Raw genomic sequence first — 72,089 nt, 5'->3', positions numbered from 1 at the left:
CTGAAATCTCTTTGCCCAAATCACAAATTTATCATAATATTCTGAATGATATTGTGACTGAAACTGAAAATTGTTATACTGTGAATGAGGATGTTAACGTAGATGATCGTAGTCATGATGATGAAATTATATCTGATACCAATAGTAATAATCAGCGTGAGGCAAGAAATAGAAAACCTCCTTCATACTTAAAGGACTGTCACACTTTCTATACTTCTTCTAATTGTTCTAACAGGGTGAGATATCTCATTGAGTCATATGTTTCATATTCAAAGATTTCACACAGATATAGAAAAACCATTGCAGCCATTGACAACAACATTGAGCCAACGTCCTATGAAGAAGTTGTCAAAGACGAGAGATGGAGGCAAGCCATGAATGAAGAGGTTCAAGCACTACAGAAAAATAACACTTGGACTATAACCTCTTTGCCCGAGAATAAAGTTTCCATTGGATGCAAATGGATCTATAAAACTAAGTATAGAGCTGATGGTGTCGTTGACAGGTACAAAGCACGTCTTGTAGCAAAGGGCTACACACAAATGGAAGGGTTGGACTATCTAGACACCTTTTCTCCAGTTGCCAAGCTAACCACTGTTAGACTTTTGTTGTCCCTTGCTGCTGTGAACAAATGGCATTTAAAGCAATTAGATGTTAACAATGCTTTCTTACATGGAGATCTTAATGAGGAAGTCTATATGGATCTTCCCCCACGTATATCATCAACAAATCCAAAGCAGGTATGTAAACTACATAAATCCCTTTATGGCCTCAAGCAAGCCAGCCGACAATGGTATGATAAGCTCTCTACCTTCTTAATTTCGCATCAATTTAAGCAAGCTAACGTTGATCACTCCTTATTCATAAAGACTGTTGGATCCAATTTTACTGCTCTTTTAGTCTATGTCGATGACATAATTTTGACTGGAAATGATATAGAAGAAATAAACAGGATTACATCCATGCTTGATCAATGTTTTAAGATTAAAATTTGGGAGATTTAACTTACTTTCTTAGCGTTGAGGTTGCAAGGAGCAGCAAAGGCATCTACCTCTGTCAGAGGAAATACGCACTTGATCTGTTGCATGAGGCTGGAATGCTTGCCTCTGCCCCTGTTTCCACGCCTATGAACTTCTCAAAGCGAATAACAACTACTGACGAGACACCTCTTGCAAATCCCACTCCCTATAGGAGGCTTGTAGGAAGGCTCATATATCTCACTAACACTCGTCCTGATATTACTCACGCCGTTCACCAGTTGAGCCAACACGTTGCAGCGCCAACACATACTCATCACCAAGCATCTCTTCGTGTTCTACGATACCTCAAAAGCAATCTTGGACAAGGAATTCTTCTTGCTGCTGATAGTGAAATCAAGCTGAAAGGTTTTAGTGACGCTGATTGGGCCGGATGCCCAGATACGAGAAGGTCCGTTACGGGATATATCGTTTACCTTGGCCATTCCCCTGTTGCATGGAGATCTAAGAAGCAAAACACAGTTTTTAGAAGCTCTTCCGAAGCCGAATATAGGGCACTTGCATCCACCACTTGTGAGCTGCAATGGATTTTGTATCTTCTTAACGACCTTCGAATTGAACATTCCTAACTTGCTCTGTTATTTTGTGACAACCAATCAGCCATACAAATTGCATCTAACCAGGTGTTCCATGAAAGAACTAAACACACTGAAATAGATTGCCATGTGCTCAGAGAAAAGGTTCAACAAGGCGTTGTCAAGCTTCTTCCAGTCGATTCCAAAAATCAACATGCCGACATCTTGACAAAGGCTTTACCTCCTTCAAGCTTTCATACCCTTTGTTCCAAGCTGGGATTACTCAACATTCACTCCCAGCTTGAGGGGGGCTCTTAGAATAATAAAAAAATGTAAAATATCTTGCAGAGTGTTAGGTCTATTGTAGTGCCATAACTGTTTTCTGTTATTATGTTGTTTTGTCTATATATTAGTTTCTTTTCGTATTGGTACAGACAAAACCTTGTATCACATATTCATTCCTCTATAATACAATAAAGTCCATGTTTCTCTTCTTCTCCTTTTCTTCTGCACTCTGCTTTAGTCACACGTTTTCCTTCTCCAACCATGAACAAGAATGCTACTGTGGTGCCCGTCAGACCCATTAAGATTTCTAAGATGGACTGATAGGTGGGTGGGACATGAGCCACTATGCAAAACGTATCCAAGGTTATACGCTAATTCAATAAATAAACAAGCTACACTTGAAGAGATGGGCAGTTGGCAAAATAACACTTGGGAGTGGAATTTGGAGTGGAGGAGACAGTGGTTTGAGTGGGAGGTAAACCAGCTAACCATCTTGAAGCAACAATTGGGAACTAAAACTCTCAAAAGGGAGAATGATGATTGTTGGGTATGGGTAGACAAGAATTCACAAACCTTTATTGTTAGTTCAGCCTATAGAAAATTGTTAGATGCCACTATCTTTGAAGAAACAGTAGAGTTTAATAAATTTTGGAAAGTCAAGGCCCTTCCTTCTGCTCAACATTTTGCCTGGAAAGTTCTTTTGAACAAAGTCGCTACAAAAGATAATTTGGGTAGAAAGGGAATAAATATAATTGATAGTTTATGCAATATGTGTAGGTTAGTTGATGAATCCAGCAGTCATTTATTTTTTACTTGTGATGTGGCCATGGGGGTGTGGAACATGTGCAACAAATGGGTGGGTGTTAGCAATGTCAATCATTTCATGCCAAGACAACACTTTAATCATTTTTATCTTTTTGGTCTAGATGGTAAACAAAATAATGCATGGAAATGTATGTGGATGGCAGTAGTTTGGGTTATCTGGAAACAAAGAAATAACATTATTTTTAGTGGTGGAACGGTCGACAATATAGAAATGTTCAATGTTGCACAATTGAAAACATGAGGATGGATAACTACTAAATTTCCAAAAGCACAATTTTCTTATTCTGATTGGTGTCTTAATCCTTTATCATGCCTAAAATCTATAAGGTAGCATGGGATTATCACGACTGTAGGCATTAAAAGTATTATTATATTCTTAGGTATAATAGATGAATGGTTCTATATTTCCACTCTACTTATCTCTGTCAAAACTTTTGCTCACTAAGAATTTTTTGCTATAATTTTGTGTTTCCTTTTAAGGTAAAACTGATGGCTGAGAAGTGCGATGAGCATATAAGGAAATACAGATTAAAAACATTGATAATTGGTTGTGGTGGACATTATCTAAAGAGGAATGTTGATAGACCAATGCATACATAAACACTTGTCCTGATGGATGAATACAAGTTAGGATTTTTTTGACTTATAAATGCACCGATCATTTGTATTGTAGGTACACTATATTATGAAAACTTTTTATATTTGTATACGCAATGGCAGAGCATAGAAGGAGCTGGGAGGGGCCATGGCCCCCCCAAAGATTTTTGAATTTTTTTTTAAATATATATATTTTAAATTTTTAAATTTTTTTTAAATTATAAGTAGTATGTTTTATAAATGGATGAAATTTTTTTATTTTTTTATAAAATACAACCAATTAATGTTAATAGATAATAAAACATAAAATTTAATATATAAAGAATAAAAATATTTAGGTTTAATTAATCTTTTCGTCACTATTTTCATCTAAAAATATCAAGTTGGTTCTCAAGTTTTTTCTAGTCTCAATTTGACTATGACTTTTGAAAAATTGATGCAATTTGGTTATTCTCATTAAATTTGTTAAAGCGGAACAAGGATTTCATCAAGATTGATAGTGAGAGTATGTTAATTATACCAACAAAACAAACTATCTTTATTTGCAACTTTAAGTTTAATGAAAAAACATTGATTTGTTTCAAGAAATTTAATGAAAATAACCAAATTGCACCCTTTTTTCAAAATTCAGAACCAAATTGAAACTAAACAAAATTGGAGGACCAACTTAAAATATTTGACCTAAAAAATAATAAAAAAAATAATAATTAAACCAAATATTTTTTAAGATATGTTTTATGTCATTTCTTGTTGTCTTGTTAGTTTTACAAAAATTGTATTTATCTCTCACTCTCATATTTTATTTTTAAGAAAAAAGTAATTATTTTTTCTCTCATTTCTCATTTGTCTTATTTCTTTTTCGAAGAAAAGAAAAGTAATTCTCTTTTATTTTACTTGATAATGAAATACTAATTTAATAGCTAACATTGTTTTTTTTATCTCATGAGCCTTTGGTATATTCATTTTTTATGAATATAAAAGAAAAACAATATATTATGTGTTTTTTCATAACCGAATTTTAATTGTTACTTATTATACTATATTTTTTCTTTAATATTTACACTTCTCAATTTTTTTTAGTAAGGTATGATAAATTATTTTTAATATTATTTTAAAAATAGGTATATTGATGAAGAATAAAAGAATATATTCATTATTCAAAAATGATAAAAGTGAAATTATTCGTGAAGATGAAAACAAGATATATTATATTTTTCACAACATTAAACTAAAGATCAAATTATTCAGTTAGAGGAACCAATTTTTAGAACATTATACTAATGATCCAATAATTTAATGATGAAAGAATTATACTATTTGGCCCCTCCAAAACTTGTGGTTAAGATCCGTCACTGTGTATACGGGTTGGAGCACTCCTAATATTTCAATATATATATATATATATATATATATATATATATATATATATATATATATATATATATATATATATATATATATATATATATATATATATATATATATATATTAAAAGTTGAATATATTCTACTAGAAGATATGGTGAAACTCAATAATCTAGAAACATTAAGCAAAATTTTACCAGACATTTTTTACATCATCAATTAAGAGAACTTGGATTAGTTTTAGGAAAAAAAGTTAAACTAGGACTTTCTATAAAATTGGGTGCTTTAATACTGGCTTAAGTTTCTACTAAAAAACTTATATTTCCTATTTTTTTTTAAATTGTTTTCGTAGTAAATACTTAGTAATTTTATTATGAAAAAAAATTGCAAGAAATTGCTACCATTTTTATTTTTTGCAAAATATTTTGTGTAAAACACTTTTTACAAAAAAAAAATTGTAAGAAATATTTAAAAATTTTATAATTTTGTAAGAAATAATTATACACAAAAGAATTATTTGCCAATTATAATTCACAAAAAAATAAAAAAAAAATCTTTTCTTATAAATTTTTTAACAAATTTACAAGAAAAATTCCATATAATATTTGAAATTCTAGTAGTGAATACTATTATTTGAAACTTTGTAGATTTTTACCTTCTTCTTAAGATAATAGTTTTCGTATATAAACAGTTAATTTTTTAGGATAATTATTTAATTTAATATGTAAAACTTCATAAGTTAGTTGTGTATAGTTTCATATTATTCGAATGTTTTGATCCACTCAGAATTAATTGTGTTTGTGGTGCATTTAGTTAAAGTGTGATGTTATGATTGATATATCATGATTGTGGTCGTTGTGTTATGACTTTGTTGATTTGGATGACCATGGATTACAAATTTTGGGATTATTTTTAATTGATAAGTGCCTAGTAATTGTTGAGTGGGAAGATTTAAGAGTACTTGTTATGCATGAACCAATTGGTGAGTTATTGTTTCAATTTCATGCGGTAAAAGATTGATGTGTTATCGTTGCAAAATCCACAAAAGATATATGATATATTTTTATATGATTGTAAAGAGTATTTGGATTGAGTTAAATGATTACCATTCAAAGCTTGTCTATATCCTTGTTTTCTAAATGTTCCACCACGATACTTAGTGACATGCACCTTGCTTCAACTAGTGCAAATAACAAGTATAAAATATGGAGAATTAACTTATTAGAACTTAAATCCAAACGGTTCTCCTCTGTTCGTGGCATTCTTGAAAATTAACGATGATGATGGTTAGGTTTGTTTCATATTATGTATATGAGTGTCTCAAGTTAAAAAATTGATTTCATGATGTTGTCTTAATCTTGTTATTGTAAGTTAATGACTTAAATTGATTGAAATGAAAATGAACTGTTATTTATCAAAGGAAACGAATGGTGGAAGTAATGTAGGACAAACTGGGATATGATGAAGGTGAACATTATTTATGTAATTATTTTATTTCACTCTGGTAGATTGTAAACTTTTTTATATAGATATTTTGATAAACGTATTTTGGATATTTCTTCGTACTCAAACAAACTAAATAAGGAACCGTGGTTAAGTCAATATTAAATTGTCATTACTTATAATTTTATATTATATTTTAAATTATATGATAGAAGTGTAAAATACAGTTCTTAACACTATTATGATATTAGAAACACGAATTAGATCAGGAATATTGAATTTTAAAATTATGAATACTGAAAATTGTATATTATTTTTTTAAATTTGTTAGAGTGATAATGATAATTTAAAAAGGCCCATGATTATTATAATAATGATGTCTAAATAACTATTATTTACGGTAAAGATAAGTTTTAATTACGATAATTTAAAACGACATTATTTATAAATTTAAATCATTGAATTACTCATCTACTCGTTCATTTTTAACTATTCTGCATACTATTTGAATTTTCTTGCATTTTTAAAATTTTAAGTATTTAACGAAATACAAGATACTCTTATGTACAAGTACAAGATTAATATGCTTATGAAGGCTCAAATACTAAAATATTAAATTATTAGGAAAATAATAACTTGAATTTAGAATAACAAATAAATTTATCTTCATAGTTATTACTTGAATGTTCTTATTTTAACACAAAATCCTATATTGATAATATATAAATATAAGTATGAGTAGTTCCTATATTTTAAATTGTGTTTGAAGATGATAATGAATATATACGTGCGGCTGTCCATCTTCATTCTCATTCTCATCCTCATATGTCTCGTTTTAAATTATTAAAATTAGTCATTCAAAATACATATTTAATAGTTACTTTAAATATTTAGAATTGAGATAGAAATTTATCTCAATTAAGATAAAAAAATTATCTCAATTTAATCATGAGTGTACACTTTCACCATTTAATCAAGATTCCTCACTTTTTAATACTTTTATTTTCATTTATTTAACTCAAATAACATTTTATTTCAAATGCTGAATGCATGCAGCACGTGGCTTCGAGCTATACGATCTCACTTATATTTATTCTAACTATACATAGATATCATTTATTGATTAATTCTTCCTATTGAAAAAATATAATATTTTTAATGCGATTCAACAATTATTTTTAAAAAAGTAAATAAGGTGTTTAATTTCTTTTATTATTTAGCCTTTTAAAACTTTCAATTTAAAATTTAAAATTTGTTTTTCTAGTACTTGAGGTCCAATATTTTTCCTTAACAATTTTAATCTATGTTATAAGTTATAATATCACGATTGAGAAACAATTACTTAACAACAAGATATCAAGGTGTTTGATATGGGAAGGAAGTTATGAATAATTATGTTTTCATTTTCTATTTCTTTAAACTCCTTAATAACATAACAAGTCATGGTTTGTGAATTAAATCATAAGATAGATAACACCGTCACTACAAGAAAGTTCCTCGTTAGCAACTAATTTTAGTGATAAAAAAAATGTTAGGTGACTAATTTAAATACCAATTTACAAAATAAAAAAATTATTAGTTACTAAAATAGTTACTATTATGAATAAAAAATTATAGTTGGTTTCTAAATTGGTTTTTAAAATTTAGCTACCAAGATTTTGGTTACCAAAGAAAAATGGTCACTGAATATTAGTTGTCAAGATTTTTACTGTGAGAACCTATAAATATTTTAAGAGTGATAATGTTTTAAAATAATGAGACCATATTATTTTAATAATAAAACGCTTAACTATAAATAGTAATTTCATAAAGGGATATCATTACTTAAAAACATTTTATCTCTCTAAAAATCTCTTCCTAAAAGCTCTCCCTTTTCTCTTCTAATTTATCTAATCTTGTGATCATTTGTTTGGAGATCGGAGACCGGAGGCCTCCTATGTGATTCTCAAGGTGAGATCTTCAAGTCTATTCGATCAATTTCTCCATTTGAGTAGTTGATTTTCAGCTCTCCCATTTTGTAATTTTGTTAATCTTTGCGTGTGTCTCTTTTTGAGGTCACATGTGCTCTTTTAGTCTTATGTTTGGTTCTTTGTTGATCAATGGTCATGAGGATATGATTTAATCATCCTTGTGGTATTTTTATGTGTAGAAAGTGTTCCTTGTGGCTTGGGAAATTTTTTGGTGTTGTAAAAGCCAACTTTTGACCAAGTAATGGAACTACTCTTGACTTGTTTTGTGGTGCTTTTTCTATTTGATGAATGCATGTTACTGTTAGATTAATTGGGGATAAATTGACTATTTTGATAAATCTGGTGTGATGTGTATTGTTGAAGTGGTCTTGTATGATCAAGTCAAAAGTTGCATGTATTGTGCTTGTTTGGATTGATCTTGTGATGTTTGAGGGAATTAGAATATGAGTAATTTTCCAATTCGATATAAGCCTCAATGTTTTAATTTTTTTTTCAACCAAAGTATCAAGAGAGGAATACCAAACATATCCAATTTTCCTCATATCACAGTGTGCAATTTCTGATTTATGATGTAGCGTTGAGCCTCAGAATGGTACCGTTGAGCGCTGGTTAGGTGGCGTGAGCGTTGTGGAGACCTCTGAAGGAATGGGAGCTTTTTGGCTCCCTGGCGCTGAGCATTATGCTAGCATTGAGTGCACATTTTTACGAGGTAAATGACGTTGAGCGTTGGCATTAAGCGTTGGCACCGAGCGTCAGATGCGCTGTTTTTCATCATTTGACTACTTTTTAACGTTTGGTTAGTGTGAAGTATTTTTATGGTTTTTATTACGATGAATTGATTACATGTTGTTATGCTGAGCATGTATAGTGAAGTTTAAAGAATTTCAAGAAAAATTCTTAGTGATGGTTGCTAGGAATACAAGTGTGAGTCTAAGTCCCACATTGACCAGAAATGAGAAAGTAGAGCACTATATAAGAATAAAGACCCATAAACCCATTGCCTTAAGGTTTTGGGTTGAGAGTGGTGTCAGTGTCTTATGTGGTTAGGCTCAGATCTCATTGGTGTTGTTCTCCCCAGTGATAAACCTGACAATGGTATTTTAGTGTATGCCTTAATATAGGAGATGTTTGAGAGGAGGTATCATGAACTCTAATCATCATTCACACTTAAATAGAGTAGAATAAGTTATGTGGTGAGAGTAGCAGAATCCTAGCCTTTGGATTTGTTCTTTGGTCATAGGTGCGAAGGGAATTAACCTTGTTTGGCTAAGTGATAACCCCTTGTGGCTTTGTATTCTACGGAGTCTAGAGACCATCACAAGTGCACACCTCCAATGAATCTTATATCAAGGACATGTATCCAGATAATTAAGTTCAGTGTCAACTGCCAAGTGTGTATAATCATATATTGTATTTATATTGGTGCTAAAGTAATATGACTTAATTTCTCATGTATAACTTTCTTTGTGTGTTACCTTATGGTTTCTGTGTTGTGTTGTGTTTGGTTTCTTTTTCTTTTTCTTTTTACAATAATCACTTAATTTTGTGAGCATAAGAAGACACATGTGAGGATGCTCCTCTGATGGACAACAATGAAGCTGTCGAATAGAGTTATCTAAATGATGTCTTATGAATAGTTTTCTTTTGAAAAAACTCTTAGAAGATTATGGTCTAATTGTGTATAATCAGAATCTTAACTATTTGTTTTGTATAATCAAAATATTTAATATTTTATTTAGTAGTTTATACTATTAAATGGATGTTACATTTTTTACCAAAAGAATTTTGTTTCTAAAAACCTCTAATTAATTAGTGACAAATTTGATGATCAATTATGATTTTTGTATTTATAATAGTGACTATTTTTGTAACCAATAATTTTTTATTTTGTAAATTGGTATCTAAATTGATCACTATAATGACTAACAATTTTTTATCATTAAAATTAGCTGTTAATAAGGATTTTTTTTTAGTGTGTAATGTTAAATATGTAAAAATAATCTACGTATGTCTAAGATTTACTTCTTTGCGAAAATAATTAATTTTGGATAGATAATTAAATTATAATACATAAATGGAAAATAAATCTTAAAAATAATTTTGAAATGTTAAATCATACAAATTTATTTATTAAAAAAACATTAAAACTTATCTTATTGTTACGGTGATTATGTTATTCGAGACTTCTATTAAAATAATTAGAAGTATCTAATCTCATACTAAATATATTTATTTGTTGGTATCAAATAGTGGTTTGAAGATTTATATAAATTAAGTTCTAAAATATAAAAATACTGTAAATTTTATTTTATAAATTAATTTATAAAATTGAGTTAAGTAATTTATTAAGTAAATAATATGTACATATTAGAGAGCTTTTGTTATCATGAAAGCATAAGTTTTTTTTTTTTTTCAAATTAGTGATTAATAGTTAGTGGGTTGGTGTAAGTGTGAGACATATGAGTAGCCTTTACTTTAATAACCATGAAGCTGCTACTATACTTGGTGACATAGGTTTGCAGTGGAAGATCATATACCAAATGGTTGTGTGGGACCCCTCCATTTTCTTCTGTTTCTTTAGTGGCTACACTTTTTTTTCTGTCCACGAAAACCTTACTAGGATTAATTTTTTTATTAGTGCAGGACTTGAGCCAATTTCTTCCTCTTTAAATTTTGTTTTCATACAATTCGAATCAGTTCAAAGTATCTATGTACCCGATGTGATCTTCCATATCATAGTTTGATGATTATTATAAACAAATATATGTGAGCTGCAACACTGGATCTTCCACCGATATTTTGGGATGTCAAAATTTTGGTTGAATTACTCTTTTTATTTATTTTTCCTTTCAAAAATGTCAAGTTCGTCATCTAGAATATTTTAGTCTCAATTTGATCATAATTTTCAAAATATTGATGCAATTTAACATTTTTCGTTAAAATTTTTGAAACAGAACAAAAATTTTTCATCAAGATTGACATGAAGATTATGTCAATTACACTAATAAAACAAACCATCCTTATTCACAACTTCATTTTTTATGAAAAAATATGGACTCGATTCAATAAATTAATGAAAAAAGGACAAAAATGCATCATTTTTATAAAAATCGAAACCAAACTGAGACTAAAAAAACTGGAAGACCAACTTAATATTTTTGAACAAAATCACGAATCAAAAGAATAATTTCAGAATTTTTATATAAACTAGTAAAAGCATTGTATTTACTTCTTTTATAATAATAAAATTATAATTATGTTATTATTATAATTATAAAATTAAATATAAATAATTTTTATAATTTTACTATAATTAATTTTTATTTATAATGGTTAAATTTTAAAAAATAATCAAATAAAAAATAGTTAAATTAAACAAATAATCATTTAAAAAATATTAATAAAATAACTATTTTTATTTAAAAAATATTTAAAAGGTAAAATTAAAAAATAAATATAGACAATAAAAGAAAAATATTTTTCCTTTTATATATATATATATATAGAGAGAGAGATAAAAATAAAAATGTATAAAAAGTTATCAAAATATTAAATATATAAAATATATTGAAATATATAATTTTTAAAAAATATATCAAAAATTATATATTAAATATATAAATGTAAAAAAAATGGGGGCCATAAACCTAAGGTCCCCGCCAATGGTGAGTTGTATCATGACTGTTAATTACACACTTTAATCTATACTTAATTATTAGTTAGAATTTATTAAAAATTAAAACAGCATATATATTAAGTGAAAAATAAAGACATTAAAATTTATAAACCCGTTAGGGAGTGTAGTCAGTAGATGTCAAGTAAAATTACCACACTATTTTTTCTTACCCGAATATAAACGAATTTTTTATGTATTTATTTTATGCATACAGATAAATTTTGTACTTATTAGTATTATTATTAATTAAAGCGTCCATAACTAATTGTCTATTATATATACCGACGGAATTTCAACCAAAATTTTAGGAATCAAATTATATTTATTATATATAATTTTAGGAACCTTAGAGTTGTTTTTCATTTTCTTCAATTTTTGGATTCTCATAAAGTTTCTCAAATTTATATGACATAGGTGTACTTTTTCATCTTCATCACAAGTCTTCCACTTGAAAAAAAGAATTAATTATTTTACTCTTTATCATAATTTTTCTTATATAAATTTGTCACCTCTCACCTATTTAGAAAAATATTAAATTATGAATATCCTAAATTAAATCTTAAAACCAAAACTCAATATTCTAAGAAAACTAATAACTTCTAGATTATTACATTCCCTTACCTTAGAGATTCCTAATCTTGTTCTTCCCTTACACGGCTTCAAAGCCTAAAATAGCTCTATTTACACAAAAAAGAGTTTGATCAACAATTAGAGCATGATTTTATGATATCTAACAGATAGAGATATGTCTAGAGTATATAGAGAAGACACATATTGCTTCAAAAAAGAGAGAGTAAAAAATGAATTTACTCAAAAGAAAAAATTGTTCAGTCCAAAATGTTCCTTAACTCGTCAATTTTTGCCTGGTGCAATTTGATTTTGAAAATAATAAGAAATTAATGATAAAAATTGAGATGGAAATAAAAGAAAAAAAAGAAATGGAAACACAAAAAAACAAATAAAAAATAAAATAAATTATAATAAAGAGGAAAAACATAATTTTTAAATTTAAAAAAAAAATTAAACTAAATTAATATAAATAAAATATTTTTAAAAATATATAAAAGATTAGAAAAAAAAAATGTTAGTAGAGTCGTGACTTCCTGTGTCAACCCTATGTTCCGCATTTGGATACATATAATATTGACGTATTGGATTAACTAAAATCAATCTTAAATAGTACTGATTCTTTTATTTTCTCAGACAAAACAAATGGGTTGTGTTGGATGATCGAGACAAGTACCGATTCTTTTATATATATATTTAATTATTTTTATTAATATAATAAAAATAATATATAATTTAGTATAATAATAATTATAAAAAAATCATACATATTTAAAAGTTTGTTTTTTATTCCATGAGATTCTTAAATTTATTAATAATTAGAATTAAAATTTTTTGCTATTTTTTTTCAGAATCAATAACTATATTATCGGCAAAAACTTTAAAAGGCTCTTCTAATTGAACAATTGAATCATTAGTATCATGATTCAAAAAAAGTTAAATTTGTCTTGTTTTCATCTTTACGATTAGTTTATATTTTATCACTTAAACAAATGGGTAGGTAATGTTATTGTAAATGGATACCTGTGGGTAACGGGTACATGTATTTTTTATACCCGCATGTTAATGGGACAGGTACGGGTATCATAGTATTTGTACCTGTGGATACCCGTATATGCTATACTCTAATTTAAATTTAAAAAAAAAAACATGATTAAAATATTTAGTTGATTTTGAATGGGTTATTTTTTATCAATTAGTTTTAAAAAATCTCTACTAAAAACTTTAAAAGGCTCTTCTAATTGAACAATTGAATCATTAGTACCATGATTCAAAATAAGTTAAATTTGTCTTGTTTTCATCTTCACGACTACTTATATTTTATCACTTAAAAATGGGTAGGTAATGAATATTGTAAATAGATACCCGCTGTGGGTAACAGGTATATGTATTTTTTATACCTGCATGTTAATAGTACAAGTATGGGGTACAAGTATGGGTATCATAGTATCGGTATCCGTGGATACCCATATCCACTATACTCTAATTTAAATAAAAAAAACATGATTAAAATATTAAGTTGATTTTGAATGGGTTATTTTTTATCAATTAGTTTTAAAAAATCTTCACTCCTTTGTAAATTGTCATTCAACACTATCTAAATGGGTTATTTGGATTTTGTTTGAAATTTATGAATGTTATGTATTGTATTTTATTTGAATTTACGATTAAAATATATTGTAAAATATTTAAAAAAAATTAAATACTCGTGGATAACCATGGATAATAAAAAAATTATGCGAGTACCCGCATAACAAATATTCGCACGAATATGGGGACATATACGAGGTGAATATTTATCCAACGGGTAGGGTACGGAGGAGCTACTCTACTACCCGTCCCCGTTGACATCCCTAACTGTGACACATGATTGCTCTTGGTTGGGCAGACTGCAATTGCTAGGATGATTTTCTTCTAACAATAATTTTATACACGGGGCATTGGCTAATATTGATGCAAGGTATTTGGGTATTATGCATAGGCATTGGTTAGCATCGATGCAGATTGTATGGTGTTTATGCACATGCATGCTAATATTGATGCAAGTTATGTGGTGATTATAAATGGGCATTGGTTAGCACTAATGTAGGGTGAATGGAAATTAGTTGGATGATTTAATTCAAAGTGAATATACTCTCTATGATAGAGTATGATTGATGGTATACACAATGAAGATGCATTTTAATCGAAATATGTTAAGATGATGAAAATAATATGTCTTGGAAAGTCCCACATCACCTAAGATAACCTAGGGAGTGAGTATTGTTGACTATATAATGGATTCTAAGTTTATCATGTTTCTTGCCCTAGTTAAAAAATACTTTAAGCTTGTATTTGAATTTTCTTATTCTTATACTCTTCCAGCAAAGTATTTTGAGGTTGGGCTAAACACTTACAAATTTTACATAATGTTATTTTCTAATTCTCGTCAAACAATGATCGCGAGTTTTCTTTGATTTTGGGATTTTAACTATGTATTTTTTTTTTTATCTTATTTCTATATTATTAGATGATTCTTGTATTTTTCTTCCCACACAAAATATATACGAATACTATGTATACTATGTGTAGATAGCAACACTTCTATATAGTCATACTTCTATTATATAATATATATATATATATATATATATATATATATTTTATTAGTCTTTGATTTTGTAACTATTTTTTTCACTTTCTCTACAGATTGTTTCTTCTCTCTCCTAATATTTTGCTTGTTTTATATCCACATCATTCCCTCACCTTTTTAAAGTATTTTCCTTCCTATTAGAGTCGGTTACACATCTCTTTCTTGACGCGGTTATGTTAAAATAGTGTGTCAAATAATTTTTACGTATTAAACATGATTATTTCTATTCTATTGTAATATTTTTATTTATTTTTTATTTTTCCAATGAGAATATGGGGTTTTCAACTTTAATTGCGCAAACTTTTTATTTATTAGATTATATACATGATGTATGTTTTTTATTCTCTTTTGATTCTTAGTTTTTGTTTTATTTAAAGAATTTTTTATTTGCTAAAATAATTTTTATATTTCTCAACGGTTTAATTAGTTTTATATCTATAATGTTTCTCATATATCTAAGGTACTTTTTAATATTATTATCCTTTTTATTACACATTTTTTTTCTTTTTGAGTTTTTGGTTAATGGTATATCAAATAGTTTCTAAGACGTATATTTTATCATTTTTACTTTTCTTTTAATATTTATAATTATTGTTTATTTTAATCATATAAAATATTATTTTGATGTTTTTTATATAAATATATTTATTTTCTGACTCATTATCATAAGTATAATTCTATCATTACAATTATATTAAGATCTATGAATCTTTTTTATCACTCTAACCTAGACTAAATTATTATTTATATAAAGATCTATGTTTGAATTTGAATTATTATTAGTTTGATTTTGTTATTTCTATGTGAGTTTTCGTTCATCAAATGATTTATATAATCTTAAGTAGTGTATAAAAAAGAGATTTCACTAAAATTTAGTGGAGAAAACAAAAGAGACATTTGAATATTTATTTTGTTTTTTTATAATTTTTTAGGAATAATTTTTAACTTTATAATCTTTGTTTCATTAACATGCAAAATTGATAGATGTTTTGGATGCCATAAAATTTTATTTATGTGTATATTTTATATAATTTTTCCACTTATTTGGTACTTTAATTTGAAATTTAGAAAAATGTAATTTCTTTCTAAATATATTTGATATTAAATAAATGAGAATACGTCATGGTTATGATGCACAAATACGATACGTGTATCGGTTAAATACCATTTAATATCATGATTCCTTTGTCATGATTTTTATTATTTTATAAAAATTAATTAATTGGTATTATAGTTATATGTAGGGGCATATCCATTACCTAATAGTTATGATGCACAAATACGATACGTGTATCGGATACGACACGTATCCAATACGTCGATACATTTATTTTTAAAATAATAGGATACGACGATACGTGATAGATACGTGATATATGAATAATGAAAAATATATAATAATTCTTACAAACATAATAAATATATGACTGTTAATGTAGGAATCCAAATTTTCTAATTAGAGACCAATTATTTTGGTAGTCAAAACCTTGTAGCTAATGTTAGTGACCAATTTAAAAATCAATTCATCATTGAAACTATTTTAATTATCAATTTAGAGACCGATTATAATTTTTTGGAACTATTTTAGTTGTCAATTTGGTCACAATATAGTGACTAATTATTTTTTGTCACTAAAATTAGTCACTATTCAAAATTTTATTGTAGTGTACTACTACTTTATAAATTAGATACTTCATTGATAACTATCATTAGAGTATCCTAAAGTATCGGACACGATACGTGTCAGATACAGATACGTGACCCAAGTTGAAGTATCGGTGCATCATAGCCTAATAGAGATAGGATGACACTAATTTTTTATACATATTACACATATAGATTGGATGAGGATGAATTTTGAAGTTGAAGATCAGACGAAGCTAATAAAACTCACCCCATCTTGTCCAACCTATTATAATTCCTAAAATTAACTTATGAAAATGTGACTAGCTTTGTAAAATAATAGTTATTTTCTTTAAATACTAATTTGATCTTTATTTTTGTTGAGTTTGTTCATTTCAGTCATAATTTTTTATTTTTCATTATGGTTCTAATTTTCGTCAAATTTATTCAATTTAGTTTTTTTATTAACACCGTTTAAATAATTAACAAACAATGAACAATGAATGTATGTCACGTGTCAGTTCGTGGTTCTTTTATGTTCTAATTTTGCTGAATTTACAAAAAAATATTCACATGTCAAGTCAACATCATGCTACGTGGAAGTAGCAGGGTCATGTGTTGATATTGTACAACATGTTAGTGTTTTATATTCAATTTGGTCCTATATTCATTATTTTTTGTGCAATTCAGTCCTATTTTTTTTTTTTAAATGGATCAATTTTGTACCTTCCCTAAGCACATCCATATTTAATTTAATTTCATCAAATATATAAAGTAACTTTACTCATATGATTATATTAAGAAAATCAAGACATTGAAATATATTTACCATGATAATATAAATCTTTAAATATTGCAATAAAAATATTTTTGAAAAAATAGTTGTAGCTAATATTTCACGATCAAGAATGGAAAAAAAACTTCTTTAATCAATTAACAAGGTAGATGGATGATGCACAATTAAAAGACCTAATCAATCACCAACTAATAGACTTTGATATGAAAGAAGACATACCTAATTCGATTATTTAAGAATCTATATCCAGATTCTAACAACCTTAGTTAGAATTTCACTAAAATATCAAGAGTTATGATTACGAGATTCACCTGTATAAAACATACACTCTAGATATATAAGAACTTGAAATACAATTCAAGATTTACAAGCAAAGGTAATGCTTCACACAATTATCTTACCCTATCACCAACAAGGTGAGAACAATACAAAGGAATGATTATGCTAAAAATACAAAGGAAAGAATTTTCCTGATTTGTGAAGATATTACAATTTCACTTATAGTCAAGAGAAAAGTCATTCAATCTTTTATTTTCTTGAATAAAAATGCTGACCTTACAATATTAAAGTGTAGTTATAAAATGAGTGAAGATGCAAGATTTAAAGAAAAACTAAATAAATATCAATATTAATAAATATTAATAGATTATATTAATGACTTAATCGATTAATATAAATAAACCAATTTGTTTTAATAAATTATGTTATTTACTTAATCAATTAAATGCTCACTTAATCGATTATGTCCTGATTTAATCAATTAATAAAAAAAATGAAATAAGGTTTCAATTTGTATTAACCCAATCAATTAAAGTTTGATTAAAATTGATTAAGAAGGTATTTTCTTGACTTTACACACATTGTAAGACACACACTAACATTAAAATGCTGATCTACTTAATACAACTCTTTTATTACTTGGACGTCATAAAAAAGAGCTAATAAAATATAGAACAATTGTTTTATTCTCTTCTTATAAACTGTGGTAGGCAAAATTAAAATTATTTAGTTTATATTTATCTAATATAAATTATACCTTAATCCGTTGAGTAAAATTTTATTTCACCGAGAAAATTTCAGAAAAGAAAATATGATTTCTATCTGAAAAAAAAAATAATGAGGAAATTTGTCTAGAACTCTTTTTTCCTTAAAATTTTGGATGATCTTCATTAGACAAAAAAAAAATTTCGCTAAGCATAGTTATGTAAATTTAATTGCTCTATTATATAAATTGCTATGAAGAAGGATCGGAGAAGTATTTGGTTACTGTGATTCAACGGTTGGTTAGGTGAATTAATTGTAGGCTTTTTGTTGGTAGAAATGAGACTTGGGCTTCACTTATGATATGACCCTCTATAAATTCTCATCAATTAACTTTGAGCCCACATTATTTCTAATCCTAACTTGTCTTGCTCTCCCAGACAAAATCATTTTGCCTTCATCCTATGATTTACAAAATTCAAACCTAGTACTTAAAATGTGTCAAAATTGTGAGAGTGAACAACATCACATAAATCCTATCTCCTAAAAGCCTTTTTTTTTTTTTTTTTCTGTTAGTGGTTATAATAAACTGTAAAAAATTAATTCGTATAATGCAGTTGAAGTGTATGACAACGGGGAAAAAATTACAAGGAAACAATTGGATTTATCTTACCCTACTTCCATACTACAAACTTAAAATATTTCTCCATAAACTTGCATCATATTTACTTTCGTATGATATATATATATATATATATATATATATATATATATATATATATATATATATATATATATATATATAATTTTAATTTTACTGAAACTAAATTTTAGATAATTATTAATAATAAAAGATAATCATAATAATTATCATAATTTAGTGAAAACATGGATACACAGGAAAAGAAAAAAGTACTCACCTTTCTTTATCAATACTAGTCTATATTAACTTAATAAATTTTCATTTTTTAATAAATAACATTAATTAAAAGCTCTGGTTTGTATTTCCTTCTCACTTTTTCATCTCTACCTCTCTTTCCCACTGGGATCTGTTTTCCATTTGCAAGGACGGTTAGGTTAGGTAGCAAAGGATAAAAAAGGGGGGAAGTTAACAAAAAAGTAAAAAAAAAAAAAAGGAAAAACACAATATATATATATATATATATATATATATATATAATTGTCAATTATTTTTTAATTAATTATTATTAATATTATATTGTATTTTATTAGAAAAAAATAATTAAAATAATTTAATGTTTGGTATCTTATAAAATAATTTATTTTAATATCTATATTCTAAATTTAAATTTTTGTATCAAAATTTATGATAAATTTTTTATTTCAATATTATTATTCTAAAATATAAATTTTTTATTTATTAATATTTTATGATTTTATTTCAATTAAAATTTATTTCAATTTAATTTATATTTTTTTAAATTATTTTCTTCATTAAATTATTTTTAATTCATTCATCAGTTTTAATTCATACCTATTTGTTATACTATCAAATTAATTTAATTTTTTTATTCTATCACATATGCTTATTTAAATAATACATATATATACTGGTAATATAACTTAAGTCTTTAACACTTATAATATTTAATCAAAGATATTAATTAATCATTACCAATATTTATATAACTAAATATAATATTTTAATCCTAAGAGAACTTATTTTACCGCTAACTTTTAAGTCAACTTTAAGTTTTTCTTGTCCTTTTAAGGTGGCTTACCTTTTTTTTCATATTTTTGTCAGTCGTTTTTGTGAATTTTATTGTTTTTTAACTATAATATTAGTTTAAATTATATATTTATTAAGGTAAGTAATGAATCATTCAGTACACATATGTCAATCCTTCGAATTGAGAAAGAGAAATATAATTTTCATAGTAATATTACTTTTAACATTGTCATAAAAGAAATGTCAGACTCATAAACTAAAATTGTGTTTAAATTTTTAAGTTATAGTTTAAATTAATTATTTAAGTTAATATTGTAGACATAATTTTATTTAAATATATTACAAATTTGGTTTCCAAATAATTTAAATTTAAATTTAAAATATTATAAGTTTAAAATTAGAAAAAAAATGAATAATATCTACAAAATAGATAAAAAGTAAAAAAAATTCATTTATAAAAGAAATATTAATTATTTAATAGTCTATATCAAATTTATCAAAAATAATAATTTAAAAAATAATTTTTTCCATAATTCTTAAAAAGTTGAAATATTAAGTTAAGATTCGACTCTCTTATTTTCGTAATGCTCTGTTAAAATGAAGGTAAAAATTTGACTCCAAACCAATATATATATATATATATATATATATATATATATATATATATATATATATATATATATATATATATATATACATGAATGTGTGTACATTTTGTTATCTTATCACAGATTTTAGTCTTTCTTTCACTCATAAACTACTTTCTATCCTACATAGACTCGCAATAAGAACTTAAAAGTAAAGATGTCTACTTTCACATGACCTTAATTAATGCACGTTATGTCTTGTGGATAATGTCAAATACAGTACAATGTAAGTTAACTATTATAGTTCAAATTCAGATGAATGATATATATTTAGAACTTAAGTCTCTAATAATATACTTCTTACTTTGGATATATTGTATGTTTCATGAATAAATATCTCCATGAATGGAGTCAACTAATGAGTATTTTAAGAATTTTATTTAAGAATTAGTAAAAAATACTTTTAACTTTTTTCAGCAGCATAATTTGTCACTGTGCAGGCACTGAACTCAAAAAGGAGTCAACGGTTCACACGCATTTGAAAAATGAACGCAACCAAGTCATAATAATTATTAGTCAATGGTGGTGTGCCATTCCGAGACGTGTCCTCCAAGGTGCATGGTGAAAGTGGTGTTACCATCATAGCTTTCTTAAAAAAACAAATTCTAGAAGTTTAGAACAAAATTCTAACATATTTTAGTGATCAAACCAAATTTCGTTGGCTCATGGGGAACTTAATATATCATTGAAATAACTATGCTAAAATGTTTCACTTACAAAATGAAGAATTTTTTATTATAACAATTATGCTAAAATATTTCTTTTATATATTTTGAAACATAGTTTCATATGACTAAATTTATAATAGAAATGCATATATATTTTAGAGGCTAATCTTAAACATGTCATTCTATAATTGAATCATATTATTTGTCATAAATATTTGTTATATTATAAAGTATTGGTGCATTTTTTATGAACAAAATATTAGGTGTTTTATTTTATTAAATAACATTTATTCTTCTACTTTAACAAGTATCTCGAATTTTTTTAAAAATTAATTATTAATTTAGAGTTAATATCTACGGGTGAAAAAGCAGTCTTCAATAACCATAAATAAAGATGATTGAAAAATGTACATTGTGAAAGAAAACACGGTAATAAAGTTCTAATTAAAACATGTTATGAAATAAAGTGAATAATAGAGAGAATAATAGATAATAGAGAAGAGAAGAAACAAGTATCTATAAATAGGACTCTTCCTATCAATAATAATACACAGATGAGTTGCTCCCTATTCTCTCTTGTTTATTCTCTTCTCTATTTTCTATTATTCTCTCTATTATTCACTTTATTTCATAACACGTTATCAGCACGATGCTCCAACGAATTGAGGACTAGTGGAAGCTTTTTCTCTTTAATGATAGTGCTATGCGTGTCTCAATCCAGGCTCTTTCTAATCATTTCTCAATTTATAGTTTTACCTTATATTCTTCCTCTCTTATGATAAGAATTGTTTGAATTTATCAATTTTCATCTCTGTCTTATTATTTTTATTATGATGGTGATTATTATTATTATTATTTTGATGATGATTATTATTATTAATATTATTATTTTATGTGTTAGTTCTAAACACGCGAAACGTTGCAAAATTTGGATTTGTGACCCTTGATATTGCAAGGAAGAATTCCTTATATTGGATTTTAAATGTTGAAATACATTTAAGATACAATGGATATTGGGATACCATTAAATAAAGAAATAAAGCATCTAAGCAACTAATTTGCTCATGCGACAAAAATATTGTGAAAAAGGATTCACAAATATTATGAATTTATTTCATGCTTATGTATGGTTGGCTGGACAAAGCAATAAAGCTTTTGATGAAAAATCATGAGATCCGCCTAATCTGCTCCATTCCCAGAAGTGAATGCAGCAATCAATATTATGAATTTATTTTATGCCTTTGTATGGCTGAAAAAAAAGCAATGAGCTTTTGATAGAAAATCATGAAACCTGTCCAAATTGGTTCTGCTCCATTCCCATAAGTGAATGCAGCAACATTTTATTTATATTTTCATGATCGTGATCGTGATCTTGATTATGGACATGGTTATAAAGAAAATTTCAAAGACACATTTTGTCACCAGAAGTGGCATAATAATGTGAAAAAAAAAGGAAAAGAAAAATGTGAAAATATTGACAAAAAGATGAAAGTATATATTATCATTACGGTGTTAAAGGCCATTTGAGTTGTACTTATTGTACACCAAAGCATCCTACAAATAATGAGAAGAACATAGAAACACACTTTGCTTATGAAGATGGTGATTTTGATTATGGCTATATGGATGCTACTCATTTTGATATTGTTATTTTCTTTGCTAAAACAAATGGAAGCATTGATCACCTCATTGATTATGAGAGTGTTAAATTTTTCTTTTGTTTGATAATGTGAGACATCGATGTTAGTATTATTTATAGTACTACAAATATATTTGAAGACTCTAGAAGAGCTATTATACTTCTACTAAGAAGTTGAATAGAAACTTATTAAGTTTCAATGATATTTGTCTAAATGGATATTATATTGAGACAAACAATGAAAAAGATATGAAATATCTTTATATCTCTATGATTGAGTTGAAAAAGAAAGTGTATTGGAGAAATTATCAACATTCTCTTATAGTTTGTACTACAAGTTTATTAGTACAATTGAAATGCATGTCATGGTAAACCAGAAATTTACAAATCAAAATGATGCCTTGTTTGACATGATCAATTATGATGCGAAAAAAAAGGGTTGAAAAACTCATGTGAACACGTTTGAAGCGTGGTAGATATGTTGGTTCCAAAGATAAAAACTCTTGAATGAGAAAGGGAGCTAATATGCAAAATGACCTAATCGAAAAGGTTGAAATCCCAAAAAGATTCATTTGACATAATTAATGGTTCGGTTCCAGAAGAACCTCAGGTACCTGAAATTGTTGAAAATGATGAGATCTCAATAAATTATGTCATCAATCATATAATATAGAACCAAAATAAAGTTAACATTGACGAAACTTTTACTTATAACATAGCGATGAATGCTATGAATGACAATGAGGATCAATAAACAATGATCATTGAAGATTGTCGACAAAGAAAAGATTGGCCAAAATGAAAATATGCAAAGAAGCATAATTATATTTGTTTGCTAAACGAAAGGTTTTTAGACATATAGTTCGCACACCTGAAGTTGTGAAACCCGTTGGGTACATATGGATTTTTGCGCAAAAAATCAAATTAAAAATGATGAAATTATTAGATACAAAGCATAATTGGTTGCTCAAGGTTGTTCACAAAACCTTGTATTGATTAGTGAAAAAAAAAACATGTTCACTAGTATTGGATGCAACAACATTGCAATATTCGATTATTCTAGTTGCACAACAAGGTTTGCATTTACATCTAATGAATGATGTTACAACCTATTCGTACGGTTCTTTTGAGAATCATATTTATATAAAAATCCCTGAAGGATTTTATTTGCCCAACCAGACAAATTATAAAGAGGGTTATTCAATAAAATTGAACATGCTCTTTTATTGATTAAAGAGATCAAGACGTGTGTGGCATAACAGTCTTTTTGAATACTTATTAAAAGAAGGATATAAAAATGATCCTATTTGTTCTTGTATTTATATGAAAAGATCCAAATAATGAATTTGCCATAATTATTGTTTATGTAGATGACATAAACATCGTTGGAATTCCTAATGAGCTCACAAAGGCAATTGATTACTTAAAGAAATCATTTGAGATGAATGATCTTTGAAGGGCAAAGTCTTATTTGAAATTAGAAATTGAGTATTTAAATAAAGGTGTTTTTATACGTCAAGAAGCGTATATAATTAAGGTGCTTAAAATGTTCTAAATGGATAAGTCATGTCCATTATGCACTCCAATAGTTGTGAGGTCGTTAGATGTTGATAAAGACTCTTCTTAGACCTCAAGAAAATGATGAAGATCTTCTTGGTCTAGAAGCACCATATCTTAGTGTCATAGAAACACTAATGTATCTTGCTAATTATACTAGATCTAATATTGCATTTGTTGTAAATTTGTTAAGCAAAATATAGTTCTTCAACTACAAGAAGAAAATGGTTTGCAGTAAAACATATACTTCGTTACTTTAAGGGTACTACGAATATGAGCTTATTCCATTCAAATGATTCAGATTCAGACCAATGGGTTATGGATATGCATGTTATTTTACATATTCTTACAATGTCACAATGGTTGATCACAAACAAGATGTTTGTTCACATGTGGCAGCACAATGGTTTCATGATGGTATATGAAACAAACCATAGTAGCAATATCGTCTAATAATACAAAATTACAAGAAAAGTTGCGAATATGTTTGGTTAAGGCCTATAATGCAACATGTGCAAGAAACTTGTGATTATCCCAACAAAGATGGAATCAACAACCATATATGAAGATAATATTGTATTGTTCAATTGAAAAGATGATATAGACATCCAAAAATTCATTCATCTGAAAATATGACAAGTCTATTTGGAAAGTTTTTGCCAAGAAGAACTTTTGAGCAAATGACTCACAAATTCGGATTCCGTCTCCTTAATGATGTAAGTTTACATGAGGGAGAGAAATAGAATATGTGATGAACAATATTGTATTAAAGAATACAGAATGTTGTACTCTTTTTCCTTCACTAGTTTTTTTTTTTATCCCAAAGGGTTTTTCCTAGTAAGGTTTCAACGAGGCACATTCTTTATCAATGGACACTCAAGGGGGAGTGTTATGAATTAATGATTGTCCATTGATTTACTCATATGATTAATTACTCTTTATGGTAAATATTTGTATTAACTAAGTTGATTTGTTTCCTTTATGGATTACATATTGTATCTATAAATAGGACTCTTCCTATCAATAATAATACATAGATGAGTTGCTCCCTATTCTCTCTTGTTTCTTCTCTTCTCTATTATCTGTCGTCATTCTCTATGTTATTCGCTTTATTTCATAACAAAACAATAATTTTGATGATGGTTATGAGATGGTAAAAAAAGTCTATTTATGAAGAAACAATGTTAATTAAATAAAAGAATTGTCGTTAAAAGGTTAATGATAGGAGAACGGCGACAATTGCTTTGAGAACTGTAGTTAAAAGTCATATTCTATTTTGAAAAGGTGTGAACATTTTCTCTCTTGTGTTAGAAAATAATAATAAACCAGAAACAATATAGAAATATGGATAAAAGAGATGATCAAGTCAAAATGTTCTTATAACAAACAATAACAATATAAAAATAATGTAAATAAGTAAATGAGATAAGGATAGAGTAAGCCTGGGTTGAGGCACGCTGAGCGCTATCCTTAGAGAGAAAACACTCCCACTGCACAGGGCAATACTCAATATTATGCGCTTCTCCCCCAAGATATAACAACCCGTCATATCGATCAAGTGCAGCGAAGGATCTCTGAACCTTATGAACACCACTGTTTTAAGAGATAATATAGAGAAGGAAAAGAAGAACACTTTTGAGAGGAAGAACTCTAGTGTTTGTTGTGTGTCTATTCCTTATGAAACTAGGTGGTATTTATAGGTGAGAAAAGGAGACACAAGAGTAAATGGCCATCAAACTGATTTAAACCAAAATTAATTTCAAATTAATGAAAAGAATAAAAACTGTTTATACATAAATAGAATTTAACTCTGGAATTAACATTGTATTAAAACCCCAATAACAACAATATTTTATTTTAATTTTTTTTAAATTATATTAATATTTCTAACAATCCCCCACATAATTTAAAAAAAATATATATTATCTTTTAAAACAAAATATTGTATTTCAGTATAAGGAACCTTCCGGGTTTGAGCCTTACACCTAGTGCTTATAAACTTCCACCCGAGAAAATGCAGAGACTTGATTGTCTTGAACTACATCCCCTGTAACCGAGTTTTAGTAAATAACACATACAATATTGGGTGTTCATTATAGGTTCTAATCAGTGGTTGCACGTTACGGCCTTGTGCATGCATCTTGTGTCATGAGTGTCATTTAAAGACTTTGCCCATGTCTCATAATGGCGGCCCCACCATCACACTCACTAGGTAAACCCTCAAAGGGTGGTTTGTGACTCACACCCCTACAAAATTGTCATTGGGTTTATTATGAGGCATTTTACAAAAAAACATAATAATACATATACCTCAACCTTATTATTGTCACAATTTATAGTACACTTCGCCATAGGAATGAGACATAACATTTAATCAAATCAATTGGTGTACTTTAGTCAACAAACAACTTCGTTGTTACCCATTGAACTCCATTCCATGGGATCGCTATTCATGTGGAGATGGGTGTCCATTGTTGCAACTAATTTATGAGCTTTAATCCCATTCCCCTCGACGACTCCAGTACTTGTTGACGCGTCAACCCTTTGGTAAGCGGATCCGCAATATTTCTTTCTGACCTGACAAAATCAAGAGAAATAATACCATTAGTAATTGAGTTTCTAATAGATTTATGTCTCACTCTGAGATGCCTTCTTTTTTCATTAAAGTTTTTGCTAGAAACTTTAGATATGGCAGCTTGACTATCACAATGCATTGAAATAAGAGGTATGGGTTTATTTAACAATGGTAAATCATATAGAAAATTTTTAATAAACTCTGCCTCAACAGTAGTAGTATCTAAAGCAATAATCTCTGCTTCCATGGTAGATCGTGAAATAATAGATTGTTTAGCAGATTTCCATGACACTGCACCTCAATCCAAAGTAAAAACATAACCAGTGGTTGACTTTGTTTCATCAGAATCAAAAATCCAATTTGCATCACTATATCCTTCAATAACAGCAGGAAATTTTGTATAATGAATTCCATAATTAATGGTTCCCTTCAAATATTTAAACACCCGTTCTAATGCAGTCCAATGAGAATGATCAGGATTATGTGTATATTTCCCTAATCTACCAACTGCATATGCAATATCAGGTATAGAGAAATTTGTCAAATGTAATAAGGAACCAATAATTTGAGAATATTTATAAGAAGAAATGCCTTCACCTAAATTTTTCTTTAGTTTAATAGATGGGTCAAAAGGCGTTAAAACATGTTTCACATCAGAATAATTAAATTTTTTCAATAATTTCTCAACATAATGAGACTGCGTTAACATAATATCACCATCTTTTTGTAAAATCTTAATACCCAAAATAACATCTACAGGACCAAGGTCTTTCATATCAAAATTACTGGACAACATATGTTTCACATCATTTATAACATTTATGTTGCTACCAAATATTAATATGTCATCTACATACAAGCAAAAAATAGCATAAACACCATCATCATATTGTTTTACATACACACATTTATCACTATTATTAATATGAAAACCATATGAAATAATAACTTCATCAAATTTTTCACGCCATTGCTTTGGTGCTTGTTTTAAACCATATAAAGACTTAACAAGTTTACACACTTTATTTTCTTTCCCTGACTCAATAAAGCCCTCAGGTTGTTTCATATATATTTCCTCTTCCAAATCACCATTTAAAAATGCAGTTTTAACATCCATTTGATGAATTTGTAAATTAAAAATGCAAGCAAGAGCAATCAAAACTCTAATGGTAGTGATTTTTGAAATAGGTGAATATGTATCAAAGAAATCTACACCTTCTACTTGTTGGCAACCAATAACAACAAGTCTTGCCTTAAATTTATCTACAGACCCACCAGTCCTTAATTTTTTCCTAAAAATCCATTTACATCCAATACTTCTACAACCAGGAGGAAGATCAGTTAAAAACCAAGTTTTATTTTCTTTAAGTGAATTCATTTCATTATTAATAGCTTATTTCCAAAAAGGAGCATCAATAGATCTAATTGCTTCACCAAAAGTTTTAGGATCATCTTCAAGCATAAAAGAATAAAAGTCAGGTCCAAAATCTTTAGCTTTTCTTTTTATTTTACTCTTTCTTGGCTCATTTTGAATACTTTTATTAGCATTTTCACTTGAAGGAAAAACAGAACTAGAACCATCACAAATTACATTACCACCAGAAGGAAAACCAAAAGTTTTAGTCATTTTATTTTTTAAAGGAAAAACATTTTCAAAGAAAACTGCATCTCTAGATTCCATAATAGTATTATTAGAGATTTCATTCACTTCAGAATTAATAACCAAAAATCTATAAGTGGTGCTATGTAGAGAGTAACCAATAAAAACACAATCAATTGTTTTAATTCCTAATTTTCTTTTCTTATTAGGTGGTATATTAACCTTTGTAAGACACTCCCACACTTTAAAATATTTTAGTAAAGGTTCTCTTTGCTTCCATAACTCATAAGGAGTTTTATCACAATCTTTATAAGGAATTATATTGAGAATATAACAAGATGAATATAAAGCTTCACCCCACATATTTCTTGGCAAACCAGAACTTGTAAGCATAACATTCACCATATCAAGCAAAGTTCTATTTTTTCTTTCAGCTACACCATTAGATTGAGGACTATAGGGAGGTGTTGTTTCATGAATAATACCATGAGTTTCACAAAAAGCATTCATTTCTAAATATGTATATTCACCCCCTCTATCAGAACGAAGGATTTTAATTGTTCTTTCTAATTGATTTTCTACCTCAGATTTATATATTTTGAATTTTTCAAAAAATTCATGTTTGTGGTTTATTAAATACACATAACAATATTTGGAGAAATCATCAATAAAAGTAATAAAATATCTTTTACCACCATGTGTTAAAACATCATTACTATCACATACATCACTATGTATCAATTCAAGTAGATTAGTTTTCTTTTTCATGCATGTATGGAAACCTTTTCTTGGTTGCTTTGATTGAACACATATTTCACATTTTTTCTTCAAATCAATAGAATATTTAGGAATAAGATTAAGAGACATCATTCTTCTAACATAATTTAAATTTATATGGCCTAGTCTAGCATGCCACATATCACAACTTTCAACATTGGTAATAGTCAATGAAGAACTATCATATATTTTATTAGAAGAAAAAGGCATACGACTTAATTTAAACAAACCATCACAAATATATCATTTACCAATAAAAACACCATGTTTAGTAATAACAACTCTATTGGACTCAAAAATAACTTTGTAACCTTGTTGTACTAACAAAGAAGTACTTAAGAGATTTTTTCTAATTTCAGAAACATGAAAGACTCCATTTAAAATAAGATAATTTCTAGAAGACAACTCTAATTTCACTTGAATTTCTCCTAGAACATGTGCGATGCTCCCATTTCCTATACTCACGGTACGTGTGCTTGTTTCCTGATATAGAGAAAATAATTTTTTATCAGCACACACATGAACATTAGCCCCAGAGTCTATAAACCAATCGTTTGAGTTAAAAACATAATTTAACTCAGGGCTAATGACATGGTACCTTTCAGATGGGAAATCAGAGGCAACACCCATAGTAATAATATTAGCTTCAGGTTTGGAATTAGACACAAGTTGGCGATGATGCTGAAAACAATTTTTGGCTAGATGATTAGTTCGCCCACAAACAAAACAAAACATCTCATTCCCCATATTTTTATCTTTATTTTTATTGTTGTTATAAGAAAAGTTGTTCTTTGGTTTAGAGAAAGAAGGTTTTTTCGTAAACTTATTTTTATTAAAACCATGTCTTTTGAATTGTTTAGGATTAGGCTTGTAAGAGTTCTCAGATTTATTAGAGTTCTCAACAAAAAAGGCTTTAGATTGAGAATTTTGAACAGAATCTTGAGAAAAAATGATGTTTTTCCTCAATACGAAGACACACAAGCAAATCATCAAAAGAGAAATTTTTGGGCTTATGTTTTAAACTTCGAGCACAATCAGACCAATAAGGAGGCAACTTAGAGATCAAAAGAGCCACAAGCATAATGTCTGGTAAAATAATATTTTTTAATTTCATGTCATAGACAATATTTTCAAACTCATGAATTTGATCAGAAATGAGTTTATTATCAACCATTTGAAATTCAATAACTTTTTCACAAGAATATCTAGATAAACCTTTTTCTGCAGATCCATATTTAAGTTCAAGTGCTTCCCATAACTCAATAGCAGTTTTGGTGTGACAAAATATTTTATAAATATTATCAAACAAAGCACTTAAAATATGTTCATGACATAAAATATCTTTATCAGAAGTATCAGAAGAAGAAGAAGAAGAATCACTTAATATGATAGAAGAATCAGTAGTTTTAGAAATCACAGAAAATAATCCTATTTCAGTGAGCCAAAACCTCATTTGTTGTTGCCAACAGAAAAAATTTTCACCTGTAAACTTTTCAGGCTTACTTGAGAGTGAGTTAATCATATCCATGACAAACATAATAAGAAAAAAAATGTTATATATATATATATATATATATATTTATAATTGAGATTTTTCTCTCTAAGAATATTAGAAAATAATAATAAACCCGAAACAATATAGAAATATGGATAAAAGAGATGATCAAGTCAAAATGTTCTTATAACAAACAATAACAATATAAAGATAATGTAAATATGTAAATGAGATAAGGATAGAGTAAGCCTGGGTTGAGGCACGATGAGCGCTATCCTTAGAGAGAAAATGCCCCAACTGCACAGGGCAATACTCAATATTATGCGCTCCTCCCCCAAGATACAACAACCCGTCAGATCGATCGAGTGCAGCGAAGGATCTCTAAACCTTATGAACACCACTGTTTTAAGAGATAATATAGAGAAGGAAAAGAAGAACACTTTTGAGAGGAAGAACTCTAGTGTTTGTTGTGTGTCTATTCCTTATGAAACTAGGTGGTATTTATAGGTGAGAAAAGGAGACACAAGAGTAAATGGCCATCAAATTGATTTAAACCAAAATTAATGTCAAATCAATGAAAAGAATAAAAACTGTTTATACATAAATAGAATTTAACTCTGGAATTAACATTGCATTAAAACCCCAGTAACAACAATATTTTATTTTAATTTTTTTTAAAAATTATATTTATATTTCTAACATCTTGCACTTTCACTTTTGTTTAATCTTCCTCCATTCTCTCACACTATTGATAGTCATAATTCATTTCCCATGATGGTCCTTATCGTTCCTCATCGTTCTGCTGTTGTCATGACCGTCGTCGTCTTTAAGGGAAAATATTAATGATTTTCCCACATCAGAATGAATCAAATCCAATATGTGTTTACTTCCATTAGTAATTCTAGCAAACATCAAAATTTTGTTGTTTTCTTATCATACAATGTTTGCAAAAAGGTAAAGCAACATATTTAAGTTTGGGTAAAAGATAACATTATGATAGGATTCTCAAAAATCACTTTGACATATGACCAAATTTATAATGTCACGTAATCATAACTTCGTCTTAACTTGTTGATCCAACTATTACACTTGTTTCTTGCAACATATCAACCAAAAACACATATAGATTGGCCATGATTTCTTTACTTTCATCATTAACTGATTCTTCTGACCACCTTTAAGATCCCACCTCCTATATAGATCTTACACATGTTCTTTACATGTTGTGTTATATTTTATATAATTTTATTATATAAAATTATTATTCTCTGTGTTGTTATTATTATGGATTAGCATTAATAATAAATTAATTTATTTTTTAATATTAATTATTGTATGGGTAATATATATAATTTTGGGTATTCTGATGAACGATCCATAATGGGGTTGGATTGTTTAATAAACGGTTTGTGATGGGTTTGAATAATCAGATACATTTTGAGAGGTCCCTGGTCTTTGATGAGGGGTTATAAAACTGATACCCATTAGTCAGTTTTTAAGTAACAACGTAAAACACTCTTACGTTTGAGAATATCCATCAAAAAGAGAACAATAGCATCTCATACTACGTGCTTCCATGGATCCTTCATTAATTCCAGGTACACAATTTTTAACTCATACTTGAATATATTGTATTATTGTATCTTATACATATTTTATTTCTATCAATTGGTATCAGAGCCTATTAAGATACAAAATATAATTATTCTTTTGGAAAGTGTATCATGATTTTGGAAATTTAATAGAGGGGATTAATTACTGTCAAAAACCCTAATTATGTTTAAAACCCTAATTAAGGAAACCCCAATAATGATAATCTTCTCTCTCTCGGCAAACCCAATTTTGTGGGTTTTATGTTTGCACAGAAGAACCTCTTATATGTTTGCACAGTGAAAACCTAATTGTTCTTGAAAACCCTAATCGGTAGCCATGTGCAAATTGAGTTTCGGACCAATAAACCCTTTTTTCGAACCCTTCTTCTTCCTACTATAGTGGACATGATTCGCGGTCAAAGTCTCGATGACATGTTCTCAAGGGGCGTTACAGTGGCTCCCGGTTTGGGGAGTTGCGATCTTGTTTGTGTCCAGTGATGTTGCAGGGAGGAAGATGAGGTGTTGGTCCCGTCTGCAAGGGTCACGATGCTGCATCGGAGGTGCACACGGTGCTCGATCACCATGGTGGTGGTCGTTTTCGTTTGTGCACAACGGTGGTCGTTTTCGTTCGCGACCGTGCGCAAGAATGATGATGATCACTTTTGGTGGCATAAATTTCGCACCTTAATGGCCACGTGCATCGTGCATCAGTTTTCTTTTCTGAATCTTTTAAAACATTAACTATCTATCTCCTCTCGTGCACCAAATTAAATTAATAATAATAATAATAACAATTAATAAAATAATTACATTTAATAATAATAAAATAAATAAATAAATAAATAATAATTAAATTAATAATAATAATGATTATTATTATTATGATTTCATGCATTATATAATTTATTATATTTTTGTTAAAGCATGATATAATTTTATATAATTGTTAGCTCACCTATCGTGGGTACAGTTGTATGAAATTTTGTGGGAATGATATAATTTAAATATTTTATTAATTAATTTATTATTACATTAATATTAATTATACCCTATCGGTATTTTATTATTAATACATTTTATTTTTCTTGATACAATGTACTTTTTTTTTTAATTTTATTATGTCAATTATTTGTCTTGTACCCTATCGATATTAGATTTCTTTTGACATGAGATGTGCATTGTATTTTATTATATTTTATATTTTGTTATATTTCTTATTTATTATGATTCGGGACCCTTAGGCGGGATCATAGTGAATGAGAAATAATTTGATATCATAGGCATATTTTGTTGTGTATTCAGAAACATTTATTTTGTTTATTTACACAATAAGTGTGTATTAAATGTTTCTTTGTTATTTTGATACCAGCTTCTTTGCCTACGCCATTGACTTCAGTCAAAACTTTAAATGGGACAAATTTTGAGGACTGGAAAGAATCTTTGGATTTGTATCTAGCAATTACCAACATGGATTTTTCCTTGAGAGAAGCAGAACCTTCAGCTCTTACGCCTGAGTCCACTATTGTCCAGAGAGCTTCTCGTGAAAAATGGGAATACTCGAACAAGGTGTGCCTGATGGTGATGAGATATACCATGGAGAAGTATATTCGACAGAGCATTCCGGATAATGACAATGCTAAGGATTTTATGAGATCAGTTGATGAGAAGTTTAAGACTTTTGATAAAGCTCAAAAGGGTCAATATCTGTCACTTCTTGAGAAGACCAAATATGATGGTGTCAGTGGTGTTCGTGAGCATATGATGAAGCTTGTGCACTATTATAACAAACTCAAATCTCTAAAGGTAGATCTTGATGATAGTTACTTGATTTGGCAGGTTATGGAATCTCTTCCCTCTCAGTTTGATATGTTGAAGACTTCTTACAACACTCAAAAGGAGGAATAGACAATTGATGAAATGATAGTTATTATTTCTCAAGAGGAAGCATCGATTAAAAAGACCAAGTCTCATAGTGTGCAGTTTACAACTACTACTTCAAGCACTAAACCTGTGAAAAAGGGATTCAAAGGTAAATCTCGTCCTGAAAAAGGGAACCCAGGGAAATCATCAGTGGTTTTGGAGCCTAAGAAGAAGTACTTCAAGGGGAATTGTGCCTATTGTAAGAAGTTTGGACACAAGCTAGCTGATTGTTATATTCTTAAGAAGAAGAATGCTGATAAGGAAGGTATACTCCTATATGCTCTAGCTTGTTTTGAATCTAATGTTATTGACGTTCCTCCCAATTCTTGGTGGTTGGACTCGGGTGCTACTATTCATGTTGTGAATTCTTTACAGGGGTTCACAAGTCTGAGAAAACCAAGTGATGTCGAGTCCAAGATTATCATGGGAGATGGAGCTAGAGCACTAGTTGAAGACATAGGAGTAGTTTCTTTAAATTTACCTTCTGGACATGTTTTGTTATTAAAAGACGTTGTTTATGTACCTTCTATAAGAAGGAATTTGATTTCAGTTTCAATTTTGGACAAATGTGGCTACACTTTTGAATTTGGCAATGGTAAACTTGTTGTTTATTTCAATTCAATTATTGTTGGCTCAAGAGTTTTATATGATAGACTTTACATGTTGAATCTGAATGATATGTCTGTTAATTCTGTTATTGGACATAAGCGTAGTAGAGTTGATGAAAATTCCTCTATGTTGTGGCATAGACGTCTGGGACATATTTCTAGACCTCGGATTGAGAGGTTGATTAAAGAGGGTATTCTGCATGATCTGGATTTTTCTGATTTTGATACTTATGTTGATTATGTTAAGGGCAAGCTTACCGCAAAAGTAAGGAATACAGGAGCAAACAGGAGTGATAATGTGTTGGAGCTTATTCATACTGATATATGTGGACCTATCACACCCACTTCCATGGGCGGATATAGGTATTTTATTACGTTTATAGACGATTATTCCCATTTTGGTTGGATAGATCTCCTACAGAAAAATCAAGTTCCTTGGATGCTTTTAAGTCTTTCAAAGCTGCTATTGAGTTGAAAACAGGAAAGAAGATAAAATGTGTAAGGTCTGACAGAGGTGGAGAGTATTGTGGCAGATATGATGAGATTAGAAGAAATCTGGACCTTTCGCTAGATTTCTTGATGAATGTGGTATTGAAGCTCAGTATACTATGCTTGGTACTCCTCAGCAAAATGGAGTTGCAAAAAGGAGGAATCGCACTCTTTTAGAGATGGTGAGATGTATGTTTAGTCATTCCTCTTTACCAGATTTCCTTTGGGGAGATGCTTTAAGGACTGTTGTGTATATTCTTAATCAAGTACCTAGCAAGTCTGTTTCAAAGACTCCTTATGAACTCATGTTTGGGAAGAAGCCAAGTTTGAGACATTTCCATGTGTGGGGCTGTAAGGCGGAGGTGATGCCTTATAATCCTCAGTTAAAAAAACTTGATCTCAAGACTGTCAGTGGGTTCTTTATTGGTTATTGTGTGGGTTCTCGTGATAGTAGGTTTTATTGTCCTTCTCACTCTATGCGGGTTATTGAGTCTGACCGTGCGATATTCTTTAAGGATGATTTGGACAATGGGAGCAATACACCACGACCAGTCACTTTTAGAGAAGACCGTGTTTTTATTCACGTGTCATCCATTTATCTTCCTGCAGATAATGTCATTCTAGTTGCCCGTGATGAAAATGAATTTGTTCCAGATCTTGTGGATGCCACATCACCTGTAGTAGATGAACAAGTTCATGATGATGTTGTTGAAGAAATTTCTTTGAGGAGATCTCAAAGAGTACGCAGGTCTTCTATATCTGATAATTATCTAGCGTATCTTCAAGAGCATGAATATGATCTAAATAATGTTGATGATCCTACTACTTTTGAAGAGGCTATCTCTAGTTCTCATGGTGATGATTGGTTAAATGCTATGCATGATGAGTTAGCTTCTATGGCCTATAATGATGTTTGGGATCTTGTGGATTTGCCACTAGGTTGTAAACCAGTTGGATGTAAATGGGTCTTCAAGACTAAGCGTAGTCCAGATGGAAAAGTTGAAAGGTATAAAGCCAGACTTGTAGCAAAAGGCTATAGTCAAAGGGATGGCATTGATTATAAGGAGACTTTCTCACCTGTCTCTACTAAGGAGGCTTTTCGTGTTGCTATGGCTTTAATAGCTCATTTTGATTTGGAGTTTCATCAAATGGATGTCAAAACAACTTTTTTGAATGGAGATTTATTTGAAGAAGTGTATATGGTTCAACCTGATGGTTTTGCTAAAAAAGGTAAGGAGCATTTGGTTTGCAGGTTGAAGAAGTCTATTTATGGACTCAGACAAGCTTTTAGGCAATGGTATTTGAAATTTGATCAGGTGGTCACTTCTTTTGGCTTCAAGGAAAATGCCTCAAATCGCATTTACTTGAAGAAAAATGGGAGCCATTTCATCATTCTTGTTTTATATGTTGATGATATTCCTCTTGCTAGTAGTAGTGTTGAACTTTTGATTACACAAAATTTATACTAAATAGCCACTTTGATATGAAGGACCTTGGTGATGCTTCTGTTGTTCTGGGCATTCAGATCTCTCGTGACAGGTCACATGGCATTCTTGGTTTGTCTCAAAGAGGATACATTGATAAAGTCCTCAAGAGGTTTAACATGCATTCTTGCTCCTCATGTGCAGCACCTGTTCAAAAAGGTGACAAACTCCTCAAATCTCAGTGTCCTCAAAATGATAATGACATAGTTGAAATGAAAAAAGTCCCATATGCTTCCGTTGTTGGTAGTTTAATGTATGCTCAAGTTTGTACTCGTCCCGATATTGCTTTTGTTGTTAATGCTTTAGGGAGATACTTAAGTGATCCAGGTTTGGATCACTGGAAAGCTGTTAAAAAGGTCTTTAGATATTTGCAGGGAACTAAGGATCATTTGTTGACCTTTAAGAAGTCTGATCAACTTCAGGTCATTGGTTATTCTGATTCTGATTTTGCTGGTTGCCCTGACGACCGAAAGTCTACTTCTGGATTTATTTTTATGATGGCAGGACGAGCCATTTCTTGGAAGAGTGTTAAACAAACTCTTACAGCTACTTCCACTATGGAGGCAGAGTATGTTGCTTGTTATGAAGCTACTTGTCAAGCTGTGTGGCTTAAAAATTTAATTTCTGGCTTTCAAATTGTTGAAAGTATTTGTAGGCCACTTGTGATATATTGTGACAACAATGTTGTCGTCCATTTATCTCAAAACAACAGAAGTTCTACTCGCTCAAAGCATTTTGATATAAAATTTATGTTTGTTAGAGAGAAAGTTTTGGATTATCAAACTCGGATTGAGCATACTGCTACATAAAATATGTTAGCATACCCACTAACTAAAGGCTTATTTGTTGGAGTTTTTCAAAATCATGTAACTCATATGGGTGTGGTTAAGTCTTTTGATGTATTGGGTTAGTGGGAGTCTGAGATTTACACTTTATATTATTATGGTTTTCATGAGATGTAAATTTGTCAATGACGTCAGTTTCGTTACATCTTTTCTCTTTCTACATAGAGAATTTATGAACCATTTTGGGATCACATATTTATGTTTGTTTTTATTCTATATATTATCCATTATTTAAGAAATCTAAGCATATGGTAAGTATCCCTATCGGATATTATCTTTGTGATTCATGTTTATATTTCTTAATTGATATTTGTACTTATGTTGCAATTGATATAATTAATTTATTTATTAATGTTATTCAAGTGGGAGAATGTTATATTTTATATAATTTTATTATATAAAATTATTATTCTCTGTATTGTTATTATTATGGATTAGCATTAATAATAAATTAAGTTATTTGTTAATATTAATTATTGTATGGGTAATATATATAATTTTGGGTATTCTGATGAACGATCCGTGATGGGGTTGGATTGTTTAATAAACGGTCTGTGATGGGCTTGAATAATCAAATACATTTTGAGAGGTCCCTGGTCTCTGCTGAGGGGTTATAAAATTGATACCCATTAGTCAGTTTTTAAGTAACAACGTAAAACACTCTTACGTTTGAGAATATCCATCAAAAAGTGAACAGTAGCATCTCATACTACGTGCTTCCATATATCCTTCATTAATTCCAGGTACACAATTTTTAACTCATACTTGAATATATTGTATTATTGTATCTTATACATATTTTATTTCTATCATGTTCTACCCATTGAATTATGTATATAGTACCATCATATAATTTTATTTTGATAGTACCGACTACAACAATCTGTAAGCCATGGTTGTTACTCATGAAAACAACCTCTCGAAATAGGTTTATAAGTGTAAAATCAATCACTCGTAAATCTACTATCACCCATTATGAAATTGTTTTCCATTGTTGGAGCTAATTATTGATTCGCTAACAAGAATATGTACATATTCTGATGCACTTGCAACAAAACCTTGTGAGGTTAATGATTAAGTTTTTTTCTTCCATTCTATCAACATTTCTTTGCAGGCTCTCTTTTGCTATAATGAAAGCATTTGATATGTTTCTACTTAGAGATTTTGATCTACCATAATTTTGACTTTCACTAGAGCCACATTCAACTGATATACCTTTCATGAATGTCAAATTTTGTTTGTTTTTAACTTTCCACCATTTCCATTTTACTTTTTCACCTAAAATCTTTCTTCCAATAATATCCTCAAAGTGTAGATGTTTATCAATAATACTACTCATTATGTTGATAATAAGTTGATCATACAAATTCAGTAAACTCTAAAGTTTTACACATTCATTTTTAACTATGTTAAAATTTGTTGTTGAAAATTGGACAAATATAAGATATTCAAATTATTTACATGGTTTATCACCAATTTAACCTCACTCATTCTAAGAGTATAAGATTTTATCGTAAATAATATTCTAAACCTCATATATAATTTGACGAGAGTATCTCAAATTTCCTTTGTATTATTCTTTTCCATAATGTTGGACAAAATTGAATTTGTCTATCGTATTGTCAAAAAAATAAAATTACCTTTGCTTTGTGATGGTCAGGAGTCTTTCTTCAATTACATTTGTTTTCGCAAATTTGCCTTCGTCTTTAATTTTCACAATAAAAAATTATTTTCATTAAATTTTTATATCTCATATTTTATTATCATAACTTTAAAATAGATTTATCCACTTTTCACTATTAGTCTTATTATCTATTGAAATAACAATGATAGACCATAAATGAATATACTAGTTAAGTTACTCGAAAAGAGGGATAGATTACTCATGCACAAACTTAAATACCAAATATTTTTTCTTTAAGAAAACTTTTCTAAACATATTCCGGTGTTAATAAAACTTATAAATACTACAAAGCAATCAAACTTAATACCATGTAGATATTATAATAACAACATAATAACTGAATTTAAATAAAAAATAAAAAGATAAACATAATTAACAATTAGCAGTTATATAATTATAGTGAAGAAAATAAAATCACATTGTCTCTCTCAATTCAAAGACAAAATAATAATATCTTCTAAAATAGAATAAATTACTACTAAAAAACCTTTAAAAATAACTTTTTTTTTAATTTTTTTCTCTCTCTAACACACTAATACATCAACAAGAAAAAAGAAATAACTTTAACATATCATACTTTAAAAAAAAAATATTCCTTTTATAATAAGAGAAGTAATCATCAAAATAATTTTTTGCTGATTAGGAACTTCATCTGACATGTTTCACCATGTTGATAGTTTCAATTGGCACGTAGTGAATGTTCTATGCAATATTGATATTCTTCACTTCTATTTCTATAGAGTCCTTAATCTCTTAAACGAATACCATATTACTTAATGATAAAGGGCCCCATCCAATGGCAATCGAGGTGGCGATGTAATCTTTATCCACAGTTCTCGTAAGTAAAATCTGCAACAATAATAGAAACAGATATTTAGATGATGTTGATGGATAATTTAAATATAAGATATTTAAATAATAGTTATGAGAATATGATTTTATTGATCTACATTCAGTTCATATTGAATCTTAAATTGATAACCATGTTTAAGGTGCATGAGAGTATATATATATATAATATGGTTTTTCTTATCTTTGTTGTTATCTGAGTTGAGATTCTATAGTATGGATAACGCAAACATTTGCTGATAAGGCTTAGATTTATAGCGTGGCTAAAAGTTAAATTACATAGAACTAGAAAACTGTTGTTTTTCACAAAAAGGAAAAAGAAAAGTTTTTATATTGAAACCAATCGCCATAAAAGCTCAATACCAGCACAAAATTTCATTATTACGGGCAGAGATAAGACCATTGAAGTCTGATTTGTGGATGCAATTATTATTATTATTATTATCATTATCATTATTATTATTATTATTATTATTATTATTATTATTATTATTATTATTATAAGTGTAAGGCCACTTTTAATGAGTACCCTAATGTTAGGGGCTGCCACACTCTTGGGTCTAAAGGACTGGCCCATAGGGTGCCAAGTCCCCTAAAGTCCCTCACTTGCAAGTCATTCTGAAAAATCAGTGTCCTAACTCATCCATTTTCTCTCCACAGAACCTCTGCTAGGGTTTGGAGATCTACCCAAGTTCAAGTGAGTTCAACCTCCATCTCCCGTTCACTTCATATATCTGCCCTTGGAGCTACTGGTTTCGCTGGCTTAAGAGTTGAAGTCCAATATTAGCCCTTTTCCAGGTAAGGGAAGTTAGGGTTCTGTTAAAGCTTTGATTTTTCATGATTTCTTTGATGATATTACATGATTCATGGATTGTTTACTGCTTGAGCTTATAAAATATCGTATTGTGTTGTTTGGGCTGTGTTATTGGACTGTTGCACGAGAGAACAGTGTTGAGCACTGGTTTTCTCGCCCAAGCGAGCATGTCTCGCCTAGGCGAGATCAACAAAGGCTCACCCAAGCTACTTCACGTGAGTAGTCGCTCAGGCGACCCACGTTCTTTCTGAGCGAGCGAAAATCTCACCCAAGTGAGAGGGGTCTCGCCTAAGCGAGATTCCACGTGAGGTTATTGTTCCCCCTTTTCGAGCCCTCGCCTAGGCGAAGGGGGCTCGCCTAAGCGAGACCCTTTAGCCTGAGCGAGGAGTTGGGCGAAGGCAGTGTGGTGTTTGGCTGTTTCTTGTTCTTGGATGGTTGGCACTTGCTTGGATATGATTGTTATGGTAAAAATATGTGATGAACGGTTATGTATGAGTGATGTGATTCATGGATGGTGAATGATGGGTTTGGTATGAACTTGACATGTAAATTAAATGAGATGTTGGTATCAAATGGGCATGGCATTGATATGAAATACAAAGGATGAGTTGGTATGTATTCAATATTTGGATATGAACGAGGATTGGTTGAAAAGGGTTGGCATGAGGTTATGTGTATGATAAATATTACCTGATTGATTGAGCATGATTGGTCTGTGTCAGTGCGTAATTCTTTTAAATCTCTAGGTGAGATTTCAGGATAGTGCTTCAGTGGTCGGGACGTAATTCCATGGCCCCTGTTAGTGGGTGCCCATAGTGGTGCCGAATCTATATAATTTGGTAAGGATTCAAGGTAAGGTTGCATCCTGACACTCTAAGGATTCAGTTAGTCTCACTTAGAGCGGACTAACTATTGTGGTGAGAGTAGTAGGAGGCCTGAAACTCATCAAGGGCTAACCTTGTGTGTGGGGGATTGAATCATTGTAACACTTGTAACACATAGCTCGGGGTGAGCAGGTAATCCACCACAAGTGCAAGCATCCACTGAATCCGACCAGATTATATGTATCCGGATGAGTCGAGTCTTGGTGTATTGATTGGAAAGTCATAACATGTTTGGATGATGTATGCATATCGGATTGTGAAAATATATCTGATTGTATGATAAAATCTTTTTGGCTCTAGCTTACCCTTTGCTTGTTTGATTGCTTTGTATGTTGTTCTTCTACCTTTGCGATGATCATCAATTTATTGATGGGAGCATATGTGAGAGGTACTCGTGGTCAACAGAGGAGAGATGATTCCGCTGCATAGTCTACCTGGGCTGGAGTTCTTTTATTTGGGCTTTTCCTTTAGGGTCATGACCCATGTTCTGTTTTAGCTTTTGGTATATTATCAATTACTGTTGTTTTACCTTTATACCTGTTTGGCATCGTGGTGTGCCTTTTATGTTCGAACTTCCTTGGATAATTGTAAGGAGTAAGGTTTAAATTTCTGGACCACATTTCTATTATTATTCAGTGTGATGCTTCCTTTAATTATATTTATTAATTAAATGGGGTGTTACAATAAGTAGGTTGGTTAAGACCTTATTAGTGATTCGAGAACTCATATTTCTAATGAAACATATTTAAACATAGTTGATTTAATTCGAGATTGGGAGGTGAGTAGCGTGTGGTTTGTCTCATCGATGTATCGTTAACAATAAACCTCAACAAAAATCTCATGTGTTATGTTTTAACTCATATTCAGGAACCAACGTCCAACTACTTAACAAGTAACTGCAAAGTGTCTTGTCTTTATCTTATATATTGATTGCACTAAGAAAAAAAGGATCTTGCTCAAACTTTATGCCATCATATTTCAGAAAGCACTAAAACACTTATGGTCTTCTATCAACTTATTCATCATCTTGAAAATCGCTAAATAATTCATCTCTCTAGTGGATCTCCATCAACTACAAAACATTAAATTATTAATATATCATCTTTTTCCTTCCTAGTTTTTCACATGATAATATATTTTTGTGTTGCTTTTATACTATTATTTATCAAAATTTTGCATTAAGTAATATTAAAAAAAAGTAAGTATTATAAAAATGAGAAATTAATTTGAGTTTATTCATCAACTTAATCTATTTCTTAAAAATATAGGAAATTTAGGTAGAGTTAGCTTTTATCATAGAATTTACAATTTTATCTTTATAAAAATTATATGAGAGAGTTTTAAATTTTATTCTTACAATGTAATAAGAGAATTTACACTTTTATTTTTGTTGTCACTAGAGAAAGTTTACAATTTTATCTTTATAAAAATTATAGCAAACATATTAATTAGATAATAAAATATTTTTATTAAGTATTGATGAATATAAACTCAAAAAGTCAAATCACGTTAAATTTTATTTTATTTATATTTTGATTTATAATCTTATCTATGAGCATACTTCATCTAAAAAGTAATTATTTTTCTATTGTATGATTTTTAACACTTTTTATTTTCCCCACAATCAGGGTTATAAGTTAATTAAATATGAATTCCCTGACAACAATCAATGAATTATATAGATAATTAACTCATAAAGTTAACTATTAGAATCAACTTAACAATACTAGATTATGGTAGTTTATATGATATTGTAGATTTAAATATTTCTTTATGGCATTACAAAAAAGTTTGCTTAATAGAGAGAAATAAAATAATCGAGTTTTTTCCTTGTCGTTTGTTTAAGAAAAGTTTGTTTCTTTAAAAACAAATCCATGATACTATATGATTAGGGACAGCCACTTGCATAATTTTGTTCCCTTTTCATATGTTTCATATTATATGATTATAATTGATGAGTATGATTAGGTTTAGCCAATAGATGGAGTTGGTTCAAGAATCATTTAGTTTTCTTATATTAATTATTGGTGGGTGGAAATATGCGTTTTTGATGAGGAAATAAAACATTGGCTTACTAAAGAAAAATAATTTACTTTGGTTGCGGCTTGACTATTGTATTAACATTTTATATTATGATGCAAATTGACAAGAGATACCAAATGCTTCAGCTTTTACATGTACGACAAAACCTCCAAGCTAACACATTTCATCAATTAAAAATATAATATTAATAAACAACGCAAGTTGTATGAGATGTTTCAAGACTTCAATTATACCAAAAGAAAAAAAAAAGTCATAGACTTTTCTCTGCATAAAGAAACCGAGATATGTATAGCTTAAGAGAGAAAAAGATTGATAGGAAAGCAAATAGAAAACGAGTTAAATGATTTTTTAAATTGGTTGGTAGGACGAAGAAATAAAATGAAAAATGAAAATCAATGTTTTATTTATATCGGTTCAAATATAATATAACTAAGATTATTTTTTATATTTTAGAAAAAAAATTCTCTCAATTTAGATTATTAAGAAGTAACTTTTAAATGTAATTCAACCTGATAATACTAATGGTAACATGAGGTTAGTATATATTTAGATACCGTGAATTAGTCTTATTTTTAGTTGATGTGAGATTTCAAACATACCTCTCTCACGTCCAGCATATAAATCTCGAATGTGATACTAGACATTAACTAGTAGATCAACAAACAACAAAATAAATTTTAAATTTAACTCAATCTTACAAAATCAACTTATAAAGTGAAGTTTGGTAGATCAAACAACAAATTATTGTGTGATGTGGTTGTAAGAAAACTAATAACTTCTAAATAATTAGCTTCCCTTACCTTAGAGTAGATTCATAATCTTAGTCTTCCCTTACACAACTTCAAATCCTAAAATAGCCTATCTACACAAAGAAGAGTTTGATCAACAATTAGAGCATGACTTTATGAGTTCTAATAAATAGAGATATGCCTAGAGCGTAGAAAAGTCACATATAAGAGGAAAACATATTGCTTTGAAAAAAAAGGAAAAAATTAACTTACTCAAAAGAAGAAATTGTTCGATCCAAAATGTTCCTTAACTCCTCAATTTTGCTGTAGTGTAATTTGATTTTGAAAATAATAAGGAATTAATGGTGAAAATTGTGATGGAAATAAGACGAGAGAAAGAGATGAAGACACGAAAGAGAGAGAAACCAAATAAAAAAGTATAAGAAATTATAATAGAGAGAAAAAACATGATTTTTAAATTTAAAAAAAAAGTATTTTCAAACTAAATTAATATAAATAAGGTAATAATATATAAATAAAGTAATAATATATAAATATATATTTTTTAAATATATAGAAAATAAAATAAAAATCATTGAGATTAATATAAATAAAGTAATAATATATAAATATTATTTTTAAATATATAGAAAATAAAGTAAAACAAATCGTTGGGGGGAGTTGTGGCTCCCCCTCTCAAAACTATATGGTTACTTAATTAATTGTGAAATATTTTAATAATTTAAACGGATACGGAGATATGGCGGGGACGGGTATTATATGGCAGGGATATGTACATCCTCATACCCAATTGAAAAAGTCAGGATTTCCCCTACCCATACACATGTTCAGTCAATGTGGGGATTCCCCGTCAAAACGGGGACGGGTCTGGCAATACCCACAGGAGTGAGTTTATTTGCCATCTCTAATAATAACATAATCAATGTCCATCCAACCCAAATGGAGAACTTTCTCTTTCCAAACTATCATTTTTTAGCTTGAGAATACCATAATGAATATTAGAAATATTCACAGATTGAGAAACTGCAATTTTTTTAATACATGTTTATTATCGTATAACAAGAATGTTTTGCCAATGCAAACATGTTTTAGTAAATGAATGTAACGATATAAAACTTGACTATGGGTCAAAGTCACACTCAATCAATTAGACTCACATAATTGAATGATAAAATTGTTATGTTTTACCGATGCAAACACATCTTAATGAATGAATCTAGTGACATAAAATTCGCCTATGAGCCAAAGTCTTACTCAGTTAGACCCACATCACCAAATGATAAAACGATTATACTCTTATGTTTTACCGATGTAAACACACTCTTAATAAATGAATCTAGTAACATAAAACTTGCATGTGAGCTAAAGTCATACTCAATTAGACTCATCTAACCAAATGATAAAACTATTAACTATTATGTTTTACCGATGTAAACATGCATCTTATAGTATGTACCAAAACATATATTAGTATAAAACTTATGATACATGAAAAAACCTTACAGTACGTATAAAAAAAACATATTATATACAAAAACTTATAGTAGGTGAAAAACCTTATAGTACGTATAAAAACATATATTACATACAAAATTTATAGTACATACAAAATCTTATAGTACAGTTTCCTTCAATTTTATATAAAAGAATTCTTTTATTATAATATTTAAAAGTAACAATTATAGGTCAATCCTTAATGAAGTCATACATGAATTCAAACAAAAACATTATTTAACCATCACACCATACACTATAAAATATTTCACGTTAAAATATAAATATAAAATAAAATTGTATATCTTTCCTTATTTTAACAAAATAAAAAGTTATTTTAATTATTTTCGACCTCGAAATAATTAACGCACTCTCATAATATAAGAATGATGTTAATTAAACAAGTGATCTTATTTTGCATTACATGATATTAATGTTTCAATTTCCATTTTAATTGAGATTTTCTTACATCACAATTGGGTTTTGACCGTGATTTCCAATTCGCATTTGATGAAAACCATGAATTGGAATATAAAATCCTGTTACGAGAATGCCAAAAAAAATGAATATCTTTGTTTTGAAATAATTAAATTGGATTGTTGGCTTTACGTGCACATTGAATTATGTGACACTGGAAGTTAATTGCAAATTGAATGGATGTAAACCCTGAAACATGAGTGTGCAATTAAATTGTTTTGTTTTTTCCGCTGTGGTTTAATTGCAAATAAAAGGTTTGGATCGAAAAACAATCCTATTATTAAGAAATTAAAATTAGTTTTTTAATTTTATTATATAAATAATGTATCTCTAATTTTATTTAAAATTAAATTATGAAAATGCTATGTATGGTTTATAGCTATTAAATGTATATATATTTATTTGAGATTAAGCATGTTAAATTTTGTTAGTCACCAAAGTGGCAAAGTTGTAAAGTTATTTGATTTCAAATTATTAATGTTTTTATGTCAATTACCTTAATATGGATATTAAATTATGAATAATTGATTTATTGGTTAATTGGAGTTTATTATTATAAAGCATTTCAGGATCGTCCAAAGATTGATTAATTGTTCTTATAATTAATGAGCATGATTGTAGATAATTTTGTATGTGTCACTAGTTTTATTTATATATCCAAAGGTAATAGGTGATTTTAGTTGATACATATATTTAATTATCATTAATGTTATATAAAATTATTAGTGTCACTATGTTTTCACTATGTTTGTAAATTAATGGATCTCCCAAAGAAGAACATTAGTATACATAGAATGATATTTATGTTTGAATCTGTATTTATATTTAGTTATATGACTCAAAGGACTAATGTTAGGCATGTGATGATTTCGGTCTTTGTTCTAGTATCTTTACATTCGGTTGGTACGTCTGTTTCAGTCTTCAATGGGTTGAATTTCTTTTACTGGAATGAGCAAGTCTAATTTCATCTAGGTTTATTAGATCTCGATTTGCCTTTTCAAGTTGAAAAACGTGTTGCTATCACTAGTACTGGTAGTAACGAAGAGAAAGGTCATTACAAAGCTTGGGAAAGGTCAAACAGACTTAGCATAATGTTTATGCAAATGAGCTTAGCAAACAACATTAAGTCAGCTCTTCCCGAAATTGAGAATGCGAAAGAGTTTATGAAATTTGTGGAAGAACACTTCCAAATTATTGACAAGTCCATCATTGGGACATTGATGAGTACCTTGACTACCATGAAGTTTGATGTATATTATGCATGAGCACATGATCGAGATGACAAACATCGCAACAAGACTCATGTCTTTAAGAATGACAATGGATGAAAGTTTTCTCGTGCAGTTCTTTCTGAACTCATTACTGTTTTAGTATGGTATGTTTCAGATGAACTACAACACAATGAAAGACAAGTGAAACATGCATAAATTGCACAATGTGTTGGCTCAAGAGGAAACCAAACTCGAGAACTTAGGAAGCCACTCCATTCATCATGTGAGGAGTCAAGAAGTTGGAAAGAAATTTATAAAGAAAAATGGAAAGAGTAAATGACCATAAAGATTGACTTATCAACCAAAATCTAGAAGAAAAATGACAAATGTCATTTCTGCGAGAAATCTGGACATTCCCAGAAGGATTGCATAAAGCGTAGAACTTGGTTCGAAAAGAAATATGAGCATAATGTTTACGTATGTTTTGAATCAAACTTAACTGAAATTATCCATAATACTTGGTGGATTGATTCTGGGTGTACGACTCATATTTCAAATATGATTTAGTAAATTTTATTTAAGTATTACCCTTTAATTTTAAGTGATTAAAATAAAATTATTAATGAAAAGGATCTGTCTAATTATCTTAACCACAAAGGGATCTGAATTGATTAACAAACTTTTATATGGTTTAAGATGAATCTTGAATAAATCTTTAGGTTTTAAAGCTCAATTAATCAATTTCGCAGTTCTGGGTTAATGGACTGTTTAAGTCAATCAAGAAAGATTATGAGAGAGAAGAAAGAAGCAAGACACACAATTTATACTGGTTCGATTCAAAAAGAATCTACATCCAGTCTTCTCCTAAGTAACACACTTAGGAGGATTCCACTAAACAGAAAGGTTCCAAGAATTACAAGCACACCTATGTAATTCTAACCCCCAAAACCCAAGAACTTGATTCAACAATCAAGAACTCCCCTAGGAGCAATGCATCCACACAATTGCACCTAGGTCCACACTTCAAACACTGAAGCAACTGTAATCAATAATACAGAAAACAAAACAAGAAACGAATACACCTAAGCTGTGCAGATTTGACTTGATGCTCCTTGAATCAAGCAAGATCCATCATGGTAGAATCAACCATCAATTCTTCTTGGATCTGTACTTGAGTTATCTTTGCAGAATCTTCTGAAACTTTGTGTCTCTCAGATGAAGACTGCGTGATCTTTCTTATTTTTCCTCCACCAAAACAGATTCCAAAAACAGCTTTTATACAAAGGTTTTTGCTGTCACTAATTTGATTAGCAAATTACCTAATCGATTATCGTGAGTACATTTTCACTCACTTTGTGCCAGACTTCACAGCTAATCCATTAGTTCAGAAACTAATCATGTGCAGGATTACACAGCAGGCCTGAAATACAATTGATAAAGAGAAGCTAATTGCCTAATGCATATCCTAACTGGACCAAGCTATATTTTATCCTAGATCAGTAGACATCATCAAAACTGTTCTTCATTTATGGATGAAAGGCTCCCCCTTCCAACATTAATCATAGAAGAATCATTGAAAATTTAACTTTATATAATTCTATTTTCTATTTAGACCTATGAAGTTGAAATTATTTTGTAAAAGATTAATTTTTTAAAATTTATATCTTCACACAACTCATTTAAATTTATTTGTTAAAAAGGCCAAATTTACTTGTATTAATATTTATTAAGTAATTTGAATTAAATTTACTTAAAATTTGTTGTTTAAAATAAATTTATATTTTAAAGATTTGATTTTAAAAAATAAAAAAAATATCTACAAATATCCATAAGTTCTCTCAAATATAAAAAAAATCGCGAATATTTTTTCACATTCTCGATAGTTAATAAGATGACACAATAACAAATAAGTACTACACATATTCGAGTCATTGTCATCACTATCATTCAATAATATATATATATATATATATATATATATATATATATTTGTAATCGTTTAGAATTTCTCAAAATATCAATTAAATATTTTTTTATAAAATTAAATAAAAATCATAGCAATTAAAATATGATATTATCAATGATTTAATGTAAAGCACATTTTTGTTTAATATCAAATATCGAAAAAAGAAATAATAATTACATAAAGTTCAAAAATGGATTATTACCAACAAATTTGAGTACTTAAATAAATCATTCTCCCGTGAAAAAATAAAACAGAAATAAAAATGTTAAAACATTGTAGAAATAATTAAATATGTTTCGTTTAAATAATTTGAAATGATTCATTTTAATGAAATTGGTTTTTGTGTTTCGTAAATAAAATTTTATTTTTTTTAAATAAAAAAAACTAAGACTTGAATAATATTTGTCGAAGGAGATTATTTTTCATCTCTAGTTACAAACAATAGACAAAAAGAAGTGTAGGGTGCTTAATTTTGGAATTTAAATTTTGATAATATTTATAAAAGTTATTTGGAAATTTTGAAAGTATCTAGAATAAGCACCACGTTTCGTGTAATTATGGATAAAATATTTCATATTATAGAATAAACAATTTGAAATTATATTTTCTTTTTATTTTGAACACGTTAAAAAGAAAAGAAAAAGTTAGAATACTTATGTAAACATGTAGAAAAAGTATAGAGGGTAAAAAACAAACCTTGAAGTTGAAAGTTTTGGAAAGTTTAGATACACGTTAAATTTGCTCGTCTTAAATTAAACACAACTCAGTCACATAAGATTCAAAGTAATTAGATGGATCTTTTTCATAAAGTAATTAGATGGACCTTTGACTTGGATTAGTCAAGGCCCATATACTAGCTTAGATCTCTGTTAAAATAGATAAAATGTTAGTTATGGAATAGATATTTTGCGATCTACAAGTAAATTTCTAAAACACTGTTTTTTTTTTCTCTTTCTTTTCTTTCACTATTTTGTACATTATTGAAGTTTGGATCAATCTCCAATGGAGATAAAAGGCTGAAATTTCCGCTCAATTCAAGATTTTCATCTAATCACGATTAAATTTGACTTTCGAAATTACTTTGAGATTTCATCTTTTGTTTGAATTTTTAATTTGTTTTTGCAATTGAATGCATATTCAATCATGATCGATTAATATAATTTAAAAGATATTAAATTATTATCGACCACTTGAGTCTTTTTGAATCTATTCCTAAATTAGTAAAAATTATTGATTGTGATTGAGATATCAATTTCGGAAAATAGATGTTCGATAATTATTTAAATAATTTCGTACTAAAATAAATATGTATTGTAAATCTTAAGACACAAATGATATTTTTTTGTCGCGGTTTGATTTAATTCTTAAATGTTTTTTTTATTTCAATATTCTAGTTTTGTTTTCAATTCGAATTTCTACTTTCAATTATATTTTAGTTGATACAAATATTTAAAAGCAGTAATGAGACTATTCTAACAGATCTCTTAATTTACAAATGCACAATATTTATTTTTTAAAATTAAAAACAAACTATCTTTGGGGGAAAAAATCACACATAATTACATTATTAAATATGTGAACAACATATTTTATTGTAATAAAATTACATAAATTAAACAATAACAAACAAAATTAAACATATACATTACATAAATAATGATAATAATAATAATAATTAATAAAAAAAATCCACACCATTGGTTTGATTTGAATTTATCTTAGTAAATTACAAATCTGAAGCTTAAACCAGTCCTTAAGTTTGATTAAATTGGGATGAAATTAAATTTGCTTAACTGAAACTCTCAAGTATATCTGATTGAATTAAATTTTCTTAACTTAAGATTGGAACTATAATTTGGCTTTAATTGAACTTATGTTCCAAAAAATAATAAAGATTTAAGGTTTAATGTTGGAAGGTAGCAATTAGAAGATATTTGTGGTGTAAAAGGAATTAAAGTGAGAAGAGAAGAAAGTTTGAAGAAATGATAGAAAGGTGAGGGTGGAAAAACCAAAATTGATAAGAACAAGGAGAATAGGAAAATGAAAGGAAATAAAAAGGAAAGAAGGAGATGGATTCCTTACCAAGAACGCATCTGTTGGGTTTGGGTTGGGAGAGCTAGGTTTGGTCGTGTGAGACGACTTTGTTGTGTGGATAAGAACAACCTCTTTTCTCTCTCTCATACACACTCTGTCTTGTTTGTTTTTTTTTTTTCTCTCTCAAACATCTTCTATTCTACCGCCTCCAAATTCTACAAGAACCCATTCCCTCTCACACCGCCTCAAAATCTCCCTCACCTTCCATTCTCTCTCTTCTTTTCTTCAGAACAACACACTCTCTCCCACTTCCTCAAATTCATCACACCACACTTCTCTTCTTCAACACACTACCTTCAAGCTGGCGTTCCAAAACCAAGCCACCACTGTCCGAGAAATCAAGCCCAAGAACCGCAGAATCATGGTAACTCAATCTCCCACTTTCACTCACCTTCTTCTTTCCTGCATCTACTTTCTCACTGTTTTCTTCTTGTTCTGTGAAAAAATGCAATTAATCATTCTTCTGCTTTCTGGGTCTGATTCAAATTTTGATTTTTCGAAAAGGGTTCTGGAGGCCCCGATGACGAGGACAACCGGTGGCCGCCGTGGCTGAAGCCTCTGCTGAAAGAGAGCTTCTTCGTTCAATGCAAGCTTCACGCTGATTCGCACAAGAGCGAGTGCAACATGTACTGTTTGGATTGTATGAACGGCGCACTCTGCTCCCTCTGCCTCGCTTACCACAAAGACCACCGTGCTATTCAGGTTCATATTATCAATCAACTCTCTCTCTCTCTCTCTCTCTCTCTCTCTCTGTTTCTCTTTCTTTCTCAGCTTCTGACACACTTCTGATCCTCCACTCATTGTTGTTAAAAATTATCACTTTTCCTTTTGTGGGCGTGTTAGATTCCTTCTTTTTCTGGAACTTAGTTAAAAAGTCCCATCTTTTCCCCTTCTCTGCTGAGATATTTGAACTGTCATTAACTATGTTCCAATTTCAATTTCCTATGTGCCTAAATATTAACTGTTTTGGGTGGTTAATTAATTCCCTTTTGTTTTTTTTTTCTTCCTTAATTTCCACCTTCCTGCTTTTGACAAGTGCTGTGGTGGGATGGGTAAAAGTCACAACCTCAGAATTAAACGACGTTGTTGTTCTTGAATGCAAGAAATGGCCATTCCCTTCTAATGTGCTCTGTTTTCGTTGTTTTGTGACAGATAAGAAGGTCCTCGTACCATGATGTGATTAGGGTGAACGAGATTCAGAAGGTGTTGGACATTACAGGGGTCCAAACCTACATTATCAACAGCGCAAGGGTTGTTTTCTTGAACGAGAGGCCTCAGCCAAGGCCTGGTAAAGGAGTCACCAACACTTGTGAAGTCTGTGAGCGTAGCCTTCTTGATTCATACCGTTTCTGTTCTCTTGGTTGCAAGGTAAATCATCACTCCACACACAATGTCATCCATTGTCTCAGATTCTTCTAAGCCTTTTCAAATCCAAAACCCCTCAAAAATATGGATTTCCTTTTTTCAATGTCTTTTTCTTTGAATCCAAAAAACCATGACATTGAGATTGATACATTAATAATATTACACCAAGGTAACATTTTGATCATGTTAGTTTGCTTTGTTTTCAAGCCAGCACTTGAATGGGTTTGACTTTTTCGTCTACACCCATGAATGTTACTGTGGGTTTTCAATTAATTGTTCTGCCCAATATTTGAATTTTTGGTTTTCAAAATTGGCCCTTGTTGATCTTTCAAGATTTGAATTGTCAGTCTCTGATTCTTGATTTGAATGGTGGTATTTTTTTGAATTAAATATTAATGAATGCGTTAATGAATTATAGATTGTGGGGACTTCAAGGAACTTCGAGAAGAAGAAAAAGTCAGCAACAATGGCATCAGATTCAGAGGATTCATACAGCAGCAACAGCAGCCATGGAAAGCACAACAGCAACAAGGTGCAGAGTTTCACACCGTCCACGCCACCACCGACTTCGGTTAATTACAGAACGGCCAAGAGAAGAAAGGGAATACCACACCGTGCCCCCATGGGAGGACTAGTGATAGAATACTAGACAGATAGTAACTTTAGGAGGTTATTGCTAAAATGTCCCTCATATTTACCTCAAAATGCAACTTTCTCCCTGCAGCTTCACCCTGTTCCATCACTCGAGCTTTTTGCTGAAAAAGGCCGGTGCTGGAAATGTTCCCTTCTCTGTTCCTCACTTGTTAATAGCGTTTGTCCATATAGGAAAAATCCAATAGGAAGTGGAAAATGTCGAGAAAGTAGAAAATAAGACATCTGTTAAATAGTTTGAGAAAAAAAAATGTAGCAAAATAAGCAAGTTCCTTTCAACCAAAGTACAAGATGGTGAGGAACATTATAGGTTTGGTTCCTTAAGCAATTATACATAAGTTTTGGGGTTGGGTGTAAATAGTGCCTTCAGTAAACCTGTGTAGTGGGGATGAAGACAGTGACATTGTACTCTTTACAAATAGGTGGACTGTCTATATATGGAATGCTGCTGAATGCTGATATAATAGTAATAGATTTTATTAAATCCTGTGTCTACATTCATTGCAATTACCATTTCACACAAATAACTTAACACCACTCTAAATCCACCGGTAATAGTTAATTATTTAATCTTGAATTATTAAACGATCATCATTTTACATTTTGATTACATGACCGGAATTTAAACCGAAGATTCAAATAATCAACTATATCGACACTAATTTAGTAATTTAGTGTATTATTCAGGGTTTGGTATGCAATTATTTGAAGTGAATTGTCTGATTTTAGTGGTGGCTTAAAATCTTATGGGACCCAGTTGAGCCGGTTTATGAGGGGCTGGTCAATGTTTTGGTCGTAGTTGGGTCCACGTGTCGTGTTGTGATTGGAGGGAAGGAAAGTGGAAGGCATTGGTTGTCGAAAACAGAGATTAGGTCAGCCGCCCTGGATTGAAAGAAAAAAGAAGTAGTATAATTGTGTGGGCGGTTTGGTTTTAGCGGTGGGACCCAGAGATGAAGTTTTGATCGAACGGTTGAGATGAGTGGTGTGATGAATCTGTTTCTATAATAGGAAGGTTTGGAATGTTATAGTTAGTGGGCATAAGTGATATTAGTGAAGCGTTGGGAAAAGCATAAGTGAGTTTGTGGTAAAATGCGAAGCGAGGTGAGAGTGATAGAGAACTTTCCTAGCTTAGCAATTTGTTGTTGATGGGTCTAATCAAAGGATAGTGGGGATGGAATCAATCTAAATCTAATGTTTGTGTTGTGTGCTTCTTGAGTTGGGTCTGCAAAACTTCACTCACATTAATCATGGATTTGTATTTAAGTTTACTAACAGGAAAAGTTAGTGTCAGCCCCTCAGAGAGAAAGAAGCTGCTCATGTCAGAGTCAAATGTTTCCCCATCAAGAATGTCCAACATTTCTGGGAATTATTATGACTAGGTTAATTCATGAATCATTAAAGTTTCTTATATGGTAAGATTTGGTTTTACCAATCCTAAATTCATAGCTCTTTTAACAAATCCTCTACTTTTTAAATTTAATGTCATATATAATGTTATCAAAGGTTTCGATTCACTGTTCATGTCAAAATTTCAGTTCTACATTTAAGTCTTAACTTTTTTTAATTAAACAATTGTTACTATATCATCAAATTATTAATAGAAAACATGGTATCTTCATAAGTGATAATACTATGAATTACTCAATACATTAAATTTAAGGTTTAATCATTTTAACATCTTTCTGTAAATTACTCCTTAGTCATCTTAGATGATGTAAAATTACTTCTTACTCATGTAAGATTGAGTAATTTTTTTTTGTTTGCAATTGTATGATATCTAGAATTATACTTTAATTTCTCAATTCCTCTTGTTTCATATAATAATAGATTGGCTTATGAAGTATATTTTATGAATTACTGATTTGAATGTGATACTTAAATTTATATATTTAAACATGACAAAAACAAGAGAGATTGAAATGGTTTTTTATGTTTATAACCAATTGTGAATATATATATATTTTATTTTTTCACTATTTATTATAACAAATATAAAACATACTTAAAAACAAATAAAATTATTAATAGTAAAATATTATAGTTTTGCTATCTAACCAAGTAACTCTCCTTCCCATTATTTCGTACCTTTTTTCCCTCTGTTTTCTCTTTTTTCCTTTTTTACATAATTTCTGTCTACTGAACACAATATGGGTTGCTTTCACTATCCATACAAACATGGTTAGATGACACGTAAACCGTCCATTACAATAACGACAAGGTCTTCTCATCTATTTTTCTTCTTCTTTTTTTGTCTTTTTAAAATAATATATATAATAGTTTTTTATTTATTCTTTTTAAATAGTGTTATTTTAAAACATTGAATATTTGTATATAATTTTATCTTATATGTCTTGTACATATTTATCCTACTTATATATTAAATAATTCATATACGAGGAATTTGTTTAGGATATTTTTTAACAAAAAATTAAATTATTAATATAAACATTATAACTTCATATTTACACAGATATATTATTATATTATTAAAAATTAGCATGTACTACTGGTGTAATTCAAACTTATTAAATATAAATTCGAAGTTACAGTTTTTTTGTGTTTAACCAATAGAAAGAATAGTATTTTTATATATAAATTGTGTTTAAAATAGTATTATTGGAACTTTTTAAATACCATCTACAAATTTTTCCAATGCTCTTGTGCTACGGTCATATCATTGTAAATTTATGTTAATTTAAAGAATATTTCTTAGCCACTAAATTATGAGTACAACTATCTACATATTTTGTTAATAATCATTTTTTCTAAATTCTTTCTAGGAATGAAATGTTTTCTTTTCTTCAAGATATGTTAGTTCCAAATAACATTATATTAAACATCATTATGATTTTTGGCATTCTAGCTGTATTTACATCTTAAGATTCATAAATCATTTCTCATAAATAAAAGTTAAAAATAAAATAAAAGAATGAATGTATGAGGACCACACAAAACTCGATGATAAATTTATACTTCATGAGACATGTAGGAAAAATATTAGACTACTTATATTATTCTATATGAATGAAACTTAAATTAGACAAGTTATTAGGACAATGATTTTTTTTTTCCACAAATAACATGAGAAGTCCTTAAATGCATATGAGTAAAAAAATGCAAGCATTGATGTCATATTCATCTAAGACTACAAGAAGTCCCCAGACTCTTGGATCTAAAAAATAATGACAAACTAAAAAATAATTACTTTCCAACCAAAGTTTCTGAGATCTCACCCTCCAACGATGCTCCAAAGCAAAAATAATTTTCATAAACTCAGCATAAATAGAAGTCTCTATCCCTAGAAAAGTTAAAAAATTTTCCACATATTTACCCTAACTTTCTCTAAGAAAATCAGATCCAAAGAAAAAAAATGCAAATCCTGAAAAACTTATTTCAACCATTCTCACAGTCGTATAACAATAGAATAATGAAATAACAAATAAGAGAAAGATTCAACATTATTAAAATACAAAAAACACATATAGCATAAAATCACTCATTTCTTTTGAACCTCCAAATCAATAGATAAATGATCATATAACAAATTCCAAAGAACTAAAATTTTAGTTGGTGGAACTTCATCAAACTAAATTGAGTTTCCAAAATCCACACATTTCATACTAGAAAAATAAATATTTTTTGTAACTTGTTGAGAAAGTACATCAATTTCGTCAAGAGTCCAATTAAAAATCCAATTAAAAAATATTCTTATCTTATTATAAATCAAATAAAATTACACACCGTAAAAATAATATATGATTATGATTATAATAAGAAGAAAAAAAACCACCATGAGGAATCTTAATAATCTTTGTGAATATTAACAATTAAAAGAAAAACAAATTGTATAATAACAAAGCAAAAAGAAGGTTTTTAAAAAAATTAATAGAACAGCGAAGATGATAAATTATTTAGGTTAACCATGAACGTTTCAGAATATGTTTGATTATTTAATTAAGAAAATAAAAAACCTCACATGTTCAATGAGGAGAAATGGTTTTATAAAATGACTTCTCCGTACTAGCGTTTGGCTTTTTCAACTTTCTTTCCAAATTTACCTCTTAACGCAAAGTCCATTCATTCACCGCGCTTTGGGTGTCCTACTTTTTTATTTTGACCTGCTTTCTCATTTTTGGGAATCAGATTTTACTATTTTTTACCTCAAGGCTCAATCCACCAACCAAGTGGTGTTCGTACTTGAAACAAGGGTTTAAGGAAAACACAATCTTGCAAGTGGTTTTCCATGAAAGCTACTTTTGTTTTTTCCTTGACCAGATTCATAATGAATGTAACAGTGTCACGCCACGATATCATTTTTATTTTATTTTTATGTTAAGACAGGCGTGATCGTGGCCTTATTATATTTTTTTATACCCTTTTATAGATATGTGCTGGATTTTATTTTTTTATAAAAATGAAATAATTAAATATATGTTTTATTAAAGGTATGTCGTAAGAAAAATAATAATTATACGTAATATGTGAGTAGTTACTTTTTTTCTCAAATTTACGCGAGAGTTTCTTTCTATTATTAGTTAGTTATCTTCTTTCCTACTTTTTCTGTTACCTAATATTATTTATTTATTTATTATTTTATTTTTCTTTTTTACATTGATGTCATTGTAAATTTTATGAAATCTTTTTTTTTCTCTACTACTGAATTAATATTATCTTCTCAAAATTATGAATAAATAACATTAAAATTATATTTTGAGATAATATTATCTTATGTTTATAAGTATTATCCAATTAACTATTTAAAAAATGATTTTATTTAAATTTTATAAAAGGACTTTAATCTTATTTTAAAATTTAATTTGATGATAATAGTATGATGTTTATTCCTTATTTGCAACTGCATCCTCATGCAAGATTGGTATTAGAAAGTTTCAATGTTTTAATGAAATGTAGTTATTTTAGTTGCCACTATGTCATCATCATCTAGTTAGAGAATGGTCATTGGTGATATTGAAGTGGGGGGTGGTTTTGTACTTTCCATATCTCACAAGTATTCTTATACTGGGAAAGAATCTAACCCTAAGTTCAGTTTCAGAAAAGTAAAATGGTGACAACATGTTCTTGAGAATAGACACATGAGAAAAAACATTAATGGAAGTGTTTGGAGAAAATGTAATTCATTTCCAATTAACAACATCTGCATAAATAGTTAGCAAGATACTTTCCTTATATATTTATTTAAACTATATATATAATTATAGTTCTGCTAATTTCCATTTTTTTTCTTTTTTTTATATTGGTAATTCTTACTAAATATAAAGAAACAGTTTTATTAAATATAAAACTCGTTAGTTGGTTGTTATTTTTAATGATTAATTAATAAAAACTTTGATTATGATTGGTATTAATTAAGCAGTTGACTCATGCAATATTGCCGTTCTTAAATTTGATTAAAATCTTAGAAATAAAAACTAACCCTATTCTCTGTCCCTTGGTGTGTTTGTGACTGTTACAAATCTATGCCACAACATGTGAAATAAAGTTTGAGAGTGAGAGATAACCAAACACAGCGTGTTTCAGTTGCAAGAGTCAAACAAAACCATGTTAGTACCACAATTCCTAACTAAAAACCGTCACAAATCAGTTCACACTTTTCCTGTTAAGTGATTCTTTTTATGTGGATTGAACTTAGGCTTTGTTCATTGTCCAAAGTCATAACAATAATATTCGGAAAAAGAAGAGTTAATAAAAGACAATTTCTCCACTCACAGGATTATATATATGCTTAAAAAACTCAATCTTACTATCTATTTATGTTATGTCTTATGGGATTAACAAAAGAAAAAGCTTAAAAACGTGATTTCACACGTCAATAATATAGATGCAAAAGTTTCTTATGTATCATATAACTAATGTACTTTGTAGTAAAATTAACGTGCTTATATTTATGGATTTTCTCTTACCCTCGTTCCCTGTAATGGAAAGTTGCTGCTCTGCTGCAAAATTCAGATGTTTAATGTTTTATAGGAATTTTCATTGTTGAATTTGAATTACTATTATAATACAAAAAGGAGAATATATAGGAATGCTTCTATTGGGGAATTACAACCTACATTTTTCTTTTAATTTTAAAATACACCACTTTTTGTTCTTTAAATTATTTAAATAACGTTCCATAAAATAATAAATATTTTAGAGGAATTAAAAAAACATTGTAAAATTATACAAAAAGAAAAATAACAGACAAATTTGAAATTAATAATGATAGGTTTTTAGACATATTTTATCCATATATTTTAATGTAATAAAAATTTGTAATGAAATTAGGTAGTCTTTTTCCTCATATTTATTTAGAAATCAAAAAGCCGAATCCATAAATTATTTGCATGGTTCACAAAATTTAGATTCACTTCATTGTAGTTATGAGATAATTTATACTTTTTGGATGTACAAAGAAACTCTTTTTGCAGAGTAATTGAAAATAGCCTCTAAATGGATTAATATGTTTGATAAGAAAGAATATTTTAATTCTGCATAGTTCAAAGTAAAAGGAAATATTTTTGAAGTAGACTAAAGAAAGTATTAATACTAAATTTTCTAAAACAAGAATTTCTAAAAGAGTCCAATAAGTTTTAAAAGTCTTTTTGTGAATAGTGAATGAATTAAGTGGGTTAATTTTTATTGGTGTTATATTGATTTACTTCTTTTCATCTATTTTTCATCTATGTATTTATTTAATTTTTTTATAATAAATATTTTTTGCCTATGTTTAATATATATTTTATCATAGGTTTGGTATCATTCCCATGTTTTTGTTTTTTTTTTTCAATAAAATCTTGTTATAACACTCGTGCGTGAGTTTATCAGGTAAAATTATACATATTTAAATAGAAAATTCTGTGTATTAATATTTTAGAAGTTTCACACCTCTTAAAACGTTTTTCAAAAGTAAAATTATTAAAAAGACACGAGACTCTAAAAATAACAATACTTTGAATGGAGTCACGAAGTGGAATGATGTTACTTTAACAAACTTGACATCGGAAGAAATAGTAAAATATGAGCAATGGTGAATAAGAGGAAAATGTGGTTAGAAGACGAATTAAAAGTTAAATCATGGAAGAAATATTCCTTGATGATTATGGATGTGCCCAAAAAGAGAACCTTCAAATAATGAAAAATGCAAGCATTTCACATTATGTGGCATATGCGAAGAATAATCTCCACTCCAATTATTTTTTTTCTTTTTTCTACCAAGTATGTGTTGGCAGCCTCGTAAAAGAGCACATTATTAGAGTACCAAAGTAGTGGGTTGATGGATATTTTTATATCTCACAATCCACCTTCTACACTTCCCTACTACTATTAGGATCATAATCTATAACCTTTTTTTTTTTTCTCTCTCTCTCTCTCTCAAAAGTGTTCCCCAACTTTGCACAACTTATTTACCATCCCCATAACCTTTTGTCTTCTTTTTCCTTTAGAAAGAAAAATACTTTGAGAGTGTGACATGGAATTGCATTTCTCTACCATGGTGTGCTACCCAAATATGAACCCTTGGTTAAAAGATAAAGACCTAATTTTTTTAAGGTGGGTCCTACTCCTTAATCAAATTGCTTAAGCCATGATGTCATTCATTTACTAACTCTTAAAATATGAACATGGTGGGTAAAGCAAAAGAAAAGAAAAAAAGAAAAAAAAAAGCCTCTTTCATGGCCACACCATTATCTTATATTTCTTCATCATCCTTGTGTGGGTCCCTACTTTGTGTTTTCTAGCTATGATTGGTTGTTCTTGTTTCAGGTTGCCAACAACACTCACTTTACTATATACATAGATTACTATCAAAACTGCGTACATATTTGAAAATCCTCGGTGTAGTCATTTTCCATGACACGTTTCTGACATTATATATACACAGTTCTATACCATTGAAATTTTTCTGTGAACTTCTCCACTGATTAATTAAAAGCAATTAACAAGAGCCAAAATCAATATTCTATAACCCAGATGCTTATTGTGAACATCAACATGATGTGGACGCTTCGTTGAGTGTTTCATAATTCATTATGATAGGTCCCTTTATATTATTCTATAGTTAGGTTGCATTTTCTTCCTTCTTTACTTTAATTCCATCCACAACTGGGTTAATGTGTAGTTAGACGTATTATTGAGTTAGTTAATGTATGTGCATTATTTATATTACCCAAATGATGTAACATTATATACTATTTTTTTAATACATACATGTAAAGTAAATTACTTCTTTTTCTTCTAAAGATATGAGAATTATTCTCTTCCGTAATAAGTTATAAAATAATGTAATAAAAAATATATTTTTAAATTTTTTAAAATATAACTTTAGTTTAAGTATATAATAAAATGTTTTTATTTATGAATGTATCACCGATAGAGATATTTATGTATTAGATTCAATTTTAGTTTGATAGAGATATTTATTTTAAAAAGAAAGTAAAAGATTTATTTATTTTGTATATATAAATTAAAAAATTAATTATTTAGTTATATAATGGCCAATTTAGATACCAATTTACAAAACTAAAATTATTGATTATTAAATAGTGACTATTATAAATAAAAAAATATAATTGATCACTAAATTAGTCACTAATTAATTAGAGACCAATTAAACAACTAAGTCATTTTGGTAGTCAAAATTTAGATAACTAACTTTTAGTGACCATCTTTTTGTGTAGCCAAATTTATGATAGCTAATTTTAAAAAATAATATAGGGACCAATTATAAGTTTTTATTCATAATGGTGACTCTTTTAATAACTAATAATTTTTAGTTTAGTAAATTGGTATCTAAATTAATTACTATAGTTACTAATAATTATAAGTCATTAAAATTAATCATTATTTAGAAGTTTTCTAATAATGAATTTTGACATAGTTAGAATTTCAATAAAGTAGGGTAGGGTTTTCTTTTTTCTTGTATCTCAAATTTATTTTTCTTGATTTGCTTGCACGCAGAAGGTTTTGTTACCTTACGTAAGACCAAAGTCGAATGAATGAAATTTTGCTAGACTAGATTCATAATGATATGTTGAGTTTGTAAATATGGAAGAAGTTAGGACTTATTTATCTTTTCTAAGATTTTAGAGCAATTAGTTACAAAACACAAGATTTGGAGGATTGTATTAATAACTATTGATTTTATAATTTGTTGTTGATAATTGCCTTTTGAAATAGTCATATTTGAATCTTCTAAACATATTATAACGGGTGCTTTAGTTAAATTGATTTATGATAAATGATAGCATGTTTAAGCTACTTGAGTTATGATCAAGTTGTATGGTTTTTGGGTTTGTATAGTCATTTTAAGCTAGATCAGTTATATAAGTTTTGAAACATTAGTACGATGCGTATTTAACTTAATTAAACCAATATCCAAGAATCTCCAAATAACTTGGATATATGAGACATATTATTTCCTATAGAATTTAATTATTTTAATAAAATTGTCATAATGGATATATGTTAACGTTGTAGTATTAATCATATTGGTGACATATATAGAAAGTTGTGGAACAGAGATTTTTTTTTTTTTTTTTTTTGTGAAAAAATGGAGATGTGGACATAACTTGTTTCTTGGGATAGTAGAGAATAATTAATTTATATATTTGCAAGGAAACAAAGTAGTTGAAAGAAGTTTAGAATGGATAAAGAAAGAAAATGTAAACTGAAGTGGATAAGAAGGCGAGTAACTATCATGCATTTGCTTGGCCCAACAACTCTTTGGTGACACATTGGCCCCAAAACATAAAATCATTCAAGCAAATTCAAGCACGCAACTCAAACAACACTTCCACTCGTTACTGTTGCTTTCACAACTTTTGTCGTCACAATATATATCCAATACTTAATTAATGTTAGCTACGCTTCCACAAAACTCTTAGCAATCGCCATTTCAGCCTCCACAAACTTCTCAAACCAGTTTAAGACTTCACATCAATACTTAATTTAAGATTTTTGTTTCTGTTATGATCGGCTTTTTAGAGCAAGGAGCAAAAAATTTCATGGAGAGGTTTCATATGCTGATGAAAAATATGTTGTGTTTTTAGATATGTTTTCTTGGGTATATTCAGTTTTTCATTTTTGTTCTTGTATTTTGTCGTTATGGTTCTTGTAAGGTCCAAAATTGCTGTTTTTTTTTTTGTTCTGATACAAAAGTACATAAGTAACTCTTCCATCCCATGTTGTCATTACGAAAATAGTTACGATGAAGTCAGGTTTTTCACTAACAGAAAACGATAAAAAAAGAAAAAGAAAAGAGAGGAAAGGGTAGTTTGGATATTCAGAAATCATAAACATATTTTTCCAAGGACAAAAATCGAAAATTTGGTATATTGTTAAGGACATAAAACCTATATAACTATTGAACTTTGAACATTATCGTTTCATTTTTACCATTCCCATAAATGAATGTTGATTTGTCTGAATTTTGAGTGAAATCTTTTAATATATTAGAAAAAAAAAGTTAAATATATTAATTATGGTTGAGAATCTAAATATAAGTCTAAATTATACATTAAATAAAATTTAAACACCGTATCAAGACAAAAAATCATAAATTTATTGTCTTTTTCTCGATTTTTCTTTCTTGTAAGATCAAAAGGCTTCCAAGTACTTATTCTGTACCCCACGCTCACGCTTGCGGAATGGATCAGAACTGAAAATAATGCTGAGTGCAGTTTGCACTGAAGAAAAGTTCTGCAAGTTGATAGATATGCTCATGAATAATCAGTTCTCCAATAAATTGATTAGAGTTTAGATCAACCAACTATATAAAAAAATGATAAAACGATGATGAATATTTCAATAGGAAAAAAGTTATACTTTTCAGGACCTTTAATGGCAATAGGTTTAGACTAAGGTACCAAAAACTGATGTTCTAATTGGATTGAATGAAAATATTTAATTGTTAATAGTTGTCAATAGAATAAATATAAAATGTTTTTTTAGTTATTGTGGTTGTTACTTAATGCTGATGTTGGCTTGGAGGATAAGTACAAAATAGTAAAACAAAATGAATGCAAAAATCAAGCTATAAATGTAGCATTAAAAAAGTTTATAAGTCTAGGAAAACCTAACCCAAAAATTCTGTATGTCCCCTTCTCCCTCTCCATTTTCTTTTATTATGCAAAAATGAATATGGGTCTTGGTGTTATGTTAATGTAAACTTTATCCAAAAATATTGGGTAGGCAAGATTCTTTTGTATGAATGAAAAAGCTTTACAGATAAGTTTTGAATAATATAGGTCATTTTTATTGTTCTTAAGTGAATTTTAATATAAGTGTCAATTGATTTTTATAAAAGAAAGATATTGATATGATCAACTTTAGAAAGAAAATGTATACAAATATGGTTAAAGGTTATCATAGAAAATTATTGTGAACCAATATCTGCCTAATGATTGTACTCATATATATCATCATGTTTGCACACTATCACTTTCCCTGCTTTAAAAGCATAAAGTACACCATTAAAAAGTCATTGATGATATAATAACAAATGGTAATTTATAGTAATTGTTTTGGTGTATATATTTTCATTTTTTTAATTACTTTTTTCATAATTTTATTTAAATTCTCTAAATCCTTTATATAGAATATTATACCACACTACAAGCCCTCTTTTTATTTATTGTTTAATTGTTTTCTCGTTAACTTTTTAAAATATATAGAGTTATTTGGTGCCTATTTTTCACCGATATTCTATATAAAAAAAATCTAAATACAAATCTTAATATATAAATTTATTATTTGTAAGCAAGTTATGTATCAAACATTTCTAGTAAAATTCTGTCTAGGCCGCTTCCTTGCTGTGCTGCTCAAAATAAAATAATGATATATTTATGTTCGGTAGTGTCATTTATTTTTATTAACGTTGATATAAAATATTTATGTTTATATATTTCTATGATAATAAAAGTAAATGAATTCAATTAAAATGTTTTATTTATCTATTGTTACAATAAAATGTAATTACTAAAAACATAAAAGTAAAAGTGTGATGAAATATGTATAGAAAAATAGTTACAAAAAAAAATTCTTACTAATTGTTTTAATTATAAAATAAAATACTTTAAATTTTTTATTATTGAATATCTTTTAATTTATAAGAATTAAAAAATTAATTAACCTAATATAGGTACAATGTTAAAAAAAAGATAAAAAAAATAATGTATACGAAAAAATAGTTACCAAAATTAATCATGCTATATGCAATTATTTTTTATATTATTTTTTATAATTATTATTTTCACAAGGACCAACACTGATACGAATTAAGGTTATGAGTTTGCTTTTCTACGCACCAAAGTTAATATAAATTTGCCTTGGTAACCTGTTTTGAAAGGACAATATATATTATCAAAAGTCTTTCTACTAGGATTTTGGGCAAGTATATTCTATTATGGTAAATATTGCTATAATTAATAATTACCTTTTTAAGTATCATGGTCAATGTTTTCCTTTGAAAGGAAGTTTATTCAGGTGGAAGGAACTCAAAATTTTAAAGATGTTTAAAAATTTAAATATGAGGTTAAATCTTACATACGAAAGTTAATAATATGTAAGAAGAAAAACTACACAAATTTATTGTCTTAAGAATTTTGATCGAGGATGTTTGATCTCTCCTATAAATTTATTCATGATTCATTTGTGTAAGGTCCTGTTTTTCTGCTGCCTTAATTTTTAAGGGTTGCCCCAAAGTTAGTTGGGCCTAGGGCTGGCCCAAAAAGGAAACCAAACCCTAAGTATGTCCTAATCTAATCCATTCACTTCACTCCGCAAAAAACGCAACCGTCAAGTTCCCTATCTTCTTCCCCAGAGCTTTGCTAGGGTTTAACCCATATCTCGATCTAGTGAGCTCAGTTCATCTTCTTGATTCGTGTAAGTACTCTACGACTCATACATCCCTTTTCCGTTCGTATGTTCATTTTTCTAGCTAGGGTTTCGTTGTGAGCTTGTGTTAAGACTCGTTCCACTTTTCTTTTCTAGCTCGTTCATCTATTCCTGGAATTGTTATGTCCCGCTGTTGAAGTTGAACTCTCTTTCTAGCTAGTTCCAAGTAAGGGAAGCTAGGACTCGTTGTTTTATTCGATTTTCTAGGGTTTTGGTTCTGTTCATTGTTTGGAAATGCTTGGTTACTGTTATAATGGAGTGGAAAACTGTTTAAACCTTGTTTGATTCGAATACCTGACTGTGCCTACGCGAACACTGGAGGGTTTTGGTCTTCTCGCCCGAGCGAGCCTGTCTCGCTAGGCGAGATTAGCAGGAACTCGCCCAATTTTCTGCTCGAGCGCTCGCCCAGGCGAGGGGCTGTGTTTTTGAGCGACAAACTGTCTCGCTCAGGCGAGGCAGCCTCGCCTAAGCGAGAGCTCGCGAAACTTTCAGGGATACTGTTGCAATCTCGCCTAAGTAGCTTGAGCGAGAGCACTCCTCTCGCCTGAGCGAAGGCTCCCAGCTTAAGCGAGACCTAGCTTGGGTTCCTGCCGTGCTTCATTTCATGAATGTTGTTGGTTGTTTGATTGGTTGATTCACTGATTTATTATATAAAGGGAGTGAATATGCATGTACTATGTATGTTATGGGTGAGAACTAATAAGTTGGTAATGAGCTTGGCATGAGATAGGATTGATGGTTGGTTATTTATACTAAATGACATGTTAATGGTATGCATAGGAACTTCATGATTGATTGATAAGGTATGAGTAAGGTTTGAGTAGGACGTAATCCCATGACCCTTGTAGCGGGGGCTCGTGGTGGTGCCTCATCATATGGATATAATTATGTGGGCCCTCCTAGGGGGAGTCCATGGTGGTGCCTCATCTATTAGACTTAATTCCATGAACTTTGAGGTGAGAGTTCATGATGGTGCCTCAATATCAGGACGTAATTCCACGAGGGTAATGTGGTGGTGCCTCAAGGCGAGGATGTAATTCCACGAAGGCCTTGTGGTGGTGCCTCATGTAAGGATGTAATTCCGCGAAGGCCTCGTGGTGATGCCTCACTGCTAGGATGTAATTCCACAATCTTGTGGTGGTGCCTCATTGTACGTATCCAGATAGTCAAGTCTAAGAGTCTCAAGTGGTTTGGGTATAGCATGTGTGGATGTCTGCCATTTATGTTTGATTTTGAACTTACATGTTGAGTGTTATGATATAAGGATCTTTTACACTAGCTTACCCTTTCGCTTACTTGTATGTTGTGTGTGGCTTTCTCCATTGCAATGATCATCAATTTTATTGATGTGAGCAGATGTGAGAACCCCTGACAGTGGTAATGATAATAGAGATGCTGCAGCTTGATGGTTATGGACGGGTAATGGGCTCACTATGGAGCCTACAGCTGAAGGAGATTTAATAGTTTACGATTCTCTTGTCCTGGACAGGATCTTATACTACCTTTAGAACTATTGTATTTATGTTAGGCAGTGTGGTGCCCTTTTTCTTTTGTTATGAATAGGTTTGGGGTACTCTGTACCTTCATATCCACATTTCTGTGCTCTCTGGATATTTATGTATGTGGCGTGTTATTAAATTGAATTTATCTATTTAATTGGGATGTTACAATTTGTTTTAAACTTTCTAGATATATTGCCTACAAAATGATTGAACATAAAATTGAGATATTGTATATTCTGATGTGCATGCATTGTGACCTGCATTACGTATTAAATGTCAAGATCTTTTTATTTTATTTAATTTTTCGTTTATAAATGTTTTATTTGTACATTTTCTTACCCATTTTTTTGTTATATCATTAGATTACCTTAATTTCTACTTTTTGCAATATTGCTTTCCATAGTACTTGTCTTGTAAGCGAATGTCTTTGTGGTGGAACATTACTCTCTTTTATTCTCATAACTTTGCTCTAGTTTGTGTGTGAGTGGAGATCATTTAATCATGTTGATCCTGTTTGAGTTCTCTATAACGAGTGTTTTCTCTAGTCCATAAATATCTTTGATTTCCCATTTTTTTCTTATCTCGTGTTTAGTTAAACTTTTACTAGTTGTTTAACCTTGGTATAGGCCTATAGGGCTTGTGAGACATAACACTGATAAGTTTTTAAAGGAAGTTCTCAATCTCGCTCAAGAACAAATATTGATCGTGTTATTATGTACATGTAATTATAATATTGTGTGAAAATAAAAAATTTAATTTATTATGATAAATCGTCGAGAATCAACTAACCCCATTAATGTCATTGCATTATGATTGACCGACAATAATGACTATAACTAAAAAAAAACTTCACCGAGAGAAAAATAGACTCATACAACTGAGGTATACTTGATAAACACAATTAAGACATGATTAAAAATAATTGAGTCATGGACTATTGCAAGAAAGACTTTTTATATTGGTTAAAAAAATCTTTCTATATCCGTTATAGATCTATTGATGTTTCAATGCAATTTATTTTATAACAAGCATACTAAATAGTTTGCGATACAATAAATTTCGTATCCATAGAAATTTGATATACACAGTGTTGAAACTGGTTTGATTTGAATAAAATAGTGGTTGGATTGTGCAACAAGTATGTAAACATATTTGTCATAAAAAGTTGAATAAATTGTAGTCTATACTACCCTTAAATAGTTTAACCTAAATTTTTACTTTGCTCATGAAAGTCACTATTGTCTCCCATTGCTGTTAATGCAAACTTTTCCTCCTTCGCCACAAAAGACAAGCTTTTCTCTCTTCTTCTCCTTACTTTTGTTTGGTATCACCCCATTGCCTTCCTTTCAAGTTTTTGTATCATTCCTTCTCATTTTCTTCCTCTTTCAATTGTTTTTCTCCACTCGCATAACCCTAAACCCTTGTTTGTGTTTAACTATTTTTGCCATTGTGACCCCACACATTGTTTCTATGCTTTTGTGTAGTTGTATTGCTTCAAACATTGTTGTTGCTCAAGCACACTCCTAGGATTGCATTCCTCTTTTCAACTATTGTAATGCATTTTAAAAAAATTATATGATAATATTTTTGTTATTACCTGAATTATTATGTGTTATTTAGATAATATATTGTTTTAAATGTTGTTTAGTATAATTATACTATAATTGGTTTATCGTATGTATAAATTTAATTTGTTTTATGTAGAGATTAAGTTGGTGTGGGTCTATTCTAGTGTTATTTCTATCCAGATTGCTTAATTAGGAGTAGAAAAACTAAAAGGAAACAAATATAAAAAAATTCAAAAGGATAATTGTCCTACTGATTTTATGTACAAGTAAAAGTAAGTTCTTAAAAATAATGTTGAACCACACTTTGAAGAAATTTTATTTATGTTAACAGCCACAAATTCTGATTTTATCTCGAAAATTTTAATAATTTGCCGGCAGAGGAATTTAATATGATAATCTGCCTATAAAAGAAGTAGGGACTACAACAGAAAAAAAAATAAAAAATCATAACTAGTTATAGCTACACCTATATTATTGGGAGTCACAATTGCTTGGCATATATAGGGAAATAGAGAGACAAAGATGATGACATCGCCTCTACAAGTTGCTAATTTGACAATTGACAACGCATGAGTCAATTTATAACACAGTGATTCCTTTCTCGCATTTCCACTTTCTTCCATAAGGATAACACAGTTCCACAAATAAACCTTTCACTGTTTCCAACCATCAACCAAACCAAAATATCGTTGCCCTAATACACTTTCAACATTACCTTCTTCAAACCTTTTGACTTCACCTTTATACAAACAATTGTTAATCGAAACTAAAAATACGACATAGGCTTAGTTTCTTAGTATTTTTCTAATAAAAGTTGGAACCAAAGAAAATAATATGCAGATATATATGTTGCAGAGTGGACGTGGAAGGTTTTGTCGTACTCAAAAACAAACAATGAGAGTTGAAGATGACCTCTAAGGCAATGCGAGAGTGGCATGTTCAAGTCATTGGTTAATTAATGGGATGATGAGGTCACAGGCACAATTATTCTAACCTAGTTAACGTAACGTAAGAGAAGAAGGAAAGTGTGGGCTATGGCTTCGAGTCAACTCTCTTCAATATATATATCAATGAATGATTTGTTTTTGTTGCTTTGTTTAGATACTTGTCAAGGTCCTTCCCACGGGCCACGCCACTAAGATTCCAATAATCATCATCCACTTTTAGGGCTCTCACCCTACCACACGTCCTACAATTTTCCTTTCAACCTTCCAACCTTCCAACCATGTGATTCATGGGACAATTTACGCGTATCCCTTCAATCAAGAGACTTAAACAAAGCATTTAAATTTTGTTTTGGTGTCTTAAAGTTTAGTGAGTGTCCCACATGACTTGAAGTGACCATGGGATTGTTGAACCTAAATTTTGTAGGGCCACGACAAGTTCACACACTTACGCGTGAAATAGAAAAGGGTTCCCGAGAGGTTTCATTTTTTGGTGTCTCCACTTGAAACTTTAGAAATGACTTGTATCTGATTTCCATGTTAAGCATTCCTATTCACATCATTTATGTCGCTCTTTTGTCAGGGAAAAGCGAAACTCAACATATGTACTCACACTCATTAATTTTTTTGTTACTAATCACAATTTTTTATTTAAATAACTTTAATTAATTTGATACTAATTCATTCATTAATTGTGCCTACACAAAATTTAATTACATGTCACATTTCGCTGGTTTTTCAGGGAAATGTTGTGCTTAGAATAGAGAAATGTACAAATATAGTGAAATAATTAGACAGGGAAAGGATACAGTGACCTGAGTTTTCATGTGATGAGGCCAATAGCACAGTTCCTTTGGTCAACACATATTAAATATTTTGGATAATATTGTTCTATTTCCCCCTTCTTCACACTTCTCCAAAGTTGAAAATTAATGTACAAAATTATTTTATGTATTCCCAAAACTGATTTTCAAAATATAAAAATGATAACAAAAGGTGAAAAACG

General features: G+C 29.3%; 2 protein-coding genes across 2 annotated transcripts; both read left to right on the top strand.

The window, feature by feature from the left end:
* The first annotated feature begins 32,978 nt into the window (after positions 1–32,978).
* LOC114175406 lies at positions 32,979–34,456 on the top strand. Its single transcript, XM_028060172.1, has 2 exons — positions 32,979–33,120; positions 33,921–34,456. Exons 1-2 carry the CDS (start codon positions 32,979–32,981, stop codon positions 34,454–34,456), a joined length of 678 nt encoding a protein of 225 aa, XP_027915973.1.
* A 17,700-nt stretch (positions 34,457–52,156) lies between these two features.
* Positions 52,157–54,462, top strand: LOC114178032. The gene is made up of 4 exons (XM_028063706.1): positions 52,157–52,526; positions 52,667–52,864; positions 53,315–53,530; positions 53,946–54,462. The coding sequence occupies exons 1-4, from the start codon at positions 52,524–52,526 to the stop codon at positions 54,174–54,176; spliced, it is 648 nt and encodes a 215-aa protein (XP_027919507.1). The 5' UTR covers positions 52,157–52,523; the 3' UTR covers positions 54,177–54,462.
* The last annotated feature ends 17,627 nt before the right edge of the window (positions 54,463–72,089 follow it).

This window comes from Vigna unguiculata, chromosome 3 (assembly GCF_004118075.2).
Source record: "Vigna unguiculata cultivar IT97K-499-35 chromosome 3, ASM411807v1, whole genome shotgun sequence".
In the NCBI taxonomy this organism is placed as follows: Eukaryota; Viridiplantae; Streptophyta; class Magnoliopsida; order Fabales; family Fabaceae; genus Vigna; species Vigna unguiculata.
Note: the sequence above shows the minus strand (reverse complement) of the source record. Positions and strands in the feature narration are given on the sequence as shown.

What these genes read in the sequence shown, in the direction of transcription:
- LOC114175406 (XM_028060172.1), top strand. Translation starts at nt 32,979, where the DNA reads ATGACATGTTCTCAAGGGGCGTTACAGTGGCTCCCGGTTTGGGGAGTT. An exon ending in CTGCATCGGAGGTGCACACG is followed by an intron (nt 33,121 to 33,920) that starts GTGCTCGATCAC and finishes TTTTGATACCAG; the next exon opens with CTTCTTTGCCTACGCCATTG.
- LOC114178032 (XM_028063706.1), top strand. An exon ending in AAGACCACCGTGCTATTCAG is followed by an intron (nt 52,865 to 53,314) that starts GTTCATATTATC and finishes GTTTTGTGACAG; the next exon opens with ATAAGAAGGTCCTCGTACCA. An exon ending in TCTGTTCTCTTGGTTGCAAG is followed by an intron (nt 53,531 to 53,945) that starts GTAAATCATCAC and finishes AATGAATTATAG; the next exon opens with ATTGTGGGGACTTCAAGGAA.